General features: G+C 51.7%; 7 protein-coding genes across 7 annotated transcripts in view; 2 read left to right on the forward strand and 5 right to left on the reverse strand.

Moving 5' to 3' along the window:
• Positions 1-8,041: 8,041 nt before the first annotated feature.
• Positions 8,042-9,517, forward strand: LOC100899344 (uncharacterized). Its single transcript, XM_003747795.1, has 4 exons — positions 8,042-8,078; positions 8,157-8,214; positions 8,322-8,478; positions 9,141-9,517. The coding sequence occupies exons 2-4, from the start codon at positions 8,158-8,160 to the stop codon at positions 9,515-9,517; spliced, it is 591 nt and encodes a 196-aa protein (XP_003747843.1). The 5' UTR covers positions 8,042-8,078; position 8,157.
• Positions 9,518-10,038: 521 nt separating this feature from the next.
• LOC100899482 (delta-like protein C) lies at positions 10,039-14,964 on the reverse strand. Its single transcript, XM_029112707.1, has 12 exons — positions 14,905-14,964; positions 12,476-12,576; positions 12,249-12,372; positions 11,955-12,159; positions 11,730-11,863; positions 11,536-11,636; positions 11,326-11,454; positions 11,106-11,236; positions 10,940-11,000; positions 10,701-10,837; positions 10,366-10,557; positions 10,039-10,208 (listed from the first exon to the last, which is right to left on the reverse strand). Exons 1-12 carry the CDS (start codon positions 14,962-14,964, stop codon positions 10,039-10,041), a joined length of 1,545 nt encoding a protein of 514 aa, XP_028968540.1.
• A 9,764-nt stretch (positions 14,965-24,728) lies between these two features.
• Positions 24,729-27,755, reverse strand: LOC100899768 (activating molecule in BECN1-regulated autophagy protein 1-like). The gene has a single exon (XM_018641130.1). It carries the CDS (start codon positions 27,753-27,755, stop codon positions 24,729-24,731), a length of 3,027 nt encoding a protein of 1,008 aa, XP_018496646.1.
• A 1,484-nt stretch (positions 27,756-29,239) lies between these two features.
• Positions 29,240-30,253, forward strand: Vps25 (vacuolar protein sorting 25). The gene is made up of 2 exons (XM_003747610.2): positions 29,240-29,413; positions 29,670-30,253. Exon 2 carries the CDS (start codon positions 29,720-29,722, stop codon positions 30,239-30,241), a length of 522 nt encoding a protein of 173 aa, XP_003747658.1. The 5' UTR covers positions 29,240-29,413; positions 29,670-29,719; the 3' UTR covers positions 30,242-30,253.
• An 8,308-nt stretch (positions 30,254-38,561) lies between these two features.
• On the reverse strand, positions 38,562-43,718 carry LOC100899900 (delta-like protein B). Its single transcript, XM_003747799.2, has 4 exons — positions 43,662-43,718; positions 41,954-42,085; positions 40,523-40,910; positions 38,562-40,420 (listed from the first exon to the last, which is right to left on the reverse strand). The coding sequence occupies exons 1-4, from the start codon at positions 43,716-43,718 to the stop codon at positions 38,634-38,636; spliced, it is 2,364 nt and encodes a 787-aa protein (XP_003747847.1). The 3' UTR covers positions 38,562-38,633.
• A 16,725-nt stretch (positions 43,719-60,443) lies between these two features.
• Positions 60,444-66,140, reverse strand: LOC100900041 (ribosome-binding protein 1). The gene is made up of 11 exons (XM_029112708.1): positions 66,053-66,140; positions 64,400-64,614; positions 64,091-64,306; positions 63,804-63,965; positions 62,994-63,323; positions 62,392-62,774; positions 62,206-62,299; positions 61,470-62,114; positions 61,253-61,387; positions 60,803-60,955; positions 60,444-60,701 (listed from the first exon to the last, which is right to left on the reverse strand). The coding sequence occupies exons 2-11, from the start codon at positions 64,550-64,552 to the stop codon at positions 60,444-60,446; spliced, it is 2,529 nt and encodes an 842-aa protein (XP_028968541.1). The 5' UTR covers positions 64,553-64,614; positions 66,053-66,140.
• Positions 66,141-68,181: 2,041 nt separating this feature from the next.
• The window catches only part of LOC100900469 (46 kDa FK506-binding nuclear protein), an 11,287-nt gene continuing 10,299 nt past the window's right edge, over positions 68,182-69,169 (reverse strand). The window contains exon 3 of the mRNA XM_003747803.2: positions 68,182-69,050. Coding sequence (XP_003747851.2) covers positions 68,389-69,050 — 662 coding nt within the window. The 3' untranslated portion in view covers positions 68,182-68,388. The remainder of the gene's footprint in view (positions 69,051-69,169) is intronic.

Below are 69,169 nucleotides of genomic sequence, written 5' to 3' on the forward strand. Positions count from 1 at the left end.
GCAATGTGTAAGAGCGATTGTGGAGGAATTGCTTCGATTGCGAATGGATGAGAATCCCGAATAGAGGCCAAACGAGATGACTGTACTCAGGATGCGTGCGAGACACTGAGGACGATGCACGTTTCTTATAGATTCCTGCTGCGGCATTGAGAGGAGAACTTGGGGAGCCAGGGCCGAGGGGGCTTATGACCGGCGCCAGCGCCGATCCAGCTCACGAACAATGACTTTTGGCAAATGAGGACACCATAGTGACTCGGAAAAGTCGAGATCGAACCGCAGATTTCGGAGCTCGGTTAAGCGCTCCGTCGTCGAACACAGGTACACTTTTGCTCTCGCGCTCCCGAGTGAAAGGGCACGACGTCTGCCCCGAACTCCTGGCTGATGTTGACAATCTGGCTCCGGGGAGAGACGTGAATACTCTAGACCAGCGGTTCCCAACCTGGGAGCCGCGGCTCCTAGGGGAGCCGCGGGACTTTTCTAGGGGAGCCGCCGAACCTGGTAGCCGCGGCTCCCCTAGGAGCCGCGGACGAATTTCTGGTGTAGGTCCGGGCCGTCGGGGTTTGTCAATTCCAAGGGAAGGTTCCGAAACGGATCGACTTCATCTGCCACGGTTGTGTTCCCGCCATTCTACCCAACTCTATCGAGGAGTGAACGAAGCTAAAATAAAATCTCACTCGCTTTCACACCACCGCACGGAGCACCGTTTGTTTCCTTGTGTCTTCCCCGCAGAGAACACTTCATCCAGCACTAAGCTTTTTCCCGTGAGCTTCGAGAAGCTCAACTCTTCTCTTCCGTCGAGAGAGATTGGACTCATTTGTTAGAGAGCTCTGGTATGCCCGCGAGGCTACCTTCTCCAGTGAGGAGCTGCTTGTCTCCGGAGATTCCCATTCAGTCTCTTTAACGGGGGATTGACGGGAGGGAGGCGGAATATTTGTAAACAATATATGTACATGCAAGTTATGAGTGCCGGAATTGAGCTGCGAATGGTCCTCTTAGGGGAAAAAATGGGAGAGCAGGTAGGAGCCGCGGGAGCCACGTGGGCACTGGGTATCCTGGGAGCCGCGGGAGCCGCGTGGGCACTGGGATCCTGGGAGCCGCGGGGGAATTCTGGGTTCGCTAGGGAGCCGCGGAGCCAAAAAGGTTGGGAACCGCTGCTCTAGACTATCGATTTCTCAACGCGAAAGAAGAATCTCAAGTGCGACTATTCTCTACGGTTTCAGGAGGCTTGTAGGTCAATTCTTGGGCAGCTCGGATTCCGTATCCCGGAAAATTACTCGGCTTCATTCCGAAGTTTTACTGAAAAAAAAAAGAATCAGACGATCCATGAGTCCCGATGCGAAGGTTGCTCATATCCCCCCCCCTGGGGGACCACCGATACCCCAAAGGATTTCCACCGGGACGTTGAGCCATGAGGAAGATCAGACGTCGTCGTCTCCTTGTCGATCTCAAGAACGCAAAGACTCGCTCGGGCGCGCGATCCCCAGAGACCACCGTCGAGTTTCCCTCTCCATAGAGGAACAGTTCGTTTTGAATCATTGGCGCGTGGCGATAGTACACATCAGAGGAATCCCCAACACTCCGTTCCAAGAATTCCGGGGGGGGAATGTGACGAACGGACTGGGTCTATTGCGCATTCACAACATCCACACCACGTTATCCTACCCCACAGACATACTTCCTCTTCATAACCAACCCAATCACTTCCCTCAGAGAGACCAGAGAGACTGAATGGGGTAGCTTCGGATCAAGGATCCATATTTATTCAATTCCTTTGTTAATCAGTGTATCATATAATTATAATCATATAATCATCATCAGTGTATCTCCAGGAGAGATAAGAATAAACCAACAGGAAGCCGGGTCGCACTCAACCAGAACACAGACACACATCAACGGCGGTCGATCATCGACAACTTCCCCCGCTCACGGCGCCAGAGTCAATCAGTCAGGCAGCCAGCTGATGGAGAAGTCGAGCAGCCGACACACACACACTCACTGCCAGTCGACCGAGAGCAAGGTCGAGGACCGGTACACGATCACTATCGCTACCTGCTTCAGAACCTTGTCCACTCGCCCCAGGGGTTCAAATCCCCAAAGCAGTGCAGGACAGTGGCTAGGCCAGGGATCAGACCCGCTAGCATTCATCACGAACATTCTCAAGCATAGTGCGCCCGCTTCCTGGATCTTTGTTTCGGATACTTCAGCGTCTTCACTCGATCATCAAGGATAGTGTGTCACACTCTGGATTCAATCTCAGGATTCTGCGACACCTGCCAAACTGCGAATTCAATGAGCTCTTCCCCTCTCGGTCGCCGTCAATCGTTTGAGCGCGTGAAAGAGCGATGGCTCTTCGTCTCGGGTTCGCACGCACACAAGGAAGATTCACATAGTGGGAAATTAGAAGCGCTAATGAGGATTTTATTCTGCTGAGGAAAATGTTTATCGAGCGGTCTAGCGAAAATTCCGGGATCTGAAGTCGAGTTAATGTATTATACTGCGAGCGAAAGACCAGAAATCGAATATTTTGATTCATTGACTGTGGACAGCCTCGATCGTTTTCGGTGGGCATGCTCCAGTGACGGAAGAACGAAGGACCGACCCTTGAACTGTGCTGAATACTGGACATAAATAATAATTATATGGCCCAGCTTCTGTTTTCTCGAAACCCGAACTGACCCCACACCTGATGAACGCGAGCGCTTGTCGTGACCGCTAAACACATGTTTTCGATACCGCACGGAAGATCCACCAAATGATCAGGATAAATAATTCTCCTGCTCGTCAGCCGATTTTGAAGGGAATAGCACAGCTCGTTCATCAATCTACGTCGCGAGTGGCTTCTGCTGATAGCTCCTAATCACGTTTGAATAATTTCTTCGGTCTCTGGTCGATGATGACGCGGGTAGGTGATGGATATTCTCCCGTCGCACAGTGGATCAAAATGAGTTTTTAGGTGGACAAAAGTCATCTCGGAATTTTCGTACCAACTGATAGCTCGGCATGAAAAGCGATGTCTGAAAGTCGGAAAACCATAGAGATCTCGGAATTTCCTGCTGCTGCTACGAAATAAACAACTACCGAATCAGAAGTTGGAATTCGGGCATCATGTGACTCCTTTTCCTCTAATCAATGAATTTCAAAAACAAACCTCCACCCTTTCCGGCGGGGATGGAGGTTTGTTCTTGGCTCAGTTCTCGTCCGGATCTTGAGTTTTAACGAGTTTCGTACCGGATCAGACTTGTTTGAGGTTGCTTAGAAGGATGTGATATCTCTCATGGATTCTTCCGAATTTTGTCAAACTTCGCGATACCAAAAGTATAGAGTCGCCTCGCGGCCCTGGGAGCTGTCAAGACTGGGACACTCATCAGACCTCCGGCAATCAGAAAAATAAATATTGTCACCCGGTTTTACCTGGTTACCGAATAATAATTTATTTTCGTCACCATGAAAATCTCCATTCACGAATGAGAAGCATAATTCCTTGGAGACACAGAGACCATAAAACGCCGAATTCCTTTATTGGACGCCATCGTTGGACGTTCGCGGTTTGCACGTCAATGTGCAGATATCGGCAGCACATGCGCGTACTGCAGCAACGGTATCCGCTCGTGTAAGCAAAGTTCGCATTCATACTCCTAGTGGTGCGGTAAACTCGAGGACCTCTGAAGGAAAAGTCATCGAGCGTTGACCCGTAAGTAGCAGCTTAACTGAGGGTCGACCCAGAGATTGAAGTCGGGTCCTCGGAGGTCAATGATGACACTTCAAGCACAGAATGTACGGATGACACGGAGATTTCAAGCGACTCTTCGAGTGATTTCTGTTATTGACTCTAAGAAATAACAGAATGTATTATGATCGCCTAAACCGTGATTGGTCAGTTTTTTCTTGTATATCCCGACTCGGAGACACTTCGCAAAGCGAAATTTCACGAAAAATAATTTTGTCCACCTAGAAATTCATTTTGATCCACTGTGGGATGGGCCGGAAGGGCACATTGCGCACCCCCAGCCGACGACGTCCCTGGAGCCGATCTCGATCGAGCAGCTGACCGAGCTCCTCGGGTCTCGGCGGAAGACTCGGCGTCTAGATATGTGAGTTTTCCATGTCCATATTTATCATCTTACTCTGATTCTCCTGGACAACCGCGTCCCGCTGATCGAGTCAGTCTGAGGACAATCTTGCGCATTTTAGCCGGCACACGTGGTCCAAGAGGTAGCCGCCGCCACCTTTTTGAGGGCCGCCTCTGGGGTACATGATGAGTGTTTCGCCGGTTTCTGCTATAGCTGAGAGATAATGTGTCTCGGCCACCTCGGAGTGGAAATCGCGGAGAGAAAGAGGAGAACTTCCCATAGCACACCGAGATGTCTGTAGCTCTGAAGCTTTATGTTCAGAATCTCCCGCAGTCTCGACCCGCAATTATCTGTGTGTAGTCATCATTCTATCTTGATCTCAGGTGGGACTCCGCTGCCGTCGGACGGCGACGCAGTCGACTCAGGATCGTATTTGAACGCGGTAATCAGCTTAGTTGTAGGCTCAAATAGGACCGGGAACGGTGGAAGTTTCGAATCGATACTTGACGTTGGAAGGAACGGCTCCCTGCTCATTAGGAATCGCAGTCAATCTAATTAAAATATTTTTTCCCCGAGCAGGACCCGATCTGCATATGCGCAGTCGGTTGCGCGGGCCTCTTCATCTCCTTCGTCATTTCTGCGGCCTTGGGTAAGTGCTTTGAGAACTCGTGAGAAATTTCTTCGTAGACATTTGTCCGTTCTTGTTTAGAACAGCGGAAGCAAATCATCATCGCGTGGGGAGCCGAGCCTTTCTCCGACCCGACTGAACGGAGTCGACCAGTTGAAAATATCTTAGTCATGGGTCGTGGTGCCTTATCTATAATTCGTCGATCCGCAAGCAGCGGATCCGACCAACGTGCTTGCCTTCCGCGTGTTAATATGGATGAAAAGATACCAAGTAGTTTTATTAATACACAAGTTATACATCAATCAGATTTAGATGAGCTTATCTGTCCCCACTCTAGTCAGGCCTTACGGCAATTCCAGAGCGGGTCCCTTGTAAGCGGCCATGGTTGCCATGACGGAAGCATTACCTCTCTGTACGCAAATTGATAGCCGTTGGTAGAGGTACTCTCGCGCTCGCCTACATCCCGTCGCTTCTTCGATTAACTGACCCACTGTGTTCAGCAGTCTCTGCGTTACGGGGCCAGGGCCGCCGAGAGTCTCGAACGCCAGCGGGCACTTGACGTAGTTCGCGGCGAGATCCTCGTTCTTCTGGAAGAAGCGGCTCGGTTCTAATTTTCGTGTTTTTCCCAGTCCACAGGTATCTCTGATCATTGCGGATTCACTACAGCGAAATCCGACGAAAAGCTCGAAGCATGCGGTTCCCCTGTAACAGCCAGTTGGATTTCGGAGGAGAGCCAGCTTGAATGGGTTCTCCGGAGATGCATGTCGGCGGATAGACACGGGGAAGGGAAAAGGGGTTGAGAGAGAGAGCCGTCAGTGGCTAGAAGTGACAGCCAGCAGATTGAGAGACCGTAGCTGACGACTGGCAACTGAGGAGCCGGTCGAGGATCGGAAAAAAGAAAATAAAGTAACGAGTCGGACGGTGATTATCAGTGCGTTGTCCCTCCCCTCTGAGAGGATCCAGGTATACGTCCCTACCGGACTGTTACACCCCTAAGGCGCGTGCAATACGAACCCGAAAAGAGTCTCGCTTCTCGGAAGTCTGTCTTCGCGACATCGTGGGAATACAGGGACGGAGAAGTGGTCATCATTCGCAGAAGACAAGCTTAGCCTTCGTCTGGTGTTCTACCTGCTTGTTCTGGGGCTGAATGCTTTGTTCAGTTCAAGCTCAAGGCTGGAGGTCACCATAAGGCACCGGCAGTTAATCTGATCAGCGCTATCATCAAACATTTGTCCGATGATTATTATTGATCAGCCGAAGCTGGACGAATCGTAGCGCCGAAATCCGATATCCTTGGCGCCGTCGAGACTCTAAAGTGTTATATGAAGGACTTGCTCACAGGACAGCCTGTGATCGTTCACTGAATCAAGCGTGGATTTAATTGATTGGCCAGGGGGAGAAATCATCCCATTATAGTTTCTGTGGTGAGAATAAACGGGCATCCCCAGGATATATTTTCAGTGATTCTCCTAAGATTACCTCTGGATCATCACGATCGAAGCGGATCGAATCGCCGACTTGCTCACCCGCCCACTACACTACAGTGCAATTCCGCAGGGGTAATCCTCCGATTGTGATGGCGAACCTTATGGGGAATGGCACTGAGTGAGTCGGATTCATGTGAGCGATATGATCTACGATGGCGGAAGAGTCTGACAGAGAGCCAGCCGGCGCATCGTCTAAGTCCCAGTGTCCGAATCTGATCGCACATATCGTCTAAATGATTGTCCCTCCGGCATTCCGCGGTGGTGAACGGAAATACATCGGAGCGCTTTCTTTAAGATCAGATTCATTGTAGGATAATTCACCTTGCGATTCCCGCGGAGGTTACGACAAGGAGATGTCGATCCACTTCTCCGTATCTCCCCTTGGGGGCATCTACGAGAGCGACAGAAAGATTGGGGCCGGGAGCGAGATCTCCGGGAGAGCTCTCCACGTCCTAGTCCAGATTTCTGGAGACGAACTTGTCTCGACCGATATGTCCGCGGGTCTCACTCCATCTTGGTCGCTCACAGGAGTTCGAGAACAGCTGTGATACGATGTCTGGCGCAAGGTGCGATGGCAGGGAGCCCATTCCTTAGTGCATCGAATCATGATATATGATTTTCACGAATGCTGCCCGACCAGAGGATCCCTCAAATCATTTTCGGATTCTCCCTTCATCGGGTCCGATATACTCTTCTCAATTCTAACGCTCGGGGAAGATTTCCGGGGAACAAACCCGGTAATTGAATCGGCGAAGAGCTTTCCCGGTCGGAGCCCTCTGTCGAAACCGTATTGTTGATTCGTAGATCGCCTCGCATTCTTCTCGAGTGCTTCTACGCAGAGTCCATCATGCGCGTATGAGGGTTATGTAACAGCGATGAAGATGCGCTTTTGTCTTCGATTAACGTTGTATAAAAGGGTACGAGTCGGACCATGTTCCCCCCAATGAGCACCTGTCGATATAATGGATCATTCACTCGAACCGAGGTATTCGAAAGCTTTTTCTCACGACAGTTATGAGAGTCGCATCAGACACAAGCTTCAGTCGGTCTGAACATCTCAGATCGATTTTAATCTGACTGATGATCCAAATGTTTCTGAGCAGCACTGGAAGGCCAGAGGAACCTCTAGACAGAGTAATGTTTGCGGCACTTAATTCCAGGAGCTCTTCGGTTTACATGGAAGAGGCGAAAGATGGCCCTCTCTTGACCCTGAACATCTTGCCCCTAACTGGGCTTCAAATACAAAAGCGCGCCAAGTGGTCACGGAGGCGAACTGTACCTCATTGGATGAGAGAAAGTCCCCCGAATAAACAACTGAAGAGAAAAGAAGCCGTGATTCCTCGCTGCACGAGCCACACATTGGAATCAGGATTGCTTTGAGTGCTCGAGAGTTGCTCCGAAAGGTGAGATAGGATCAGTGTCCGCCCAGTTTTGCCGATTCAGATGCGTGAAATCGATCCGACGTCGGTGCTCCGTCTCGAGCTCCGGCACCAGGCTTGTTCAAGAGTGAGTTGCTCCATGCAGCGATTCTTTTCGGAAAACCTACGGAGAGCAGTGAGACTGGAGGGGGCGATAAGATCATATATGTTCCCGCTGTGTCACGTCCTCGGTGGAATTGCATCGTGCAAGAACTAGCTGAGATGCCGAACGTTTATTTCTGAGAAGGCGATCATCAAGCCACCGAAACGGACGCACGGGGGGTGACCTCTCGACGAATGTCTCGGATCGCCGTCAGTCTGAGCTCTCATTCCTGTCGAGATCTTGATCTGATTGAAGGCCTCTCCGAGAGAGGGTGCGAGTGTCGCCTCAAAAAGCGTCGCTCTAGCGAACTCCGAGCGCTCCGATCTCCCACTTCAGGGGTGACCTCAACTTCAGTCAGCCACCTTTCCCGAGGTGAAAGCGATCACCTTAACCTCAGTTCTGATTACTGTGAGAAAGTTTGGAGTAACGTGATTTTCTCGATTCATTTAGGATGAAGGTCTTCGTGATTTTTTGCTTGCTGGTGCCCATGAGTTTAGCGGCGACGAGGGTAGGTGTTCTTTCTTATCAGTGGCTTCATTTGGCTCCGGCAGAGCCCCCGGATTCATTCATGAGAACGCTGATAATATTTCAATGGGCTATCGGTTCCGATTGCAGACGAGACGAGCGGCGTACGATTTCGCAGATGGCGTCGATGAAGTCGTGGGGCAGGTTCGCACTACCTTCCAATGCCCTCAACGATACGGCTATTTCGCTGATGTAGACAACGACTGCAAAGTGTACCATGTCTGCAATCCTATCAGGGACTCTCAGGGTGAGTTCGACCAACACGGTCGTGAACGATCCGAAGAGCTCAAGAGTGAGCCAGGCTTGACGGGCAAGAATTGCTCTAGCTGTCCGACCGTAAATCCGTGAATTTAATGGAATTTCGTATAAAATTGGCCTGGCCGGAGGGATCTAAAAATGAGAGGAATTCGTGCAGCATTCTCTCTATTCGGAGACCTTGATAACGACGGGTGTAACGGCGTTGCACTGTGAAATCATAAGCAGTGGTAAAATACTCGTTGCCTATTCGGCGCATTCATTGTCCCCTTCATGTGTGACCCTTCCGGTTCAAAGGCGACCCAGGTCCAGCCATCGTCCATGTCCAGAGCAAGAGCATCAGACAAACCAGCTCACGCTGGCCGTCCGGCCGACCGACCGACCGGCCAGCCACCCGAGCGTCAAGCCGACCAAGCGTTCAACTTTGCGATTGTCTTATCCCTGTTACGAAAATGACGAATCGCACGAAAGCGGCATTTATTCTAAGTCCTCTTCTAAATGCTCAGCACATCGTAAAACACACAACATATTCTCGCTTGCTATAGATTCGTTCCTACGAATGTACGTTCCGTGGGAATGACGCAGAATCGTGGCTCGCCGACGACCCGATTCGATATCCGACATTATCTAACACGGCACAACCTCGATCCACAGATAATATCCAAGAGGTTCAGCACTTCTCATTCTTCTGCGGGAATCAAACGGTTTTCGATCAGCTTACCCTCACGTGCTCTCATCCGGAGGAAGCGGTGCCCTGCCCGAACGCGCCGGATTTCTTCTACGTGAACGATAAGTTCGGAGTTGAAGAGGCTCCGTTCTTGATGGACACGGACGTCGAACGCGCAGCTCCATTGAAACCGGGTTACAAGGGGACCGGATCCCCGGCCTACGCCGCGAGCAGTCGACAGGACGCTTACGTTTCGACCCCCGGCGCATTTCATCAGGAACAGAACGAGCCCCAAGATGATCACGTTCCTTCGAACACACTTCACTTCGGGCAACGGACTCAGAGATCCACTGATTATTACTAGAATAAATCTGGAATATCCAAATAAGTTCCTCTCACTTCGGACTCAAGTCTTCTCCTTTGTTTTTCCGCCCACATCGGGGGGTTTTGTGGGCGCTCAGCAGCTAGGTTTCCATCTGGTGAATACCCGGCTCGATCGTAAGGTTAACTTTGATTCGGATTTCGATCCTACGGATCGCGTAGAGAACGCGCCGGATTGAAGAAACAGGCGTTTGGATTGATATCCTGCATCTCACGGTCGACCATAGAGCTTGTGAGAAATTTCCCATCCCATCGCGGTCTCATGCCCTTGTGGGGATGCTGGAATTCGATTGCTCCGTGGGGGAAACTGCCCTGGGTTATGAACGCGTCGAGTCGAGAACATCACTCCTCTGATGTAGCAGATGTTTATTTTCGTTCCTCTACAAATATGTGATGATATCAGTGGTCATGGTTGCTAAGGTAGCTGCACTGTTTTCTTTCTTACAGAATAAATTAGAATAAATAGAGTCCGATAGTCGAAATCGATCTCTCAGTCGTGCATGTTCACAGACGATAGAGAAGTTCCGACTGGTTGCAGTCATCTCCGACGCAGTCAGTCGAATTAGTCCCGGGGTTCTCTGGACACTCGACAGTCCCGTCACCTTTGGCTAAGCAAGGAGGCTTCTCGCTGGTTGAATCGGTCGCTGGCGTTTCGGTCGATGTCGCGGGAGCCGCTGTTGATTTTGAAAGAAATCAATTTATATCATGCGTTCGTCATCAACCGGTGAGGGGACTGCTTCTATGCAAGCCCAGGATGAATTTACAGAGAGTCGCACGGGCGATCGGAGACGAGAACGCCGAGAGTCCGAGGTTTTGATGAGCGTAACTCACCTTTGTCACAGAGCCTGCCAGCCCAACCCGGATTGCAGACGCATTCCCACGGTTTAACGCAGCTGCCATGAACACAACCAGGATACGGGACGCATTCAGTGCACTTTGGTCCCGTCCACCCAACGCGACATCTGCACTCTTCGGGTCTATCACAGAAGCCGTTCTCGGGATGGCAGTCAACGGAACAGGTCGCTGAAAGGGAGCTCAATCGTCAGATAACGTCAGATGATTGTCTACGCTGCGTAGTCGAGTGGGACCTTCTTCTAGCTCGAATTCGCCCTTTCTTGATGAGATTTGAATGCGGTGCACTGAATTCAATGGGAGCGGATACTAACACTTACGAAGATGACAGAACAGACCGGTCCAGCCGGGTTGGCACAAACAGTCCAACGGTTTCGTACAGTAACCATTTATGCAGCCCGGGAGCGGCTTGCACTGGTCGCAGTTATTTCCAGTCCATCCGAAGCGGCACCTAGACAGTGAATCGATATTGCACAAGCGATACAGAGCACGAATTTGGTGTCGAGTACCGACCCGAATTACACGACCGAACTTCCGCAAAAAAATTACTCACGAGCAGGTGTCCGGCCGATCGCAGAATCCTCTGGTCGGATGGCACTGCTTTTTGCAGATGGCTGAAAATTTCAGGAGCATATTCTGAGCAGACTTCTTCTGACGGAGGCAAACTACAGACTATTACGCACACTTGGTCGACTGCGAGATTCTATCGCTCTACATACGTCGTTGACAGAAGAGTCCACTCCAGCCTTCGTCGCAATTACATTCGAAGGGGTTGCTGCAGGTCCCGTGCAAACAGCCCGGGAATTTTATGCACTCCGTGCAATTCGTTCCTTGCCAGCCGCGCATACACCTGATGAAGGCGCAAGTGTTCATCTATCTCAGCAAAAGACATCTCCCTTCAAATGTGAGAATCATCGAGAAAGAAACGGGCATGATTACCGGCATTCACCAGGTTGATTGCAGTATCCATGTTCAGCACTACAACCTTCTCTGCATTCCGCCTTATCACATTCCAGACCGGACCAGCCTTCCGAGCATATTTTCCGGCCTCCTTCGGTGCAATTGAATCTGAAAACAATATTGAAGTCTTCGAGCCGAGGCTTCGCGGGATAAACACGACTTCCGCTCAGTTATCGACTAAAATAGTACCTGGCATTGACGTCATTCAGTCCCGGGCAAGTTTCGACGCAGGTAGCTCCTGTATAGCCTTCGCTACAAGAAACTCGAAACTCGATCGACATTCGGCCCACCTGCGGATGGAGGGATTTCTTCGTTTAGAGCGCGAGAAGAGGAATCCATTTCATCTTCAACTGTATCGGAGGACCGAAAGTCTGTATTCGCACCTTAGAGTCCTCTTTCCAGTTCACCGGGGCTGAGCCGACCGGTAGACTTTTGCGGACCACAAACCGTGCCAACAGCTTCCCGTTGTGGTTGTCTTGCACCGTTCGTGAAATCGATGAATCCGTTCTCTTCTTGTCTGCTGAGAACCAGAACAGAATAAGAGAGCTCGGTGCCGGAGCGGAACAAAATGACACAAAAATACGGGATTGTCGGGAAACAAAAGCCACCTTTGATGAGACGATCCGGAATGGTGAAAATCATCTTCGCTGCCCATTCTAAAGTGTACAGAGCGGCGTTCCTCAATGATTCGACAACGCGAGTCCGCTTCCTTCGGGCAAGACGGCTCCGCTGCCGGAAACCTTCAGACTGAGCCACGGCAACGTCCGACGCGTTTACAACGAGCCATTGTTCCACTGCGAGCTCGAATTTCTCCTGGGAAAAGCGTGGTTGATTCAATTTTAGAAATTGACGAAGTACTCGAGAACGTAGGACTCACTCACTCACTCACTCAGTCAACTCACCGGCCAAGCTTGGTCGAATGTGAATTGTGTCATCAGCGGGGTATCCAGTGTGCCGTTTACGAGAACGTCGCTGACGAACGACCCGAGCCGACATTGTTTTGCGCCTTGTCGTGACAAACACGCCCTGGAAAGCATCGAGAACGAATTGTATCCCCACGTACCCGGACTCCATTAGCCGCATCCCTGATGGACGACAAGCGAGTGTTCCCGCTCTTCGTATCATTTACCTGACATATGTGTTGCAAGGATTCACTTGTGTTGCGTTGCAGAGGGTGTTTGCGCTTGCTAGGTCATATATCTTGAGATGGAAGATCCCCGTCGATCCCACCTGAAGACATCAGTTCGCCTTAAGAAAATGTTCTCAATCATCCACCGGATATACGGCAATGCGGGAGGGGCGTCAAATGATTTATGGCTCGCAGCGAATGGGTCGGATGGATTCACACCCGAAGGATTCACACCGATCGTATATCGGTACGCACACGAATTTCAATTTAGATATATTAAGAGGACAAGAGCACTGGGGTAGAGCGATTCGCTGGCGAACGTTCTGATCCATTTTGATCGTGAACAGTTTGCCCGTCCCTACGAAACACTATCAGCTCGTTTCCCTTTATCGAAGGAGACGACGTTCCGGTGATGTCATTAATTCACCGTCGTCGATTCGGGTGGACTGGATCATCAAATGAGCTCTTCTCCGCTTTCTTAGGTGAACTGTATGTCCTTTCTGTATTATCAGCCTCTCATATGTATTCCCCGCTGTCGAATGCTGGCGCCGTAGGCACATTTTGCGCGCAACGGAAGTTACGCCAAATAATAATCAAACGGCGACGTCAACGTCACATGAGCGACAAATCGTTCATTTCCTCGTGCTCGGGCGACGTGTTTGAAGATCGACTTCGTTCTTTGTTGACGTTGCTTCCCCGTCAGCGTCTTCTTTTTCCCCACTTCGGTCATAAGACTCGGTCCCTTATCTGCGCGTCTATCGATCGGCGCTAGAAAGCCGCGATGTGAATGCCCGAATTTTTCACACAGAATAGAGTGAAACTCTCGAAACCTCTCGGGGGAAGCGCCCGAGCGCTAGGGATGCCCAACGCCAACTGGGCGACCCTTCTCGGAAGACGGACGTGAAAAAAAACGACCGTGAAAAAAACCTCAATTCTGAGCGGCTCTCGATCACGGGTTGAAAACAGCGACAACTTTTGGATCCCATTCCCGCCGAGGCCTCAAGGGAAAATCCTGCCGAGGCTCACGAGCTACAAGAGGAATTCCCCGCTTCCGATACTAGTGATGTTCGCGATATTTTCGAGATTGCCTTCCAGATAGACGCGACGTTGACGCCTCGATGTATTCGGAACGGGACATTCGGACACCACTCATTTCAATATCAGCCTCATTCCCACATACGGTCACGCAGCTGTGGCTTCGCTTCCCAGATTCGGTGAAGCTCGAGGTTCTCACCGGAGCCCGTGTCCCATCCTTCTGGATTCGGACATTGTTCTGGTTATAAAACCAATGGAACTCAATTCTTTCAGACTCGTCGGAGCAAGAATATTCTCGCAAGATTCGGATTTCGGTTCCGCTTGCGGTCACGCCGCGTCGCCGCGTACGCGACCATATCGAAGGAGCAGCAAGAACCGACAAGAAGCCACGATGCGTTCAGGTGATTTTCGATGGCTCTGCGATGACGCCGGTTTCGGTTGCGATCGACTTTCGATGACGAGTAAATGCTTTGTCGGACACACTTCGAATAGAGGAGGAGGAAATGAGATCTCAATTCTCCGAGAGAAAGGTCATGAGGGAACGACTTCTCCGCCTTTCTTCTTCCGAGTGAGCGGAACGGTTGGCACGAATGACCAGTGACGACGGCGGTGAGCTCGAGCAAGGAACAAAACTGTAATCCGCATTGTTATAGCTCGATTGTTGGCGACCGAGCAACGGATCTTTGTAGGGATCACTATCCCGCGATGATGTTACCGTTAGAAGCGCATGACACGAAAAAAAGAACCCCAGGCCAAGACCGGCCACAGCAAGAGCGCAGTCAACTTTCTCTGGCTGACTCCGTCAAATCCGGGTTAGATGATTTGATGGCAGCAGTACCGAGTTATTCAGAGGGGAAGCTCCTCCCTTTGGAGTTCATCATCGGCAGTCTTCGAATGAGCTCAACAGTGATCTGCAACAGTTCTCTGCCTGGGGAAATACATCCAGTCCACAGAAGGACTTCCTGATTCATTGCGTCCGATGTCGATTAAAGAGTAGCCCTCAAGTACCTGAGCAGACGTAAATATAAGAAAACCAAAATGCTCGAAATATACATCGACATGCTCGGCTTAAGATCTTGGAACTACAGATTCCTCTCAGAGCTCCTCGCTGACAAAAAAGCACGAATCCAGTGACATAGACTACAGCTTCATCACGCCACGTTCCGCGGAAAAGATCTCCGGACGTCAAGAGGCTGCCCGAGCATTTTTCGTTATCGTCCTTCCAGAGAGCAGAACGTCCAGTCCCATTGGAATCCTAAGAGGATGCTAGCGGAACTCGGTGCTCGCCCAGGAAATTTGATGGGAACTCCAACGAAAGAGATAAGCTCCAGATAAGCGGACAGGTGAATCCAGGGAAAACAATTCTACCAAACGTGATATCTACAATATCATACCTGAATCAGAAGGAACGTGAGGCAGAACACAACTCGGATGAGATCTTGGCTGATGGCCATCTTGATGTCGAACTCCACGTAGCAGACCAGAGCTCAACCCGATCCCAGTGAATTGGTACGAGTGAGCCACCGACCGATCGACCAAACTCACTAAATGGATTATAGGGGCAAGACCTCACAAAGTGTCATCTGGAAGCATCCGATGCCCTCTTTTTCTTCTGGGTCCTCTCGCTCTGCGGTGGACCGCACACAGTAGTAGTCGGATGGACCCGGAGCTGGAGAAAAGTTGCGAGACAAGTATTCTGACAGAAACCAACCATGGTAAGCATCGGGCCGGGAGCCAACCCTCTTTTCTGGCTGTCTTTCTCCCAGCACCGCCGGTGGGTGAGGCAGAAGCAGCAGCAGCAGCAGCCACAGAAGCAACAGCAGACCGGCGACGAAACACTCCACGGAATGGAAACGCCGCCGCGAAGAATTCAGCCAATCAGCCTCCCTACCACCGGTTGACTCGCCAGCTATCCAACGGGCCGGACGGAGGAAAATAACGGGAAACAGTATGGATTTTCGACAAGGAGGAACATCGCTTCGACACTTCAACAGGGCCGTCTTCTCTATGGATATCTTCATCCGACACCAGGCACCTCCGGTCTGGGATACCGATACCGGTTCCTTGGGACGTGTTCCCGACCTCTGAGAGGATTGGTGACGTCTCTTCGAGGACTGATCTCTCGAGATTCCGGACGGTGAAAGTTGAACAATGACGCTCCTGGGCCCGTGTCCCACAAGTCGACCTGCAATCTTTGGGGTTGGCAGCTCTGGATGAGACCTATCCCGCTCGGAACTTTTCACAAAAATTCAGAGGAATACGAATTCTCCGTAGAGCTGACCCAGCTCCCTGGAACTCACCCCCGCAGAGGCTTGAGCCAAGAATAAGTAATCTTCAATCCTCATTAACAAGGCTCTACGGTGAGGTACCCATTCCACATCGAACGGCTCCCGAATTCGAATGGGGTCCCGTATATATTCCTTTAAATGAGGTGCATGCCTTCAATTCGCCTACCCTCACGAGGGATGCCCTTTGATGGATATTGGAACAAGCCCCTCAATTTCCCAATCATACTGGGAAAGAAGAATTTTTTTCTCGAGCGTAATCGAGCTTTCGAGCTTGTTTATCGGGTTTTGGGCGATGAAATACAGTTCCAAGCTTCATCGATCGCATCTATCCAGTCAGGCACATTCACTGCGACTTACATATTCTATCCGCGATTTTTCATCCGGATCGGGAGGTTCTCCCCGTCAGGAGCGTGCGCCTTAATCTTTCAATGCCGCCGGATGGTTCCTCTCAATCGGGGTATGCCATCAATCAGAGGGGATACGGTTAATCATCTTAAAAACTTCCAAATGATGTAGGAGAGGTATATATGTCGTTCGAAAATGTCGGGGCAACTCCTAGATGTTCCAGGCGTTCTTCGAATCTAGCACGATCGTTCGCGCCAATCAGTCACTTATGATCAATGACAATGTACATACATAGAAAATGTACAGTGCTTGATTAGTCATTCGATGCTCTAGCGATGTACGAGAGTATCTGCCCATGGACTACCGAAAGGTATTCTGTATGGTGTCTGTAATTTTTTATTCATGAGTTTTGGAGACGAATCGAACGGAATGGGTCCCGGTCAGAACTGCGATTTCCTGAATGTGAATATCAGTTTGGCTGAGCCTAGGTAACCCGTGCCGGCAATTCTCGAACTTCCGCAGAAGGTATCATACCGAACGAGTGGATCGATGTCTCGCACCGGGAGAGCCAGGCAGCGGACATTTTCCGGCCCGCTTACTCTGATGCCCACGCCTTTCTCATTAATCGTTCCACGCTGGACAGCTGCGAATAATAAAATCTCAAGAATCTATGGTCGGACGCGTCCGAATCGGGGATCGCTTCTCGAAAGCAGAACTGTTGAGAGTCATCGAGATATTTATATTCGTTCTCCAACTCTATATCCTCAGCGACAAGGCCAGACCGCACAGCGGCTCGAAAATCGGCGCATAGTCGGTCGCTGCCTCTCTCGCACCGATCCGAGAATGCCAGAACGCCGCGCCGTCGAGACGGGGTGGCTTTCGAGGCAGATCGGAGATACCTACTCCTGATGCCGGAATCCGAGGCTGCGAGGATGCCGCGGCATTTTGGCGTCGCGGCCCCAGCGCCATTCGGTATGAGTGGTCTTGAAAATCCGCGCACGGGAGGTCCAGAGATGGGTACCGATGCTCAGCGAAAGAAGCCGACTCCAACTTATTGAGACTAGGTAGCTATTAGACGCCAGAGCTTCGTCGTAAAGAATACGCGTCCCGCATCTAAGATGCTAGACAATCGCATCCTTTCGCCCTCTCGCTATGTGCATTGGTTGGAGGCTCGATTCGAAGGAGAGACGAGAGTTCGGTCACACCTACACAAGCTCTCATGTGAGATCGGATGATGATAGTGATACAATGAGGCGAGTAAGTCTTGCTCAGGAAAACAGAAATGGACCACTCTAAAAAGGAAAACCGACCATGCGCCCAACTATGAATCGTCCCATTTAGAAGGGAAAGCTATGATGCTAGGGCCCACCTATCAGACGGCCCTGCTTCTTCAGCACCCTGGTATCGTTCGTACTCGTCCGTTTGGGTTGGTATACGGCGATACTCGGTGGGTTTCCGGCACGAAGACTCTTATAGAATCTGCCAGGATCGGGCAGAGCCCCCCCCCCCGGATTGGCTTTCCGAGCCGAGGCGGGCATTTACAAACATTCTTCTGGCTGGATTTTTGGTGTGCCTAGGAAGCCCAGACACAACGAACACATGTGCGAACACATCATGTTTTTGATCATGTGACGCAGCCTCCTCGGCTCCATAGCGGAGAGACGTAGAGGGGAGAAAACTCATGAGAAACGATTTATGAATCTCGATTCCTGTATTTCCTCCCGAAATGTTCGGAACGTAGACATGTCGGATCGATCGAATTACGTCAGAACGCTCTCGGGTCGAATTTGAAGAGACGGCGGTCTCGATCACTGGGAGGCGCTGAGGCGGCGCTCCCTCGAAAGATGAGCTTCCTTTGGGTTCATGCCGCCGGATTTTGGTGAGCTCTCGACCCGATACAGACCTCCTCAGACTTGATATCACCTTGTTCATGGCTTGAGTTGTGGATGCGTAGCGAAGCTAGGAATCTCTCCATTCGCGAGGGACCCGAAATTCGATTGAGCACTCGCTCGGTGCAGGAAAGAGCGCCGCGCGGAATATCACTCCTCGAGATCACAATCATCACTTTTGTCGCCATCAAGCACTGAGTGTTCTGTGAGTGTTCGGCGCCGTTCACGAAGCTTGGTGAAAAAACTCCGAATTCTGATACTTCGGTCGAGCGGATATTTTCGCATCATTCACACACTGAAAGACTCCAAAATCCGATGGAGTGATCAGCAGAAAATGTGAGTTGACAACCGAAATCAACATGCGCCTTCGCAACGGAAACAGAGTCATACTCATGTCTCTTTTTCCTCGTTTCTATCATCGTGAATGGGGGATATTGACAAAATTATCGAGGAAACGTCCGAGTCGCGAAGCAATCAGGCGTGTATGTTGACCTCATGCTCTGCGTCATGCGATCGGCTATGCATCAGAAGTTAATGCTCGCAGGGCGTTGATTAGCTTACATCGGTCCTTCTGGAAACTTCGTACCAGAAGGAATGTCGCGAATTGACGATTCCGCGTCGTAGTCGCGAGTAGCGAATAATTTCGGTTTGTTTTCTCAAATGATTTGAATTGCGGTTGGCTCTTCGCGATGATGAAGATGTAAACAGTGCGATCCGACCCCGCGCCGCTAGAGGGCGCAAGAATTCCTAAACTTAGAGTTCCCGGGGAAATGTTAGGCCCGAAGGATCTGCGGGAAAGTTGAGCGAGATCGGTCGACGGAGAGATGGTGAATCGCACAAGGGAAATCCCAGAGAGTCCACGCCTCAACGCGATTCCCACTTTCCTCGCTAAAATTCAAAAAAGATATTGACCAAGCACTCGGGGCAATCTCATACGACAGAAGGGGCCCGAGACGATTCTTTGATATATCATGTCTGAGCAAGGATATTCTCCCGAGATAGATTGAAATGCCAAGCCCAATCCCTACTTTTTACTCATCGTTATTCCGGGCATTAGGCGTTATGAAACTCATGTTCATCCTTAGCCGAGAATCACTTCCAGCTCTGACTTAAAAAATCGTTTTCGCTTCCAGATGGCTGAGTTCAGGTATCCGGAATTAGCTGAGGATGAGCCGATTTTCATCTACAGCTGCGACGCAGCTCTGCTCTCGGGAAAGCCGATCGGCGCACAGCTGTGCAAGTATCCGGTGGAATACTTGCATGATATTCACGAACAAATTGCTTCAACGGCCAGCGCTGAACCCAAGACATCTTTCGATCCAGGAGACAAGGCATACGTTACCTTCGACGGTTTTTTCAGCCGTGCTGAAATTCTCGAAGTAAGAGACGCCGACTGCTTATTGGATCTGGTAGACTTCGGAACGATGGAACTTTTCCCAAAGCAAGAGATATACCCTCTAGACCAGGAGTTGTGCACCTTTCGGGAACGAATCGGAATCCAAATCCTTCTGAAGAATGACATCGAGGTCACCAGCTATGCTTCAGCCCATTTCAGTGGCATTGAACCGATTGAATTGAGTGGCAGACGATATTTCCATGGACGACTGAGCGACTTCAGCGGCCTCTCAGAGCGATCGAAGGTCTTCCAAGTGCAACGATACGTTCCCGAGAAATCGGCGTCCGCCATGCAAGAGTCATCGACGCTCATTGTGGAGGGACAAGCCAAGCCTGTCATGGAGGGCGGACCGATGTCTGCGAGCGAGCATGGGGCTGATTCAGCTGCGGATAGCCGAGCGGTATCCGTGCTCGCAAACGGACCGAAGCCCGATGCGGGCGAAATGCCAGCGCCTGGAAACGGGCCGAAGTCCGACTCGGGCGAGAGGCCAGCGCCCGAAAACGGTACACGTCAAGCACCCATCTCGGGCGACGAAGCACTGCGACTCCCAGTGAGTAGACCTGAATTGGTACCGGAGAAAGCACCGGAACCGAGAGAAAATCTCGCCCTCGCTCAGGATGGAGCAACGACGCTCGTGACGGAGAGCGAGCTGGCGGCGGCCGATGCAATAGAAGGGTCGAAGTCGTTGGACACTCAATCGCCCCCTGATACGATCGGCAACTGTGGCGGCGGGAAAAAAGCTCCGCGAGCAGCGCGAATCCCTCAGCCTGATTTGAACGATATCGAGAAAGTTGTGGTTTCAGACGTTCCCGAGCATAGCCCTCTTCGGGCAGTACAATTGTCGCGCTTCGATGTCTTGGCGCTCGAGAATGAGCTCGACGCGTTTTACGGCGACGCGAGTAATCGTAAGAAAGCCAGTGACGTCCAAGCAGGCCAATTCGTCATTGCCCCGTTTGGCTCCCAATACTGTCGGGCTTTCGTGATGTCGATCGATGGACGAGAAGCGAGCTTAGTCTACACGGACTACTGTTCGGAAATCAAAGTAGGAGTTGACGAGCTGATTGAATTGACTCCAGGGCGCTTCACCGAGCATCCGTGGGCAGCCGTCACCTGTTCGATAGATGAGCCTGTGGAGATCGAAGAAGAACTGACGCTGAAGATCGAATCCAGTTACCAGGACGAATTCGGGCTGCCCATATACACTGTTAGGAAGTACGTAGCAGATGCGGCCGGCGACGGCGATCGGAGCTGTAAGAATGACAAGATGAAGGCAACTTATCCTCCATTGGAGTTCAATGACAAGGAGCAAACACTCTATACGTCCGCTCTTCAAGGGATGTACGCCGGATTTCAACTTGGTCAGTATACCGTCGAGGAGATGAATTCATTGAACGAGAAGCTCACTGAGAACCTCAAAGAAAATGCCCCGATAGAACCGGTCGATGTCTTCGCCGTTGGAGATCTTGTTGGCATCGACCTCGGAGACGGTTTCTATCGAGGAGTGGTTTCGAAGCTCGACGGTGGAAGAGTCGAGGTGTATCAAGTGGATTTCGGCCTCGTGGACACCGTTGAGAAGAATAAAATTCGACATCTACCGAGCGAATTTATCCACTTCCCCTCGATCGGGATGCGTTGCTCCTTGAGAGAATCTCAAGTGAGTGCCCTTCCGAAGGAAAGTTTCATCGCAAGGAATATCAAGAAGAAAACGCACACAGACTGTTACGATGTCTATGAATTCGACCTGACCAGTGAAGCGGAAGAAACCTCGAATAATCACAGTAATGATCAAGTAGCCACCTTGAACACCTCACCGAACGAATCCGCCGTCGGAGGAACGAAAGCTATTCAATCCCAAAGCGGAACTAGTGACGGGATTTCCGGGAACGGGAATCGCGCAGAGTCTTATCGAGACCCTGAGCAGCCTGCGACAAGGATCCAACACAAATTCGAGAAGGAGGATTTCAATCACAACATCTCAACAAAGCCTGAGGCTCTCGAACCTGCTACACGGGCATCAACAAGGATCGCTCGGGAGCTTGATATCGGAGAAATGCCGACCGGCAAGGTATTCGAAATCGTTCTCGGATGTGATCCAGTCCAAGAAGCGCTGGAGTCCTGCTCGGCACGAAGTCCGGTCGGGGCGAGTTCAGCCGACTTCGAACCCGGAATCAAGGAGCCAGTGAAACTTAGCGCACAAATGGCATACCATCCGCTTAAGGGGCCTGATCCGGACCATGCGGCACTCTATGGAGCGCTGTCGAGTGGAGGCAAGCCTCGACGCCCACTGACGGTACCATACGAAACCGCCTCTGCCGTCGGATATCCCGAATTCACATCCGTACCTGAGAAAGTCTTCGTTAGCGAGAAAACGGATCTTGGAATGATGGTCCAGTTGAGTCGCTTCGATCTGAATCACTTCCACCTGATCGAACAGGAAATGAAAGCTTTCTTAGACAGTTATCCGAACTTGGAGCCCGCCCCGCTAGGAGTCGGGGATCTCGTCATTCTGAATCGGGACGATTATCGTCGCCGAGCTGAAATCCTAGAGGAGGTCGGCGGTCAGTTCCTGGTCGCCTGCATCGATTACGGCTGCACTTTCGTGGTTCCCGGCAATCAGTTGGTTCCCCTACCGAAAACCTTGGAGAGGTTCGTCCGTGCCGCTTGTACGCTGGATGGGATTTTCCCCTACAGCCAAGGACAGGAAATCGACCTCATCTTGTACACAGAAAATGGGAAAATTCGAGGGAAAACAGTTCCCTCGGTCAGCCCTCAGAAAAATATGAGCGACCGTGATCAGAATGAGTCCTTGCGCTCATCGCCGATCTCGATGAGCAGTGAGAAAATCATCGATTTCGATCTCAATGATGTCAGGGACCTGGAGGATCCTTGTGCTGACAGGAGCTTCGACGTTGTTGTGACGTCGGTGCATCGCGCCACCAAAGTTAGTCTCGAGAGATGAGTTGGCCTACGCATAATGATCAAATAATAATCCATTCCACTTCCCGAAGAGTGATCGGAAGGTTTAGGCCTGTGCCTGCATCCGCTCTCCACAGAACTCACGCACGCGGCTGAGAACTCCGATTCCTCTTGCAGGTCTGCGTTGTGAAGAGCCGTTCACTGGCGCTCTCGAAGAGTGTCGGCGAGACCTTGAGAAATCAAGCCCCCGATCTCCGGCCTGTAGCCTCCGCAAACCTGCGACTCGGCTCCGCAGTGGTTGCGAGACTCGAAACGGAGCCACCACGTTTCCGGAGGGCGAAAGTCATGCATTACAACCGAGCCGTGAAACTGTTCAAGTTGTTCCTCGTCGACAGCGGGATCAAAGTGAAATTACCTCTATCGAGTCTTTTCGAATTGCCTGCAGAACTCGACCTCGGGGAGATCCCGGGCTATGCTAAGATACTCAAGCTGAGAGCCGACGACTTGGCGTTCGATGCGAGGATCGTCTCCGAAATCTTCGGTAAGTATAGTCATTGGGAGAGCGTCCTCTACAACGATGGATCTGTACTTGTTGTCTGCTCTTCATCCCATTCGGTCAGGATGACTTGATTGACTAAAATCAGATTTCGCCCCTCAGCGGGAACCCTTCGCTGCACTTTATCGTACTCGCATCCTGACGATGTCATCCCTGGGGAGTTCTGCTATGAAGCCACGTTGCGTAATAAATCCGGTAACGTGATCAAGCAGCTCAACATGAAGGGAGTGGTCACCGTCCCAACGGATCGTTTCCTGAGGAACCCGATCGTGATACCGTGCAGTGCCGAGTCCGAGTATATGGACGCGATAGTTGTCGCTGCCGAGAGAACCGACTCCTCGAAGTACAGCGTCACACTGCTTCTCGTCGATCTGAAAGAACGCCTGGATCGAGTGCTCGTCGACAGGGACCAACTCAAGAACCTATATGCTGTGAGGCGGGGAGCTCCCGCGCTAGCATTCTTGGACAAGGACCCCAGTCCTTGGAAACGAGCTCGGATCGTCGGACGTCCGCTGCCTGGCAAATACAAGCTGTTGCTAGTCGACGCGGGTGAGTAGACCGTTTTGGGTAGCATTCTCGCCGAGTGTCGAGAGTGCGACAATAATGCTACGATGCTCCCCTTCCAGGAATCGAGATCCTGAGTCCCGTGTTGAAAACCTACAAATGCCCAGCCAATCTCCTCCACATACCAGAAGCTGCGGTGGAAGTTTCAATACGATCGGATCGGCAATTGAACCTCAACGCGCTCAAGGATAGATTGGTTGTGGTGAAGAGACACTGGAGCATCGATTATAGCGAAGGAGCTCCGATGGTCGAGCTTTATGATCATGAGGGTCACATCCTTCTACCATAGGCGTGAAGGAATCGGTGCAACGATTCTGTACTGCTCCTCTACTTTGGAAGCGTGCAGAGCTCGGGAAATCACGAATCCGCTGTCGATGATGAGTCGAAATGTGATCCATCATTCTTACTTGTGATTTCCGCTTCATGGTGGGGCCTCGAGGACGATCTCTCCGAGTCGATTTGTTCCTTCATGCGGTTTGACTCGCTTGCCGGGGGGTCTCAAGAACAAGTTTCATACTCATTCTTCTGGAAAAATAAATCTCTCTGATTACAACACGGTGTTCTCGCTTGCTTCCCCCCTTCATTCTACAGATCATCCGAATGGGGTTGCCTGAGTCAGTATCTCATTTCTGCTGCTGCTATGAGTCAATTCGGGCTCTTTCATACGGCGCACCGTAAGGGAAGCTAGTTAGGCGGGACTCTCGGTAGGGGCTAAGGGTCCGAAGCGCAGCGAAACAAAGACACCGGAACCATATGGTTTAAGGCTTTTATTCAACTTAAACCCTCCGTACCCATTGCAGGCTTCATTCCGCAGTAATGCGATTGCTTGTTCGTTGCCACAGCTCAACCTATCCGCTCCGTGGATGAAAGTCACGAAAACGGAATGAGGAAGACATTCCGATGCGAATGCCGTGACGGAGTTTTTTCCGATCCTCGAGGATCTCGCTGTACCGTCAAGTTTTTCCGGCTCGATTTATTGCATTTGTTTCATCCATCTCACAAACAGTATTACAAAAGATAGAAGATTCTTGTTCACATACGTTTGGGTGGAAATTCCCTCGAAAAGGAGAATCGTGTAGATATATATGTATATATATTTTTCTCGTATATATGATCCTTACTCAATTTGTTTTGTGTGTGATCATGCAAGAATGCTGTATATATTCATAAAGCAGCACATTCATTCCCTAATTCGTTTCGCTCACGCTCCCGCTCTTGCCCACCGAACGGAGACACGGTTCCGGAGGGCTGGACACCCGTGAGACTAAAAACTCGGTCTGCGCCCCAGCAATGCGTGCCTCGTTGCGGTTTCTTCGATATGCAATGACAATGACTGGAACGAAGAATCTCGGCGCGTTGATCTCGAGCGCGAGGATACTCCGTCGCTCGACGATGCCCCATCACTTGAACACTCGTGGCAAAATGAGCAGAGCGGACGACAAATGCAAAGGGTCCCCCTATTGGTTCCGTAGACTAAACCTTCGCCGGGATTCGGTAACCATCTGACGCAATTGAGTGAGATGAGTTGCTGCGAGGCGTGAGCTCCAAGCAGCGGCTGACTCATGTTGGCCACATGCTCGAGGAGTGAGCTCCCCGTTTGTCCGTTGGTGGGTCGCTCGCCTAATCGGAAGATCTGCGTCACAACTTCCCGCTGCGGCGACATATAGCGCGAAGAGGCCAATCCGACGACCACGTATCGCGACAGAGGCGAGAAACTGAGCGATACGGCATTCGGTCCGAAACCCCAAGTATAGAGAACTTGGCCCATCGACGCCGCGTTCAAAGAGAACACTGACAGCGTGACACCGCTTGTATCGGGAACGAGAGCGACCAGCAGCTGACCGCAAGGTGACACATCGACAGATCCATCGTTGTGTATTTTGCATGTTGCAACCACGAGTTGCGCTTCAGGATCCGATATCTGCGGTATTGGTTCTTTTTGATTGATGCACCAATACTGAATCCGATGAGTTATGAGCCCAGCTCCCAGCCCCGGGCCCGCATATCTAGGAAGGTAGTTGGGAGGGGGTCGGAAGGGTGGAGGAGGGAAGGGCGGGATGTTCGAGGGACCGGCTTCGTTGTCTGAATCACTCTCGGAATCACTCGATTCGATCGTGAGCAAGTTCGCCGATGCAGGCGTCGATCCCGAAGCCGCGCGCTCGTATTCGTACCGTGCACGACGAGCCGAGCGCCGCGAGTGGAAACGAATCAAGCGGTAATCAGCTGTTAGGAGACGTTGCATTTCATTGGTCAACCGCAGCGACATGTCGACGAGCCAAACGCAGTAGGCGAGATCCCACTGAGGACTCGAAACCGACATCGCCGGCTCTTCTTCATCACCAGGATCGTACATTCTCGCGGCGGCTCGAACGATTTGAGCCCGCAGACTCCGCAGTCGTTCGCGGTACTCGCTCACGTTTTCCAGACGCTCGAGAATGTCCGAAATACGGATACGGACTTCCCGGATCTGACGTCTGGCCGCTATGATGCCCTGTCGAGCAGTGGCATCACTGAGCGATTGCAAGCTTTCCTGGAGTCGGTTCAGGAGGTGTACGAGGGAAATTGGAATATGTTGACTATTTTCGGCAGGATCCGACGACGCACTGAAGGTACGCGTTCGCGTACGCGGTGGCGGCGGCGGGGGAGGCGGTGTCATTGACCCGGACGAGATCCTAGACGTTGACGACTGTCCCGGCGGACTACTGGAGAACAGAGGTGCCATCATGGGTGAGCTTAGCCGAGTCGGCGTGGCCGTTCCCGATGCCATCCGAGGCTCAGACATCGCCGCCGCCGCCGATGACGATGCTGCCGCCGAGGATGCGGTCGAGGTCGTGGCCGATGCTGCGCCGGCCGGTCGTCCTGGAAAATACTCTCCATGGCGCATCATCCGAAGTTCGAGGCGGGTGCAGAGCATACGCAGTTGGTTGAAGGTCCACCATAGGTCGGGCCCCTCACCCCGACTCCGACTGCCGCCGTCTGTCGCTCGGCTGCTCTGGTCTGGGCTGGAAGACGAAGATGACGAAGGCGCTGAGGTCTGCGTGGATGACGTCGTTGTGAACGTTGAGGTAGGCGTCGGGGTCACTCGAGAAGTGAAACTCGACGCGGTCATAAATGTAGAATCCGGGGGAGTAGTCGAAGGAGCGCGTGGCGGAGGATACTGAGGAGTCGGCTGAGGACGCTTACGCGCTTGAGGTGGCGGATGCGAATGGGACGTCGACGGCATGCCCTGACGAGAACCGGATGCTGCTTCTGCTGCTCCGGCGACTGACGAGGCCGCCGTGGCTCGCGAAGATCTCGTCGTCGACGAGGAATTTCCGGAGGTCGAGCCAGGGATGTTTGCCGGTGATTCCGGCGCATTCTCCGCCGGATAGGAAGACGGTCGTCTCGAATCCATGATTCGAAACAAACGGCTGATGGGATGTTCTTCTCGCTCCTGAGCCCCTGCAGATCCTGAACGCGTTCGGTCCGACCACTGGCGCAGATACATCGAAAGATTCCGTTCGATGTTCGGTCTTTGTAGCATTTCGAGCAGATCGTCCGTGTTGACCATTCGGACGCCTCCTCGACGGGCTATTCGACGTTGAACTGTAGATTCCTGGAGACCGGGGAACATGTCGGTCATCCGATTGTACATGGTCATCAGTCTATGCAGAGTGGAATTACGTCGATGGGGTTGGGGTCGTTCGGTGAAGGCATTCGTTATGCCCGTGAGGAGATAGTCACCTCGGGGCGTGAAGCGAACCAGTCTCACTTTTTCTCTCTCTGAGTTTGTTTTCGTCGTGACGAACGGTTCTGGTTTACTCCAATCCCAAAAGTGTACCCTGTTGACCGTTGAGAGAGCGATGAAATTCTCCGTCGGATGGAAAGTGAGCGATGTTATCACGGATCTTTCTGGGCAGACCCAAACCTCGGAGCCTCCACCGCTGAGGTCCCAAACACGCACTTCACCCCCAAGGCAGCCACTCGCAAGCAGGTCGTTACAGGTTGGATGGAAGGCCAGGCACCAAGGAGTTCGTGGATGTCCCTCGAGGGTTTTCAGCAGCTCACCAGTCGTCACTTTACACACGTATATCCTATGGTCGCCATGGGTCGAGGCAACCCGAGATCCATTCGGTGAAAAGCACATCAGGAACGTCGATCTCACGCTCACAGGCAGTTTGCAAGGCATTTCCTCCATTTCGAAATGCGCTGCCTTGTCCTCGGCATACTCCTGGAGTTCGGTCCTAGCTCTGCCTGGGTGCAGTTGTCTCTGGGTCAGGAGATCCAGCATGGAATTCCTTTTCCGTTTCATGTTGCCGCCAGTCGGAGTCCGTCGTCGTGACGATGAAGCGACTCGTCTGAATTTCTAAACAAGTAATCCTAGCCGATTTTCGCGGAACTCTTCATTGCGTTCCCCGAACCGAAGGTTCTCGCTCATTACTCCGACTTCACTTCGCCAGATTAGCGCACGATAAGGTAGTGGGGACTTTGGCCAGATGCGTCACTTGATACAGAGAACGCTTCGCCTCCAGCAGGGGCGATTGTCCCGGAATAGAATTGCACTGGTGGTGCTCTTAGCTTCTGAATACGAAACCACTCGGAGGGCGTCTGCTCTTTCTCAGGAATTCGCTACAAGGGTTCTTCTCCGGCGGCGGGGCAGCGGAACCTCGTAATCGACTCAGTTCCTCCACGGGGAATTAGGCGCACATCTCACTCCAACAGTTTAGACCCGAAATTCCTGACTCTCCGAGTAGAGAAAGGAAACGCTTGAATCACGATATGCTGTGGAGGTAGTTTCAGAGGAGGTCCATCGGTTGCAGACGAATGTGTACGAACAACAACCATACGAGAACAGCTCTCTCACCGGATGCTGGAGATGATGATCTCCTTTTAAGGAGGAAGAACTTAACGACTTGGCACGAAGAAATTTCCTGCCGCCTCTGAAGCGGTATGAGAGCGGCCTCGCTTAGTGGAAGGAGCAGGCTGATCTCCTGGCGCGAGGATGAGCACAAGTTACTCTCACCGTATTCGGGTTGGATCGTCTTTCAACGGAATCTGGTTGACCGACAAGTTTCGTTGAACACGCCCGCTGTTGCGTCCATCACCATTTCTCCCCCAGCTCTCAGGCTACCTTGTACCGAAACTCTCTGGCCGGGCTGATAGGAATCAATGGCAATCTCGAGGGCTTTCTCCTGCCCCTGCTGGGAAGCACTAAAATTTTCGGATACCCGATCTACCAAGGCGCGCCTGTGGTTCCCCGCTGGAAGATTCGCGAGTTCCGATGCCAGTATGGCATCTACTTCCCCAGGAAAAAGAGACGGACTCATCTCACAGACAATTCTCAAGGGCAAAGGATTGCGGCCGAATGAAAATTGCCCCAGACTCTTGAGGGCAGCCTCTGAATCTCTGAGTGCCTCAGTAGTTCGCGCAATCGTAGTTATGAGTTCATTCGATTGACGAGTCCTCATCTGACGTTTGATAGGCACTCGGAACGATCCTCCGTCGGCCGGGAAAGTTGTTCCTGTATCATCAGACCGTCGGAGATGGGCGGAAATGATATTCTCGCACAATTACGAGCGAAGTTTGGCGCCGTCGGAATTCAAGATGGTTGACGTCTGTCTGTTGATGTTGTTGTTGGTTGCTGTTGTAGCGTGAGTGGTGTGTGTATCATCAGCTGGAGAACGCCGGAGACACAAGTTACACCTCCCCTTCTCGCAGCGTCCGTCGATCTCACGCATTCGCAACTACAGCTGAGACGGAGTTCGCACAATTATTACGACGCGATCTTCCATCTTGAATCGGTATTCCGGATCACCCATATCAAGGCCGCGGATCAGCTGTCAGCTCCACGACAACATCTCATTCCGGGAGAGCTTGTTCGAAAAGTCTTCGAAGCGCTTGAGACGATCACGAGAGTAGTCAGCCTGTGTACGTGACTTCATCTCATTTCTCTTTTCGTGGAAAACTCAGGTGAGAAGAACTTCTCGAGGGCTTCCGGAAGACTACTCGGATGTAATATCCGCGGTTGACAATGAGCCAATCACGAGAATTACTCCGAAGTTTGGCGGCGGCCTAGAGATCTCCGAACTTCGTCCAGAAATTTGTAGGAGATAGATAATGTTCCGTCATACCTCATTACCAAATGCATCGTGATCATGTTTGTCATGTCATCCAGTCATGGAGAATATTGGAATTCTCTATTCGAACGCAGTTTTTCTTCTCCCAGGTTGACGTCTCGCTGCCGACCCTCTCATGTAAGTTTAGTCACTCATCGTCATGTCTGGCTTTACTTGGCCCTGGGAATATTCCTTCCCGCCGTTCTTCACTGTGCAACCAAATTCTACGACGCGGGCAAAACAAATGGACTCGTGGACATCTCTGATCTGCGCCTACTGTCAGTTCCACAAAATTACAATCCTGAACCTTGGGGACGCTGAGGCCTCTGACCTATTCAATAACAAAACCCTCAAGCGTAAACTCAGTTCCGACGCTGTACTCGAAGTTGCGCAATACATGACGGATAACGGTAAAGCACAATGGTTAGACGGGCAGAACAGCATTCTAGTGCTTTGGCGTAGCCTCGAAGAATGGGCAAAGCTCTTACATGATTTCGCCATCGAGGCTGGTCTAACGAACAGTGTGTGCACTCTGTTCGAGCTCGTTCAGGGCGACGATACCACGAAAGAGGAATTCTATGGGTTAGACATCAGAGTTTTGAAAGTTTTCCTCAAATGTTTGGAGGAACAGGGCCGAGCCGAACTGATCGGCGACGATGAAGGCGTCAAGTTCTTTGTTTGAATCAATAAATGTGTATATAAACATTACGACAAGTCGAGAATTGAGACCTACTTAATAGGAAAATCTATTCTTTTGTAGCATCCAGCGACGAGAGTTTTGAGATTGTTCTGGAACGAGGAATGCCGCTCGATAGCACCCTTACAGATGCCCTCGTATTCGGAAATGGACCTCGACTTCAACGAGGCTGTCGATGATATTTTCCGTAGACAGGATCTGAGGCGAAAATCGGCCTACTCGGCAGCGTACGCAGCGGGTCAGGAGGCCGGTTTCAGAGAGGGATATTCTCACGGACTGCTGAAGGGCTCGCAGATTGGAAGAAAAGTTGGATTTTACCGAGGTTTCGCTCTGTGCCACCGCTCGATACTCCTCTGCCAGCGAATCCCCGAAACAGACCGGGGAAGTTCCGACGCCGCCAGAAAGAAGCTTCTGTCTCTGGAGAGACTGATAAACTCATGCGAGCGTTTCCCGCGAGAGAATGCCGAAGAAGATCTCGATGCTAGGCTTTTGGAATTGCAATCCCGATTTAAGCAGGTCTGCAGCATATTGTCGATCAATCCGAATGAGACGGGGGATGCATTTGTTAGTAAGGAAATGTTCTGACGAGGGTCTTCTCGTGCATGAAGCCTCTTCTGCCATCTTGCGCAATAAATGAAATTCTCAGATCTCTTTCTCTTCGATATCGACACTGAACATGTGCTCGAGGAATTCGTCTCCATAATTTGTAGAGGCTCCCTTCACCAAAGCTTCGAGAGTTGTTTGAAAAAAGTGATCGTCGTCCCCTGTTCTCCTCCGCCTCGAAGCTGATCGGAAATGTTGTCGGCTTGCTCGAGCTGCAGTCGACGCGTGGCCGTACCGATAATCGCGACGAGAATCATCTGCAGTCTAGAAGGAGCGACGTGATTGTCGACTCCAAGTCTTCTGAGACGTGCAACGCTGCACTTCAGGCCGACTTCCACGCGCGTTGAATTACGTTCCTCGCGATTGACGGGCCTTGTTCAAAATTCAGCGGAGCGCGTGTTGCTCCTTCCCTGAGCGAACTCCATGCGCGTCCAATGCGGATCAAAAACCGCGCGCAGGCTGAAAACCGGCGACCGGCAGCAGAAAATTATCCCAAATCTCCTGAGCATAGATGCTGCCTCAGGCATCTCATGGTAGTTTCGAACTCGCTGAGGATTACGAACCCCAGCGACTACAAGAATCCGGATGGTCTGTAAGGACGAGGAGAGGCTTCGATCCTGTCCGTGCTCTCTTCGGAACCTTGGGCCTGACGGTCGCTCGCATAGCCGATTGGAGCCCCCGATGAATCAGCAGAAAAATCCTTCTCATCGAAACTTCACGCTCCATTAAATATTTCTATGTCACTTCAACTGTTTCACAGCGATCTTCCATTAAAGTAGATTTGTCTCATTAAGGAAAAATCTCGGAGTGACTCAGCGAACGCCTGGCCACCTGCGCGAAGTAAGACAAGCTTCAGTAGGCTCAGAAGCTGACGCTGCGATCGAGGCAGAAGTCCGCGAGAAAACACTAACATGAGATACGCGTCGCACGGGAACCCGTTCCATCGCGGACTCGGGATATCTCATCTGCAGCTAGGGATGGCAAAGGGAAATCAGCTGAGGCTGTCCATTCAAGAGCCTTCCGAGATTCCCGAGATCTTCAGATTCGAGCATCTCGAGACACGGGAGTTTCTTCTCCGGGTGGGCGACAGGCAGGAGAGCGGGCTGGCGGCGATGTGGCAGTGCAACATTCCGATTCCCCTCCAAGGGAAGACTAAATAATATGCTCTGTGTGAAGGAGCGCATCGATGGCTCGTCGATGCGCAATTGCTTCAGGAGCTCTTGTCGGTCTTCGGGATAACTGCGAGGAGTAGGCAGCTGATGTCGATAGACCTCACTGAGTGTCGATCGCTCTCGACCGGGCCAGCCATGAAGGCAGGTGGACCGTCGAAGCATATCCGACCTTTTTTCTAGTGGAAACCACTTTTTATTGGTGTTTCCTCTAGAGTTTTTCATGCCAAGCCGCACGGATCATTAGAAGTTTTTGTTCCTTATCGAAAGCCGTCCATAAAAATTAGCCGATCCGAGCCTCACCTGTTCACAGAGAAGGTCATCGGGATGTTCTCAGGCACTTCTTTACGAGTGTGGCTCTCGGCGTTGAAACCGTTGTTTCTCGCCTCGATTTAAAACAGACCACTCTTACCCAACGTCCACCTCCTCCCAAACGGCGATGTGCTCTCAAGCTGGACCGGTCCTTCTTCGGATTCACGAGCTAAAATGATAGACAACGGTCTCCGAAAGGAGCGTGGTAGATATAAATGAACCACTTGTCATTCGTCTGCCCAGTGACTCGACTAAGGAGCAAAGCTGAGGTTCGAACACGAATTCGCTGAGAGGTATTTGAAGCAAGCTGCAAGCGGACGATCGACCGTCGTCGGGGTTTTCTTCAGTCACTCGGGGTCGCACGGCGTGCAGACTCACAGTAGTGGCCGAGCTCGGGAGATTTCGATCATATAAGATGGGACGCTCTCGGACGGAGTCTTAGCGCTACCGAAGTAGGATGACATTCTCCGCGCAAATGCGCTTTCCAGTACACAGGAATACCTCGGCTAGTGTTATCCTTGGTCCTGTATTATAGCGGACCCGTCTCATACGACTTATTTCTACTATGTGGTGGATTCAGGCAGATTAGGTGAAGAAAAGAACAGGACTTCATATACCTTCAACGAACGCACTCCCGAAAGTTTTCCCTCCTCCTTCGCCATGAGAAGTAGGCGCCCACAGCGGACCTGCTTCTTGTGACGACTGCACTAATGATGACTGATTGTGAGCCTAGTAGTACTTTGTACCTTTATCAGCCCGGATCCGTAGCGGGATCTGTATATCCGGCAAAGTGTGATACAAGTTCTACACTTACGATATGGACTGCTTCCGTTCGCTTCTGGGTGGAACATGTTATCTGTTCATTTGTAACTACAGAGTCTGTATTACGCGTCCGTTCTCAGCGATTCTTTCGGAATCTGATTGGTGCTTCCGCAAAACGAGATAATTAGCTGCTCCAACCTTCAGGAAGGTCCGAAATGGGGGGTCGGAGACAGTTCACGCAAAGTTACCTTTTGCTTCCCACAGACTCGAGATAAGCTCCATAATAATTAGGAGTGCGACTGATCAAGCCGCTCCTTCGGGCCATTCGCATGAGGCTCACAGAGCGGGAATACACATGCACACCTCAGGGGGATCCTTGGCTTCCCATCCCGTCAAGTAGATCGACCTATCCAAGTTCAGTGTGCGTCTTCGAAAACATTCTCCTTGTTCCGGAATTCGGATCCCGTACTTCAGAGGCTCAGAGAGTCGAGTAGCGTGGGAATGAGAGTAGCCCGCTACCTGGAACTGATCGCGTCCGCGAGTCTTGGAAGTGGCATCCTCACACAGGGCACGACCCAGCATGTAACTGCTCGCATCATGACTTATTCATTTGAATTCTAGTGAGTTTCCGTCGAACGCAAGCCATTCTTCTCTTGATGAGGCTGCCAGCCACATCAGAGTCTGTGAACGTTTCTCTCGCCAAGCTCACGGCCTGGCTCGGAGACCTTCCACTAGCCAAATCCAAAGGGATGATTTGATTACCCGAGCTCTTACCCGGGTTTGAGCGACCGCTATTCGCTTCTCGCTGATTGAGATATCGAAGCGAGCCGTGGACGGTTCCAATGGAGTTTACAGTTTCTTCCTTTTCGAGAGAATTGAGATATGGTTTGCTTCAAGACTAGCGAAAAGATCTCTTGCGCTCATCCACGGAGATCGGATGGGTCTCGGAGGAGCGGCGGGCGAGCCGAGGCTCTCCGACGAACAGTCGAGGGGCCGAACGAGCTGTAGACGTTGAAGGTCACGACGCGCGGAGGAAAAAGGTCTCAAGCATCAAGACATGACTTCGATTCCTCGATCATCCGGCTTCTGTCGGAGGAGCAAATCAATATCCCAAAGTAGAAACTAGATCGGATGGGGAGCCGCTAGGCGCCCTTCGGATATCAGGGCTGTTTCCTCCGGAGATCGAGTCAGACAGGCTTTCATTCTGAATTTCATGGAGTTTCAATCGTTGAAGCTCGATGCTGTCACCGGTCACAAGCAGCGAATCACCGAACTTCGTCGACGGACCGCTTCCTCTCAAGGACACGAGAGCCTTTCTGGGACTACCGACAGAAGGTCCCATTGTGCACAACGATTAGGTTCAGCTAGGCGAACTCGGCTTCAGGAAACTCATGGTGGATAGATTTTACACGGAGAATAATGATGCATAACCCACACGCGAGAATCAATCGCGTCGGCTTCACATGTACGGCCCTTGGATTGTCGTTCAACGAAGACACAATTTCAGAAATTCCGGTTTTCTAGTCAGGTGGCTGACAAACGGCCGTGCTCAAGATATCATATATTATGTCTGTGGAGAACCGCTGACCAGTCCCTAATCATTGGACTCTAATGGATCCGAGGAGAGAACGGGTCACGGATTCCGCTTTGACGAGAATCGGACTCGGAGAAACAGTTTCGACTCTGACCGCGGCCCGATGATAAGAGAGAAATGTTGTTGATGAACGGTCCGATCGGGAATGATTCTCGAAGCAAGCCCATGAACTGGTTTGTTTTCGAATGCTTTTTCGTGAGGTTCGTGGCTGATCGCTGCTTCTGCTGCCTTCCTAGTTCCCACACTGTGTTTGCTGTGAGCCCCTTGAACCCCCGTGGTCTCTCTCCTCCACATTTAGGTCACAGAACCCCGAAAGGAGACCTGAAGAAAAAGTACAGGTGATATTCACGAAACATTCGACCATCGATCCGAAATCATTCAAGCCGCCGCCGTCAAGCGGCGTCATACGCCACGTTGGAAGACTGGAGCCCGACATCGAGTAGCTTCCGATGCTGTTCGACGGAGGCCAAATGCTATCGGAGAGTCGCACGCGAGGGAATAAACCGAAATCGTCACTATCTAGACGCGAAAAGATATCGTTCGGGCGATAGCATCATCGTTATCGATATCGATTCCGACGGCTTGCTTGCGAGTGTTTGTCTCTCTTATTGCAGCTTGACCAGCTGGCGAACTTCCCACCCCCTCTTAGACTTCTTTTTCTTGTTCGGGACGTCAGGTGCTATTGGAGCAAGAGCAGCAGATGATCGCGGAGCATCGTGGGAGCGTTTTTCTCACCAGCCCCCACCTGACACAAACGCACTCACTCACTCGCACACACACGGACAGCCACACTAACACACCACATTCGGATTGAGGAAGCCCGACTCGCTCGCTACCTTGTCTGGCCGAAGGCCCATGATTTTGAGATGAGCGCTCATCACAACTAGACACGAATATTCTTAGGATTTAAAAAAATTATACTTTCGCTCGGACGACGGACGCCTCCACTCTTCTCGCTTGTTTCCATCTGTCTCGAGCGGCTCGTCGACGGTGACAAGTTTTTGTCCACTGTCAAGAGCTACGACATCGCCCGCGGCGATCCAACGCGTGCATTCGCAACGGCGACTGCAACATCTGCTGGGATGGTGCCTGCTTGGACTTCAGCGAGCTCAGATACAACTCTTCAAGAAGCCGAGGCAGATTCGAGCGAGGTAACCAGGTCAGCTTATAACTGGGTCAGTCCAGCAGGTTGAGTACGATCAGGTTGAAGAGGCCGGTTTGCAGATGGTTCCAGGTTATGCAAGACAGGTCACTGGGTCGCTGACGGGCGGGATCAGGTACCTTCCATCTCCAGAGAAGACGTCGGCGAGCAGCGAGACCGAGCTTAGATCGCGAAGAGCACTCAGAACCTCACTAAGGATTCATTACTGCGACCACGAAAAGGGGAAAGAAGCGATGATTATCGGATTCGTCGCTTCCGAGTATCGTAGATTGGTAGACGAGTACTCGGTCGCTGCGTTATTCCACTCGGAGTAGAGACGAAGTGCTTATCAGTGAAATAATGGAAGGATGGTACTCGCTCACTGAGCATGGGCTAATTTCGGAATGCACAGCAGGTGCCACTCAGAAGGATACGTGCGGAAGTGAATAGCTAAGCAAGCCGAATTCCCAAGTTCTCCTCCGTCTGGACCTGGTGGAATTCCCTCGAAGTCAATCCGCGGTCTACCGTTCTCGTTGTGCGTATGCGATCAGACAGACCACCAGAAAAAGAAGGAACGTCAGGTCGTCAAGCGGCGATGGACGGCGTCTTCGGATTTTTTCGTCACCTAAAAAACAGTCGTATATCGATGTCCTCGACAACAACGACCACGGCTACTATTGCGACTGCCGGGAAGACGGCTACGACGGATGGTGTGCTTTCTCAGAGAGCTTTTGTATTCTTGAGACTTATTTCAATGACGCTGTATGTTACGGCGCGGTCTGTCGATTTTTCTGTTCCCACGAAGGCGACACATTCGGACTGAAATAGACCACCGCGAAGTGAAATACTACAATTAGCGGAGTGAGACTCGGAGCTGAGCATTTCCAACTCGTAGAGCCGCCGTGACGGTCGTAAGGAAACGGCTCCATTAGGTGGTCGCTTCCACAATGGAGTTTCCCAGCGCCGGCCGTAAAGATAAAACCCTAACCAAGCAAGCATGCTCACAGCGAAGATTCTGTATACAGCATCCCCTATGTTTAGTTTAGCTTATCTCTCGTCCAGTCGAGGGAGATTTAATTTCACCGGCGAGCTACTGTTCGGGCGCCGTTTGATCGCTGCCAATCTGTAGTCTTCTTGTTTCGACGCCTTGCTTGCTAGGATATCGTGGATTCGGGGACGATTGCTCGCAATTACAGTGAGTCTGGATACCCCGCGAGATGCGAAGTTTTTTCCCGAGGGGGAGCTCCTCGCTCTTCTCGTCTGGAGGCTCTCGCAAGAAGGAAGTGCCACTCTGGGCATTCCTGTCTAGCCTCGGGGTTTTTGCTCCACTCAAACGGAAGTATTTCAGACCGAAAGATGCCGGCGGAGGAGTCGCAGGTTGCTCGTAGATGAGGAGGACCGCCTCTCGGCGATCCAGTCAGGCGTGTCCTACCCTACCGATACCACTATCGCCATCGTCGCAGCCGCCACTGTCGTCACTAGCACAAGAACAACAACAGGCAGCAATGGCAGCGATTCAGCCAAGCAGGCAAGCACGTGCATTGACATGCAGCTGGCTTCGACTCCCAACCGTTGGGTCTTCGGCTCCGGTCAACTGTTACGTCAGTCGTCCCGCCAGATTTAACTCCGAACGAACCCGGGCCAGAAGGCAGAGTGGTTTCCCGTAGCCGCTCAAGTGAAAACTCACGGAATATGTTCGTTCGCTCGCTCGTCCATTTATCTGGTGTCTCATACAGCGCCACGATGTCAACGAAAATATCAATCGGGGAAGATTTCAAGCGTTGTTGATCCACGCAGGAGTCTCTGGAGAGGGTGTCCTCTTCCTGGCCCCAGATCCGGACGGAAAGCCAGCCGAAGCGGATTTTCAGTACCGAAATCGGGAGTCGAAGCGATGGACGTCGACACAAGTCATCGCTCGACTTACGGAGGGGAATTTTTGTCGATTCTGCACCGGGATAGAAAAAAAGTCCCCGAGCGGGGAATTCATTCGACTCCCGGAAACAACCTCGACGGCGCAGCGAACGATCGATATGAATAAAGTGTCATAGAGTTTGGGCATGAAGGAAAATTCTTGGATTCATAATATTATTATCAATAATAATAGCGTTCACTTTATTTGAAAATTCCTCTCCGCCAAGTATTCACAAGTTGGCCCCTTCTCGGGGCTGCGGTCATCTATCGCCACTTAGACGAGACCTATATACATTATCTACAATCATGAAATGTCGAGAGTTCATCCTGATTTCGAAATTTCAGCATGAGTTTCTTGCCGTTCTAGTTTCCTAATTATCCGATATCTGAATTTCCTCAGAACTCAATAGCCGTTCCCGTCGGAAGGGATCTTGACCAGGCTAGAGACTGTATGATTCCGGTATTCTTCTCTTGAAATTCACAGATTGATGAAATTCGGGTCCCATTCGTTCCAGCAGCGAGCCTAAACGAGCATGACATTCTACGTCTTGGGACCGAATTTTTCGAACGGATACATACATACACTTCTCGGTGCGTTCAGGCTGTTCTTCACAACTAGTTTCTGTCGAGTTGGTCGGGACTTGGTTATATATTAGAGATCTCTAACCGGTCGACCCGACGGCAATATTTCTTTTTTTGGTTAAATACCCATCGGCCTTGCCCGACTGCGATTCCGAAATCGCTCGGAGCCGAAAGCTGCCTTCACAACGGTTCGAGGCGAACCCTACATCATTATTCAACAATAATTTATGTACAAATTCAACGAACAACAACAATTGCAAAACAGTTCCCCTCTCCGGAAGCAACAAACATCGCTCGAGAGTTTCACACTTGCGTGTTGAGTTTGCTACTCGAAGCGCCTTTGTTGTTGTTGTTGTTGTTCTTTGTATTACTGCTAGAGCTGCTACAAGCACTACTACCACTAATGCTGCTGTTGTTTTTGTTGCTCTTCACGCTCATGTTGTTGTTCTTCAGACCGGAGCAACTAGCGTTCAGATCCGAACAGGACGTGTTGGCCTTCTTCAGATTCTCGTAGGTGTTCTCTTCCCGGCTGAGCGTGTTGAGAACTTTGCTGCTGCAGTAGAGCCCGCTGCTTCGGACGTTCGAATACCGCGCGAACTGAGGGTCGTTATCGGGATAGTCCCGTACCGTTGCGTACACGTGTGTGTCCGCTACTTTGGCGTTGTTCTTCTTCATGTCGTCGACCGGGGCTCGGCTCCCCGGTGAAGGAAGGTTCGGTTGAGGTCGTACGAAGACACCGCAAGAGTCGGCAGCCATCGTTGCGGGATTCATACTGTATCTCAGCGAACCGACATCGCCGGGTCGCAGTGAGTTCCTGAAGAGCGTATCTCCTCCGGTTCCCCGGTAGATCGAGTTGTTCATCATGGTTCGCGGAGCGTTCTTCTCGTTCTGACGCGCCGTGACGTTATTTATGTGTCGGTACTTGCGATAGTAAGCGGTCCCGCCGAGGGCAATGCACAGTAGCAAGAGGAATCCCAAGATTAAGATTGTGGCCTTCTGAGCGGCTGTGACGACATCGATGTCGGGAATGTGCTTAAATTTGCTTCCGTACGCCCCGTATTTGTACGAAAGACTGTAGTCGCAATTCACACCGGAGAACGGCGGCTGGCAGGAGCATTTGTAGCCGTCGATCAGGTCGGTGCAGCGGCCACCGTTCTGACAGGGATTCGATTCGCACTCGTCGATGTTCACCGAGCAGTCTTTGCCGCTGAACCCCGGCGGGCACGTGCACTCGAAATCGTTCTGGGCCGAGTAGCAGGTTCCTCCGTTCGCGCAAGGGTTGAGCAAACAGTGATCGGCACGCGTGGTGCAGTTAGCCCCAGCGAAGCCCTTCCGACAGAAGCACTTGTATGAGTCGCCGTGACTCTGACAAGTTGCTCCGTTGGCGCACGGATTGTTCTGGCAGTGGTCGACGATTTCGCACCGGTGACCGTAGTATCCCTCAGGGCATGTACACTTGAACGGCGCACCCTCGAAGTACTTTTCATTGTTCGTGCATCGACCGTTGTGGAGACACGGGCTGCCATCACATGGATTGATTTTGTGTTCACAGTTGGCGCCTTCGTAGCCTTTCGGACAGATACATTGGGGACCGGAAATCGTGTTGAGGCATGTGGCTCCGTTCTCGCATCGCTTGTTGTCGCAGGTCTCTTTGACGAACTCGCAGTGAACCCCGGAGTAGCCTGGAGGACATCTGCAGCGATAGTCGTTCGTGGAGTTGGACGAGCTGGCGGACTCCTCACAGCGACCGCCGTTCCGGCACGGCGTCGCCGCGCAGCCACTGATCACTTCCTCGCAGTTCTTGCCGCCGAAACCGATCGGGCATTGACAACTGTAGCGGCCGTCCCACGAATTCCGGCAGATGCCTCCGTTTCGGCACGGGGAATTGTTGGTGCAGAAGTTGAGGTCTCGGTTGCACAGCATACCGCCCCAGCCCTCCTTGCAGTTGCACTGCCAGGGCTGATCGCAGCTGCCGTGTTTGCATCCCGGGAAGCTGATGCACTGATCGCAGAGAGCGCCCTCGTAGCCAAAGTGGCAATCACAGCCGAACGGTTTGCTGCATATCCCTTTGCATCCTGGACGACACACGGCTGTTGGAAGAAAGAAGAGGACCGCTTAGTTCCAGGTTCATCGTTGCCGACCGCCGGCTCAACTTTCTCCGTGGAAAGGCTCTGACTCGCTCGTATACTCACGTTTATCACAATATTCGCCAGCCCATCCGCGAGAGCAGACTTTATTCCCTTGCTCGTCGCATTCGTAGTGGCCGTAACGGTCGTGTCGGGGACGACAGAGACGATCGCACGCTACGCCATAGTAGTTTGTTGAGCATATCGCGCGGAAGGCGATTTTCACTGAAGATTGCGGCATCTCTGGCTTCGACCATTCCTGGCTGATCGCGAGGAATTGGGACGAAGACAACCGCATGGCGGGAGCGGGTCCTTTCGATTCGAGCCATGCCTCGACGACGAGAGCGAAGGTTCCAGGCCATCCGAAATCAAAGGGCATCGACACTTTGAACGAGTCGGCTACGTACGGTAGCGATAGCGGAGCGCTGACCGACTCTCCGTATGTACACGTGATCTGCAAGATTGCGAAATTGACGAATCGTTAGTGAGAGCTTCCGTGTCGTAAGTACGTTTCTACGTTCTACGTAAGTGAACGCATCATTGAACGTGGACAGACTATCTGGCCGGTTGGCACGATGGCCGGTCGGCAGGCCGACCGACTGGCCGGCCCGCCGACCAGCCAGCGAGCCGAGAGCATTTCCGCTCAAATCCCGAACGGTTTAATGTTTGGTAATCAGCAGTTAGGATGCGGCAGACGGTAGGCAGGCAACCAAGCAGGCGGGCACGCGTAGAATCGTCTTCGGTCGAAGAACAGCACCATAACCACATGCGGAGCTGACAGCAGCAGGCGAAAGATTGAGAAGGAGCACCATCTGGTGAGCTCACAAAGAATAAGACGACGGCGGCGACGACGACGACGACGAACAAAAAGTGGAAAAAAAGAAAAAGACATGATGATGCTGCTGCCGCCGCGCCGGCTCTACGGCCAGGGTCAGATCGGACTGCCTTACTGATAGACGAACGGCTGACGGTCGGCTCAAACGCTCGACCGACCGACCGCCCGCCCGCTCCTCCGCTCACTAGGCTGGCTGGCTGGCTGCCTACCTACCGACCCACCGCCCGGCCCAAGAGGAGAAAAAGGTCCGCGCATGTGTTTTACCTAAAGAAGAGGAAGAACGAGTCGACGAGGAAAAGGAAGAGGAACCGCCAGCCAACAGGAAGTCCGAACTTGCTGCTATTTTAGGATGGGGAATAGGCGGAGGATGGTGGAAAAAACTTCCACACATCCGTGGAAGTAGAAAAAAGAGACTCCACAAAAACTCTGACTGAGAGCTCTGTCTGCTTCCATCGGATAGTTGTTCGAAAAGTGTTGTATTTCAGATTTAGGACACAGTTTTTTCGAAACTAGAGTGGAGAAAAGACGGAACGATGCCCGAGCACCGGGATCAGGAGGAAAAGGGAGAGAGGTTGCGCTGCTCGATCTTCCTCTGTCTAGACTCTCCGGTTCTCTCTGGAGTGCGGAACTACAGATAAATAAGAATCCGTGATGCAACTTACGTTATCAGCGTCGATTTCCCGTTGGAAATGGCTCCAGCAAATTCTGATGACAAGAATATCCCTGCGGCTGAGATCTTTGCCGATGTCTAGACTCTCAACTTTGAGCTGGAACTCTCCGGTCGATATGACGGTCTGTAAGGAGGAGATGATCGAATTTAGGCTGGTTACGTGTGGAAAAATTCGAGCGCCGTCTGTGCGATACGTCATTCGCGAGCCGAACGGCCGCTGTAACGTGAGAACTCTGGATTGCGAAGCTCGAAGACTTTTGAGGATCCTCGGGTCCTCAAGCTGAGCTCTGAATTACTACGAAGAGAGTCGATGCCTACGCTTCACAATCTATCCTCTTATATATGGATGTACGGGTCGTATTGAAGGAAGAGATAGACCATCTGCTGTATGGCTTGGCCGCCCCCGAAAGAGTGTGGGAGACAGGTTGTCTCTTCTGCTCCTTCGCTTCAGAAAACGCTGATTCTGTGAGAGTCGTACGGAGACAAGCAAGGTCTGGCCGGCTAACCATATGCCGGCACCAGCGGAGAGCACCTGGTGCCTCCTAGAAGTACTCGGCACCAGCGGCCGCGTTGGTTGCAGAAGGGAAGAATGGGATACATACTTCGAGACGAATATTAGTCTCGATGTTCTCTCGACAGGTTGTTTGGTAAGCGATATGGGAGCTGACCAACGGATTACTCAGCCTGACTAGCGAGAGAGAGAGACATCAGATAGGACGAGCCGAGTATTCCAGAAGAGGATTCTGCGAGCGCTCGGGGTGAGCTACGAGCAACAATGCGATAAATCGCTGTTGCCACGAGGTGTCACCTTACCATGAGCGGCGAGTGGTCAGTCGGAGTCCACAAAACAACGCGCGAAACAACAGCTAAACGAGAAACAAAATCGCTCGTTGTTGTCGCCTCAACCGTGTCCAGCTGGTTCATCGGTTCGGCCTGCTAACTACGCGGCGCTGTGACTGCCGCGGCAGATGTTCGTTCGTCCCGCGACACGTTTTTTTCACGGAACGATATATCAGCTGGAACGTCTGGCCAGCATGCGGCATGCTCAATGGCTTTCAATTTCGGGTCTCGGGCATCGATAAGATGCAAGCAACTGGGCACGAAGGTAGCCCGGCAGGCTCGCACCCAATCGGTGCCTGAGTCCTGGTGCCGGGCTCTTCCGGTCTCGGAACAGAAGTTGACCTTGGGGAGCGGAAGTCGCTCATGATCCCCGACGGAGCCGTGAGCCCATCCGTCGCCGAGCAGGAGCCGTTGTTGAGACAGCATGGTAAAGTTCACTATGAGATATTATCAGCACGTTATCAGCAGGACAGGGCGACGAAGGAGTTCGCGCTGAAGCTTTCTGCTTCTGAAGCGTCGAAATTCAGTGAATCTCCGTGCCGGCGCGATGAACTTCTGTTCTTCCCTCGGTCGGGCACACGGTGAGAGAAGCAAGATTACGAAGACTCCACAGCGGAAAAATTACCGTCCACTGTGGGAACTATGGCGCGGCGGCAGTGTTGGACACACACGCTCTAGGTCTGAGACGGAACGAAAAATCATCCGAGCAGGGGCGAGATGATTTTCTTCCCGAGGCTTACTCGATCGAATTTACGCGTGAGCGAATGGAGGGCGGTTCGACGCAAAAACCGAATCTCCATAGATATTCCCATCGACATGTTGTAGTTCCAGGTGCTAGAGTTTCCGGAAATGAAGCTCACCTGAATTAGGGCGAAAACGATCACAACACGTTGGACGAAGTGAGCCAAACAGGCCATTTCGGACGGTGAATTTGCAGGTGGTATATATTAGTAATATTCACAATAAATTAAGTGCTGCGACAACTGTTTGGCACTGCATCAGCACAATGTGAGCGCGAGAGTCATGGTATCCTGAATGTGGCACTTCTACTACTTCGACGAAGTCGTCCACTGGTGTCAGAGGCGACGAGCACTTCAAACGCTTCTCCGAGGTTTTTTCCTTGGTGGCACTTTTTATGGAAATTGAGAGCACGTTGTCGAGACGGCACGCAGGTCGAGTCAGATGAGTTTTCTGTCTCTCTTAGGAACTCCGAACGCTGTCACGTCTCGTTTCAAACTGACAGTAAGCGCGAAAGCTCGCACAAGTCTATCTCTCGAGGGGGGAGAGGAGGAAGAAGGTTTTGAAGTGAGCTAGCGGCCAACGAAACGCCAAGTCTACGATGGCGACGACGGCGACAGCAACAACAACAGCAGTCGTAGTAGTGACTGGAACAGCAGCGCCAGATGGCCTCGCTGGGAGGCAGATGGCCCAGGCGAGCGAGCGAGCAAGCGGACGAAGGAAGGAAGCAAGCGATCCTGCCTGCATGTTGAACTGCCTGGTTGGATAGCGGGTAGATGGCCGGCCGGCCGGCTTGCCCGTCGGCCAGAGAGCATCGGAGACGATGGCGAAGAACGAGAGGAAGCTTGCCGAAGAAAACAGCAGCAGCGGTTCCACGAGCGGCAGAACACGCGGCCGGCCGGTTGTGCGTCCTTCCCATCGGCTGAAGAACCGATCGGCCCTAGAGGGCTCCGACGCTGCAGTCGGAGCTCACTTCGCGACGGAGCCGGCTATCGCTCCTCCTGCTCCTACTGAGGCGAACCGCTGCCGGGGGAGATCTTGCAGCAGCAGCAGAAGACGACAACGACTGAGGGGGTGGCTGTTATCCATCGGTGCCAGGTCGCTTAGCCTGGCGGGCTCGCTTGCTCGTTGATCAGCGACAGAAGGTCCGAACTGCGCCATTTCTTCTGCCTCCAGTGCTGATGCTGCTCGGATTGTCACATATGAAGAGAAAGACTGACAGACGGACGGACGGGCCGGTCGCTCGAAAACGAGCGGAAAGAAACAGATTGACGAATCGTCGAAGATGCGGGTGTAATACTCGTAATACGTCATACACCGGTCTACACTGAGCTCCGATGGGTGCTTCCGTGAATGTTTCCGGTTCTTCAAACCCGAGCCGATGCGCGATGTTCGCGGTATTCCGGCAATGATCCTAATCGGCATGTCTTTTTGACCTCTCGGAGCTTTGCGTATTCCGGCTTAAGATAGGTGTCCTCGGTGAAATGCCGCGTGTCCGATCTGCGAGACATCTTGGGATACGTAAATTACGAGACCAGAAGAAGCCAGGGGACAGTTGTTTTCGGCAGCAGGAATAGGAGTACTCGAGTGCATCTCTCGAGGACATCCCTTGGAAGTACCCTTTCGGAAGGGAGTTGGCGGAAGCTCGGAGCCACCGATGACATGGTTTACAAACACTCCTTCTCCAAGCGCGCGGATTGTGGCCATTCAGCGGAACGAGACATCGCTGCAGTGGAACTCCACGAATTCCGACGATGCGGAGGCTGAAAACGTATACAATCGGAAGGATCCTCCGCATCGTGTTTTGATCGTAACCATCATCGTGGACGCCTGACCGACACCAAGAGGCGAGTCGCGCGGAAGGTTTTCAGTGGAGATCCGGAGTCGTCGACGAGTCGTCTCCGTGCATCCGTTGATCGATTCATTCGAATGCTTATTCGCCACACACAATGATTGCCGTTTGTGAGTTTTGCCCAGTGGGCGTTCCATGGGTTTTGTCGCTCTCGTTCCTGCACCCAGGCTATTGGTATTTGTTCGAGGAATTAATCGCCCTCGGAACCCACTCGTTAGCGTAAAGACTTCTATGATTCGAGGTCGTCGTCTCGCAGCAGGTGGACTTCTCGCCCTCGACACCCACTCATGAGCCGCAGCAAAACAGCCTCCAGTTTCGGCACCTACCTATCGGAAGGACCACCTTTCACACAGTCAAGCATGAAACCCCAAAAGCATGGGATCGATTTCAGCAACCAACCAACCTCCCACCCACCCGCTCACTCACTCACTCACACCACATCAAATCACGTAGCAGGGAACAAACTCTTCAATTATTTATTCTTGAAAACAGACCGCCTTGCTAGCGATTCGGACCAAAAGTCTGCGATTGTCTCTGTAAAAGACCATCGGATTTCAGCAACACCAGCACCGAAGGCAATCACGTTCAGCGTTAGCGGTGGTTGTGCCGATCTCCGAGAGTCTTGAAATCTGTTTCTACTACGGTCTACTACGCCCATTCATGAACTCACATACGTCCGACATCTCCGCGTGCTCAAGGCAGATGTGGTGTCGGCGGCGGTGGCGGCGATGACGACGAAGAGGTTGCTGCTTCGGCGCGGGCCGTCTACGGGGCCAAGATGTTTTTTCTCAATACATACAACTAGTACTGAGCCAGTCTGTCGAAAAGCTGGCGCCTGCTGTTCGTGGGCTACGGAAGAAAATGGCAACCGTGAGCAATAGTCTCGATCATACTCGGGAACAGCACCGAACACGAATGACTGCGGAGAACAAGGTCGGAGATCAATTCTAGCGGAATCCCATCGGATACGAGAGCATTCGATTCTATGGATCGATTCTACCTCACAGCGTCCGCCGAGAGACATTACGAGAGGGCGGAATAGCTCCTCCCTGTGGTTCAGTCATCTTCAGGGAGTCACCGAGCGTTCCCTTTTTGATCAGCCTGTACGATTGTCCCCATGATCCCTTGATTCTCCGAGATGTGTGACCGATCGCCTCGGGTGATGATGATTTGAGCAGCGATTTTCGCTCGACTCATGCCGCCGGCATGGGTTTCCGCTGTGAACTCTTTTTCTCAGGACTCTCTGGGAGTGGTGGCAGTGTTGTCGTTGTTTTGGCTTCCTGCATGCGTCCTTCCGACTGGGGATTCCTTTTCCTTCCCGTCGGTCGTCGAAGGGTGCACCTTCTCTGGACGATTTCATTGAGGATACACTTGCCGCATCAGGCTCAAGGACAGAGGGAGTTCTCGCTGGCCCGCTCTCTGGGAACGGAAGCTCATAGCGGATGTCGAAGAAGACTTCCACTTCCTCTATTTTCTAACGAGCGTGGTTTTTAAAAAGATTCTCCCTATTGGAGCCCTCCCATGGGTCGGCAGCACCGTCGGCGACGAGCCGATTGTTCCGCAAGCGCTGGAGCTCGCGTTTCCGTCATTCGGTAAATGCGCGTGCGTTAATCGATGGGGAAACGTCTGGGGATGTGCTCCTCGATGTCCATTCGGAGTCGCCACTCCTACGACGTTCGCTAATCTGAGTTGACTCGCCGTCGATGGGTCGCCGACCGACCGCGAGCTGACTTCAGCTTTAATTTGTGATGCTTACAAAAATTTTCGCAGGGACAGGTGCGAGCCGGTTGGTCGTATAACCTTCCGGTGGTGGTGGCGGCGGTGACTGACACTCCGTGATCCGCTAAAAATGAACGAGTCCACATCCTTTTTCTTTTTTGATTCTAGCGGGACTGCTGACTGTCTCCGAACTCAAATCTCGACTCCACAAAAAGTGTTGCTTCCTAGCTCGCATGCTGCCCGTTGTAGGCTCGCTCGTCGGCAGTTGGTTCCTGGTGCCGCTGCCGATCCGGAAACCCCCCAAGAGACGACGAACAGTTCCCTTTGGCCGGATGGAGATAGCTGAGCAGTTCTTCTTGTTTAAGAAGCGGGCGAGCCTCCATTTTTTTAAAGATCTCTTTCATTTTTAGCATCAGAGGCGCTTCTGTGTGTTCATTCTAGCGTTCTGTGCATATTTGTCCGCACTAGGTGGAAGACTGTCGAGAGAAGCCGGAAAACGACGACGACGACCACGACGACGAGGAAATGACTTCGAGATATAGACGAAACTATACGGTGATCGGAACTCTAAACCTCTGAGAGATTTTTCCTGTTTTTCTTCTCTGCCGTTCAGAGAAGGGGCCTTTTTTTGTAGAATCAAAGAAAGACTTAGATGCACGGCGCTACAAACGACAAGGAGCTTCCGTCGGTCGCCGCCATTATCGGTGGAACATCTGATTCATTGACTTCACTCTGATGGGCTGCTCCGTATGCCATGAAATCTCGGCACAGTTCGGCAGCTCGTCAACGACTCGTAGACCCAGTCGCTCACTGCGGAACTCGCTTTCTCGCTCGGGTCTCGCTCCATGGAGATGCTCACTGAAAGATACCCACAACGTGAGTTTCCTGGACCGTTCCTTGTTGTGTTTACTCAGTGGACGGAGAGAATGGACGATGGCTCTCTTGAGTAAAATTTCCTCGTGAATGCTTGAAAACAGTATCTCCCCGTCAACCTGCTCCAAATCTACCAGCGGTGACCGACGTCGACGGTTAAAAATGAGCTCCTTCGGCAGTAGCCGCCGCCGCAGAAACAGCCCCCACCGCCTTCTTGGCCGTCATGGGAGGCTGAGCCGGATCATTGCGCTGAGAACGTCGCGCTGTGTGAAAACACGGCTCTGCGATGCTGACCGTATATACGGAGGCAGCGCTTACGTCGACGTCGCACGGGAGCCGACTGAGTTACGCCGCCCGTCAGTCCACCCGCCGGCCGGCCGCTCGAATATTCGGTGAGCGGTGCAGAACGCTCCGTGAGAGAATGAAGGGAAAGCCTTCGTTCTTGGCTACAGCGTGCCACTGTAGAGGAGGCTACTCGCGGGTGTTGCTAGTGGTTGTTGTTTTTTTTTCAGAAAGAGAACGCCGAACGTCAAGAGCGAATTCCGCACCCCCATCTTGGAGCCTCTGAATCACGTTGTTCGCTAAGCAATACGGAACTGACTGACTGAGCAGCAGTGGTAGCGAAGCACTGAGCCAGCGAGTCGATTGTATGAACAAGAAGTTGACTGCCTCTTCAGGGATTCGTTTTCTCACTCGTGGGAACGAAGATACCTTCGAAGAATAGAGACGTCGATTAGTTGTCCACTCACGATTCATTTTCTCTCGTATCGGAATGGTCCACCAAGAATCGATGACGTCCGCTGTCCCGCTCAGCCCCAAGGGCTCGATTCCGTTCATCGATCAGAGACCGGAAGACTCTCAGTCAGATTGCGTCAATCGAGTCATGCCTGCGGTCTCTCGGTTCAGGGAGAGGAATAAGGAATTTCGTACGAGAGCGACCTCTGTGTCAGAATCCTCGGTTACGTCGCTCGATTCGTAACCCATTGTGGTTTGTTCGGCTCCGGATAGATCCGTTGCGTGTTTTTTCAACTCGGTCTCTCTCGCTCCCTACGAAGACCACCCAAACAAATTGGACGCGATGTTTTTCCTTGTTCAGAAATAGAAATATCACTTTGTCGCCTCGGAGGCCTGCGGAGCATGGCTCGCAATGTGTCCAAATATCATCTCAGCATGCTCTCCCGTAGCACGTTTGCTCGAGAGCTGGGAAGGGAGGGGAAGGGGGATGTAGGACCAGGCGGACGGAAAGCACCGATGAAGGGCTAAACAACTGGCGAGCGGCAGTAAATCTCAAGAATACATAGATTGTCATGTATTACTATTTACTAACAGCGCGCCGGCTCCCTATCCGGGTGATTGGAGCAACGACCGCCACCTCCTGTTTCTTAAGCGAATCAATAACTAAGAGCGATTCTTACGTCCTCAGCTGCGCTTCGAGTGGCGGACTGAGAAAAAAGTAAGCACGCATCCAGCTGCTCGCTTTTTCCTACGGAAGCGAGAGATAAAGCACGGTAGTGAGAAAGGAACACATTTTCTGTAAACTACTAAAACACAACACACGAAGGAACCTCGCGCCGTGCTCGAGCGACCCGGACACTTCGTTCCCTCGACGAAAATCATTCGAACCCTTAAGGCTGCGTGCCTCTCAGGTCCCAATTGATTAATTATATCAATGTTTCATAACTTTTTCTTCTCATATGTTTCTGCGTCGGCAGATATCCTCGGGCGACGTTGTGGTCGAGCCCGAGCGAGCGCAGGTCCGCAGTCGCGGAACGATCTTAAATGAACGGACGCGTGGAACCTCTGCGTACAACAATGCAAACAATCTTAACGAAATCGGAAGTGATGGGCACCGCGAGCGACAGGAAGCTTTCGTGTCCTTGCTCCAGTTCGCGCGTGCCTCCTCTGCTCGTAAGTTTAGTGCCGACTCAGCGTCGTCTTCACCCGGCGTTGTCATCGTCGTCGTCGTCGTAGTAGTAGTAGTAGTGGTTGAGTTCAAGGCTGTTTGTGTTTCAGGGAGAACAACCTTCAGACAGCCGCGGAGAGCAAGCAATCTCCTTTCGCTTGTGCAACCTTCGAACCCTTCTCTCTACCCGGAACCACCAGACGAACGATCCGTCCGACCAAGCCACCTAGCGGGACACACAGACCGACAAACCTCTAGTTCGCTTCCTGTAGCCCAGCTGCTGCTATTGCTGGTGGTGCTGCTCCTGCTGCTGCCGTCGCTTTTCGAGCTCCACAGGCTGGATATGGAGCCCGCGTCGAGAATCGGCGGCATCGGCGGCCGGCAGAAACTCTTGAATGGGTTCTGGCGCATGTCGTCGATCCGGGTTCGTCGCAACCGTAAGGCTGTGTTGAATCTATCGGGAGAATCTTACACTGCGAGGAGTATATGGAGGATACCTTATATCCACACGCGACTGTTCCGCGTACCCCAAGCGGAAATTCAAAACTGCTCCAATCGTAGGTATCGATCTCCGCCCAGAACGGCGTTTCTTTCTCGTAGCTGGCACATATGCTCGACGAGATGACTATAGTACTCCTTAACGTAGAGTAGATCCACTCTATGGAATCGCTCCGGGCGAACGAACGAACCAGCGAGCTAGCGAGGGAGGGCTGACTGGCTGCTTTTTTCACCACATGTCTCTGTTGTTGTCGTCGTCGTCTTCGAAATCTTTCTTTTCTTTCGCTTCCTCTCCTTCCTCTGGCTCGTGCCTGCCTCGTGGGCCAAGACCCATCTATCCGTCTGACGAATCATAGCGGCGGTGGCAGCCACCGGTCTCTGGTCGATAGAGCCTGCTGAATAGCTAGCTAGAAACAGAAGTGTGCCTTTTGCGCGAAGAAGAAGCAGATGTCCGCCTGAAGCGTGGCTGGCATACGCCTGTCGCCTGATGACCCTCTACACTTTTCTTCTTCTTCTTCTGCTGCATAAACCCTGATCGAAGCATCAGCTGTGCCACCGCCGACACACCATCACTACGCGACAGAAGATTCGTCTGCAACTGTTGTTGCTGACTGGGGCAGATGGGCCCCACCTGGCTCAGGAACGACTTATTAAGCATTCGCCGAACATCGATATCCGAAACCTCAAATGCCGTATTCCGATCTAAATCTCCGGACAGATTACACATCCGGCGATCGACTCCCCAAGGTAACAGGTCGGTCGTCTAGAGTCTCGGTGTGCTTGAGTTCTGACTGAGAGACGAGCTCGGGCTCGTTTCCGAAGCGTGTGAATCTCGATCGAGCCTACGATGACGGTCGGTGGGCGAGAAATCGACGCGAGTCGAGAGATTCGGTGAACGAAGCAGGCTCCGTTGAGTCGAAGGAAAAATGGTCAGCGTACGACTTCTTGTTCCGTTGTGGGCGAGAGGTCTGCATGCGACCTGACGATTCAGAACCAGAAGATGGGGAGGCGCCCATTTCAGGAAGAAACAGGAGATTTAATATCGACCTGAGGGAGGACTTCAGTGAAGATCGAAGAAATGCAGCTGAAATCCGCAGCCTTCACGGCGGCCATCTGCCTCAAGTATCCGCTCTCACCTGCCACCTTCCGTCTATCGATCGGTATCTCCGGTCGACAATCGGCTCCCCAGAGAAGCACGCACTCGAAACACTATCCCGAATTTTCCAGCCAGATAAGAACGAACACTCGCCGGCTCCCTCTGACGAGCAGCATCATCGCAGTCGCCTCAAATGGCTATCCAGGACCTTCTCCGCCGTCTAGAATTGAATGGTGGTTTCGCTGGATGCTTTCCGGCTCTGTTGTATGTCTGTTGACGATCGAGGGGCGAACTGAAAAATAATATCCCGCTCCAGATGGAATTACTGGCTTAATGGATGACTTCTCTCATGATTCGCTCGCTCGTACGTCGCTCCGTTCGCTTCGTGGGTCCGCAGTCGAGTGTGTCTGACGGTGGATCCAGACATCAGGCTCGGAAAGTGTGGCTCACTCTGCGTCGCCAGACTATGTAACCGTCGTCCGTCTGCTCGTCCGCGCAACCGCCCGCGCGCGCGTGAGCACCAATGCTCTTCATCGAGAGGAGCGTGGGGCTCCGGATTAGGCAAAACGGTCAATCCACCCGCCTACCCCAGCCGAATGAGGCTCTCCGCTGTTGATGAGAATGAATGAGACGATGATTATGTCGAAGAGCACAACGTCAACATGGCCACGTTTCTGCCTCATGACAAGGACAAAGGCGTTGAGACGACATCTCGAGTTTTCCATTCTATCAGATCCGCGCCGCGGTCCCGCTCGATCGGTGTCTGGCTCCGACGACAAGTGGCTCTGTCTCAGAGCAACCAGCCTTGTAAAGCCAGAGAGAAGTCCGAGAAACAACCGGAATAGAGAAGCGTATTCACGTGGTACACGCGTTGAACCAGCTCGTGGCTGCCGCCACGACCATTCCCAACCAGTGGTCGCCGCCGTCTCGAAGGTTCTGGTCTGGCGGAAGAGCTCCCTGTAGCGCTTTAGTCGAGACGTGTATACGCTCGATGCACGCTTCCTTTCTTCCGTCTTCTCTATCCGCCTCCCGATCTCTGAGCTTTCCGGTCCAGCCATCCATCGGTCAGTTTGGCCTCGTACGGGATCGTCGGCCGACCGGTCTGTCAGCCCATAAGGTCTTGCTCCAGAGTCACCCCTGCCCACGGTTCCGCCTTCCCCGCGGTCGTTCCATGCCATGCGAAAGAGGAAATTGTGTCCAACGAGCTCGAGGGAACGAGCTGGCCACACGAAGCATCGCTGTTTGGAGCTCCTCAATAAACAATAAACATCGCCGCGGTCGAAATGCCAGAGCGGCAAAACAGAGGATCGTATAGAAGGCCAGTCGTTCAAAATCATTCGCTCCGTTCTACTTTAGATATGGGTAATCAGAACAGCGAGGCTTTCGAAGAGCTCCACAAACGAGGCCCGTGTCGAGAAAAAAATCGACTCAGGGGTCGATGTTCTTCCCGTGCGTGAGTTTGTTGTTGCCATCGTCGACATCGAGCTTCTCTTCCGCTATCCACAATCGAGTGACCTGGCTTCCTTAGTCGTTGCATGCAGCTCTGTGTCAGTCGGGGAGTGAGGTCTCCGACCTTTAGGTTAGAACGAACCAGGTTCGGGCCTCATTCAGGATTTGAGTTCCTTCTCATGTAGAGCGCCATGGGGTCAACGGCTCCTAAAAAGAAGTCGTCCTGGTCGTCGTCGTCGTCGCCTGTCTGTCCCTCTACCGGGATCAGGTAGGTGAGTAGGAAGTTCGTCGATGTAGTTGGCGTTGGTGGCAGCAGCCACAGCAGCAGCGAAGTCCATCTGGTGTGGGATGACCAAGCCGATGAATACGCTATGACCGGTATGTCTACAAGACCTACAGGAAGACTCACAGTCGGAGGAAAATGAGAAAACATATGTTTCGTCTTTGATGCTTCCTCTTCAGCTCAGACTCCGCCGGGGAAGGAATCAGGCTATTTGCCCAGCACTCGCGAACTTTTTTTCAAAAAATATTCTCTCCTTCGACGGGAGGCTCTGACACCCGCTTGGAGCGCCCAAACCGAATCTAGCACCGTCGGAAACGATGTTTATCAGAGCTACGCGCAGGCAGTAGTCCGTCAGAAAAGGAAGTTCGGAGGTTGGCTCCGTTTATGTTGCGGCGTTCTGTTTGTATACAGCGTTTCTCTCTGCAAATATTATGGATCAAGAGTCTTTCCATGAGCTGGACGAGAGTTGACAGATTCGAGAAGAAGAAGAAAAAGGAACTCCTTCCGCCAGAAACGCTTCCGAGTGGCCCGGAAAATTTGTGCGCTCGTACACCCACGGAGGCGGTCGGCGGCGACAGCAAAGACAGCGAGAGCAGCAGCAGCACCTCCACAGAGCGCTGCAGCACCCCAGTTCATCAACCTCGTTCAACTCCGTTAGATCAGCCGGTCACCCAGCGAGAGAGCAGCTTCTTCTGACTCCCACCGAATGAACCCGTCTGACCTTCGCTTGCACCGGGAAGTGATCTAGGATATCGACTTGTGGAGGCTGTTGAACTAGAACATCTGCTCGCCTGTGATGCAAGACACGGTCAACATTTCCTGAATGGTTATACGTTGTTGTCATCTTCCCTGTAGCGGAGTTCTAGCCTGTTCACCGGCTCCGGGGCGCGAACGAGGGATCGGAGGAAGAAGCCAACTCTTTCCGCATCCATACATGCAAGAAAATTAAGCATTCGGAATTTTTATTCGAGCCGCCAGAGAAACGGACCGACATCCGATACAGGTCGCGGTCGTCGTGTTGCAAAATGAGATCTGTATAAGCGACTAGAGAGACGTTTAATTACGGCTCCCCATTCAGCGGAGCAGGCAAGCAGGGTGCCTCGATCGATCCCAGACTCAAAAAAAGACTACCTATGCATGTACAAACATAAAAAACTCGTCTCGATTGGTGGGTTATAGGACTAAACTCTCCGGAGTCTGTGATAATCTCGGTGTCCGGGTCCTGATCAATATGATCCGATGCCTGGGAATGTCCGTAGCGCTCTGCAGCGGGGGCTCGGGCCGTAAGATCCTCTCGGCCCTCCCTTCGCTCGTATTCCCCTACGTCCTTGGGGCTTGCCCACGAATCGCGCACACGATGACATCGAGTTCGGGGACCTGGGAAAAAGTTAGTTCCCGCAAATGATGGTCGCTTTTCTCCTTAGCCAAGCTCATAGCTTAATGAGCGCGTTGCAACTCCGTTCGTCACCAAAAGATTATCTTCATAGGCTTCTCCGCTTTTTCGCGTAGAGCGGGAAGATGGTTCCGTATTGTGATGGAAAAGCGTCAGTACCGCTGCATCAATGTTTATACGAGGTATCGTCCTGGAATCACACGCAGCCATGCGCCGTGTCAGTCTTAGTTAGTCCTCTCGCTCATTCCTCCCTAGATCAATTCTAACTGAGAGGCTTCCAGCCTTTGCGACGGCTGGAAGCCGCATTTCATTCGATTCCTTTCTGGAATCATGCGGCCGCAGGAGAACATATTCAGATGATGTTAGCGATCGACCCTGAGTGTTCGTTTCCCGAAGCCCGAGGCCGCGTCAACAGGGAAGGAACGACTCAGCGAACATTCAACTGAGGAAATTCCCGGCTTATCTCGCGCCCTGACATATGCTGAGTCTTTAAATCGATATGACCTTCGAGAAGCGTGCCAGGACTAACCCTTCCTGGTCGGAATCCGCTCGCGTCGGCCATATACATCGTCATCATCGTTGAAATCACCGTCATCGTGCTCCTCATACATCTTGTGTACCCCACCCTGTTTTCAGCGTCGTAACCAAGGTCAATCGGTGTCTGGCAACGGACTTCCTTATGGCTCGATGGTGTGCTTCCTCATATCACGCATCTCTCGAAGCGAGGCAACAAAAAACTCCGAAAGGGTTGATTGGAGGTCGCTGCGCATGACCTCAGAACGCTATCTGCCACGGACTCGTTGCGAGCGAGGCCTCTCTTCGATCTGATTTGAGATCCAGTCGATTCTCCTTTAGCGACTCTTCCTCTCACTGAGACGGCGACTTACACCATCCGGGCAGTTGCGGATCAGAATTGATCGACGTCCGCTCGAATTTAGCGGCAGAGTACGCAAAATGTTCCCCCCACGTCATCTGATGCGAAATCTCAGATTTTTCTCCCATCATGAACCCGCGCAAGCCATCAAGCATGACGTTGATCGTAGGTCGGAAAACTTCACCGCGACAGCAATAACCTTCTCGAATCACATAATCTCTCGAACGCTTCGCGAGTCTCAATTCACGGGCCCGAATAACTCGATCGACTGCTTAATGGCGGAAACCAGTTGCGAACTCTCCCGGAATTTTCGGGAAAATTCGTCGAAGGACACCTCGGCAAGGGCAACAAAGACGGCGATCCTCCCGAGCGAGCATTCGGTTCGGGAAGTCCCAGCGAGACTTAATAATGTAAATATTCAGGCGCGACCACGCTCTGCAGTATCGCTCGGCTCGAGCTCCGTGTTTCGCATCGGCTTAGGTATTCAGAAGGCGCGAGCTAGCCTGCCTCGGTATTCCTATGCATTGATAGGGGGAAAATTGAGCTCCCACAAGATCCGCACTCCGAGAAGGGGGTTGTGCAAATCGAGAGGAACGAGCGTTAGACGTCGGCCTCCCTGTCCAGAGAGCGGGAAACTCGGACATGGATGTAGGCATCATGAATGATCCTTCCTTACATTCGAAAGAATCTGTGAAAGTTATAGAAATTTCGAAGGTAGATGTGAAGGAGCAACTTCTTGACTGTTAGAATGGTGTCGGCCGATATACCAATCATCTTAGACTCCGCAGTTTCCTGTCTCCCACGAAGCCGCCGAGCACCTGGACACCTCTCTCTTGGAGTCTACTACAGAAGAGCCTTGAGAAGCAACGATCTGAGCGACCGACTGCAGGCTAAGTTCAAGAATGAGTGAGCGTACGGTCGTGATTTCGAGGGTCGCTATTTCGCTACAGACACAAGCAAGGCGTTCGACATCCGACTTCAGTGAATATTCCCGATCGGACGCGCGTGACGCATGAGCACAGAACGACGACATTAGGGCAGGAAGCTCCCTGTGTTAAGTTCCGCTTATGTCGACCAACCTCTGTGCAGGGTTTCGGCACTAGGTTTTTGTCTGTGGGAACCAAGGCATTGGCGCTGGTTTTGGGGACAAAACCAGGGGAAACAGGTTGCTTTGCACCGAGTGGCCTTCGCTTCTCCGGTTATCGACTGTGGGAAAGTAAAGGATCAAGTCAAAATATCGACAGAGCGCACTCCGAGTCCGACATCGGTCAGTTTCGACTGCACGGGTGCACTCGTCAATGGCACGCTCAGTCCCGAAGCATGAATATTAGAAATTTTCAAAGTCTCGTCAATCATCATTCGACAGAAACTTGCCTCCTCTTCGATAGCAGGATGCACGCTGCAACCGAATTAATACCTGCATCGACCCGGCTCATAATCGTGGTATTTGGGAGCCGAACGTCGAGGAGAGCGTACGGGCTCATCAAACGACGGTATCCCCCGAGCCCCGGCACGCCTCTGATTCAATCCGTGACAAGAATCCAGCAGCGAGTCCACAAGAACTCCCTCTTCATCATTGCATGATTTCGGAGCATCTGAGCGGTCTTTTCCCGACCCGTGATTCGGATTTCCTTGATTCCTAAGTATGCCGGAGCTCGAGCTGAGGTATACGTTTTTCTTTTTAATTGGTGATCTGAGAGTATTTCAGCCTTGGTGTTGCGTCCCGGCCAGTGAGTCAGTTCTGCTACAGACTTTTTCGGGAAAATATACCCAGGGTCTTTCTTTTATATCTTGCACACCATATGGTCAACTGGAGGTGGTGCTGGTTGGTGACGAAGAAGAGTACCATATGGTAGGACGAGACGCGGTCGCGGCCTTCGAGGGTCTTAGATAGCCTTGAGAAAATTCAAACTAGGTTAAAAACTAGGCGGAGATGTATACTTCCGAAAAAAAATGCGGCATATGAGAGCTCTGGGCTGAGTCGATCTTCGCTTATTATCGCTTGCGTTCTCAATATACCATTCAGTGACTGAGCCGTGTATATTCGTACATACTTCCGCTCAGAGTAGATGACGAGTGATGGACGACAGAGCAAAAGACCTAAGAACAACCGATATAAGGTCAAGAAGCGGTCCCCCGATGGACTGCTCCAAAATGATCGCAATGGTGCGGGAGGTGTAACAACGACGCGACGCCTCCGAAGCGGAGTCCGTTTGATCGCCGTGGCAGAGCGTAATATTGCATGAATTGCGAATATATACATCGTTGGCAAGTTGATCAAGCCTTCGCTCCTATCAGGCTCTGACTATCGATGTTAATTTTCGATGTTCCTTTGAACCGGTGATGACCAGGCGGCCGGATAATCGCATGAACTGACGCGCTCTTGTGATATGGATCGGAGGAGCCTGAAAAATAATCTGCCCCATCGTGGGGATGGGGCATCCGGGGATGGACGATAGACGTCCCTATTGACATCGACTCCTTGATTAAAATCAGACATCATCCATTTTGAGATCGTCCTACATAATCATGGAAGTCGGTTTCGTGAGCCCACGGGCTGCTCTGAATATGATTGGTAGCGTAGCACATCGTATCAGACGTTGGAGGCGCACTCCGTGAGCCCCGAGGAAGGCTTTCGAATTCGTTTCATTCCAACTTTTATTGGACCGACACAAACATAGCGTAAATTATTATGTATCATAAAATTATTATTATCCATTGATGTAGTTTCCTCTATCCCTCGGACTATTGCGGCGGATTCTCTCAGAGGACAGTCTTCATTGTTGTCGATGTTGTTGTAGATATAGATGTTGATGTTTCCTTGACGTTGTCGTTGTCACGCCTTCTCCTTAGCCTCAGCGGCGTCTTTGTCCTTCTTTTTTTTCCAGAATTTCAAGCGGAGCTGAACAAATTCTCTTTAGAAATCAAGAATCACACGGGGTCGAGTAAGCCGGCAACATATCGGATCACTATCTAACTCCTATGACTGGACCAATCGAGGAGGAAGTTCGAGGACAGGGGTTAGTACTGCCAACCGATCGAGTGCATTATCAAGCCGTCCAACAGGACTTAGCCCTGAGCAGAGCGGATTAGATCACGCCTGCTCCCAATCAAGTCGTGCACGCACATGCAGATACAACAGCCTCCCAGTAGCACCCGAACGTGCGTGCGCCGTGAAGGGTCGACAGGGAAAGGTGGGAGGGTCTCGGGACATTCCCCTGCTACGCGATCCACTAGGTGGCCATAGAGACGAGAGATGCTCGCCTTCTCCGTTGACTTGGAGGCTCTTCAGTGACTCTGGGGGAGATGATCAGAGTTGCAACAATCGATACCGCTTCTATATCGCAGAGAATTCTTAGCAATGATCGTTCAAAGTAAGGTTTATTTCGCTGAATGATCCAGGATAAAAGGCCCATTGAGATATTGCAGTTTCTTGCTACGGCCTCGGGTGCATGTTAATCTCGTGATCATCATATAGAAATATATATATCGATATATATATATAAATATATCCATCGACGTGGATGCCTTTCGCAAGCTGTCGTGTGGTCTTGCTTGCTCATGTCTTTAACGTTTGTTCTTTGTAACCGCTCGTACAAAAATATGCAATTCGCAACTCTTCATGATCCTTCCCTATCAAATTCATCTGTGTCGGCTCGATTCTCGTAAATGTGTGTCTGATGCTCTGCGCCATCTCTGCTATGCACGGAGTTAGTCAGCCCAGGCGGAAGTCGATGAACACGGGCTCGGAAACTCACCCCAACACCCAGGCAAGTTTTTCTGCGCACCGTCACCTCAGAGCGAAGGCGGAAATTTTCTAATCGGGTGGGATCTGACTCTATAGATCGGCAAAAAGCTCCAGGAGATCCGTCCAGCGCGAGTGGGAAATCAAGGGAAGGCCATCCGCCCCAGTGATAAAAATCACAACTCGAACCCAACTTGAACACGTCTACTCACGCTCAAAGAGGGCTCACACGATGGCGGATTCTCATTGTACTAGAGGGAAGGAAAAAAAGTGCAAGACGAGTATATCATCATTGCTATCATCGCTATACGTAATCATCAGTTTTAAATAATGTTCTGGTTAAAAATAACACATCAGAAACGGACGATCGGTCGAATCAATTTTCCATCAAAGAGTGAATGGGTCCGTCAATAAATCAATCAATCTATTATTCAATCCATTGATCGATCCAGCGATCTATGCACCATGCGGGCTCCGCCCCCGAACCCGTGTTTTTAATTTGGTTCTCTCGGAGCGGACCGCTGTCTCTACTAGTGACGTTGAGCGCTCGTGAGGTTTCTTGTTGGGACTGATGAGGCGTAGGAACTCGGGGAAGGGGCAGAAGCGGGTTATTTGTAGCTCATGTTCATGATCTTGTTGTTGTAGCTGTTGTTGCTGCAGTGGCTCATCAGACATCCTAGCTCACCTTCTTGACTTTCTTTTTCTTCTTATTTTTCTTATTGGCCGTCGCGCGTTCGGCACCGTCTCCGTCACCCTCCTCCTGGAGCCGCGTTAGATTGAAGCAAGCAAAGTTACGCGTTAGTTACAGAAGCGGTAGATCTATCGAACAACTATCCGTAGACTGATCAATAGCCGAGACTAAGAGGATATCAGCGGTTCGCCGCACATGAGGAATATCTCGGAAGCATGACGATATCGAGCAGCAACGACGTAGATGTTGAACAAACGGGAAAGCGGTCTACACTCTTCGCATCGACGTAACTCCGGGAATGGAGGAAGGAGCCTAACGCGGGTTGCGCGTATTGTTGTGCACAATGCAAACGAGCGGAAAGAGTCTTCGCGCATTGATAAGACTCGGTTTTCTCATGGCAAACGCAATTCGAGGCGAATCGAGACCCTCGGAAAGTTAGTTGGGACTCGCGAAGGTCGAGCCCCTTTTCAGCTCGGAGCGTGGGGGAGTTTTTAGTCGGATTTATTCATCATGCCGTAGCGGTTAGCTTCAGGGCGAGTTCCGTGCATCTAGACCTATGCCTATGTTCAACATTGCGTCAACTACGTCTTCGATGTCGTTATACACTACGGCTAGCTTCGGCAAAGCCAGGCGTGACTTACTCACCCCATCGTGACCTCCACCGTTCTGCTGAGCGCTCGGCGTTGGCGACGTAGTCGTGGAGTCCTCCGATTGGTGACCGTTTCGCTGAGCTTGTGCAGGTGGGACCGCTTGCTGAGCCTCGGCCAATTGTTGGCTCAGCTTGTCCTGGAAGACAGACCATGAATTGAGTCCTGCTCGTAGTCCACGCGCGTAGCGGGGGCCAGCTGCTCGGTATCGATAGGATCGGTCTCTATGATTCCACTCACAACTGCAGCTTTAGTGTCGTCGAGCTCGTTGATAGTACTGCTCCTCTCTTGCTCAGAATCCTGAAGTTGAGCTTGGAGCTCTCTGAGTCTCGATTCCAGGTCCCGGAACGCCATCGTCATCTCCGTCTTCTCGGACTCGAATCGCTTGCGATCCTAGAAATGAAACGGTTCAATAACGGCTCTCAGCCTGTGAACCGGACCGCGGCTCGCTTCTCCGAGGGGTCATCGAATTCATCAGCGACATCGGCGTTTTTTATGAGGAGATTCGGAATCAATTTGGCTCAAGGGAGGAAGAACGGATAGATTCGCGGCGGATCACATACGGATCTCCTCAGCGCTGCCATAGGAGCAATTTCCCCTTCACAAAAGGCGAGACCACTGTCGACTTCGGACCCTGTCGCTGCCCGGCGGGCATAGCGGAGTCCCCGACGGACCGCCTCGGCGACTCACCTCACTCCATTTCTGTTCTTCTCTCTCAACACCCTCTTCTAAATTCTTCAGTAATTTCTCGGTATCGTTGAGCACTGTGGTATAATGAGCGACATCTTTCTGGAGCTTCGATACTTCCTCGCGGAGACGTTCGATCTAATTCAGGGGGAAAGCAGGGTTTGAGGACAAGTGCGATGTGGAATCGATAACTTTTCATTAACTCCTAAAGCTATCTCACCTCTTCGTTGGCTTCATCGTTGGCTGAATTCGACTTGACTTCTGCCTCGGGAAGCGACGCGACCGATGCCGCAGGAGGGGCAGCACTCGCCACCGTAACAGTCGCCGCAGCAGTCGCTGCAGCTTGAGCGGCGGAGACCGCTTCGGAGAGCTTGGTCTTAAGAGAGCTGTTCTCGGCTTTGAGTTTCTCAGTCTCCTTCGATTGCAATTTCAACTGCTGGACAACTTTTTTCACAAACTCGTCACCATCAAGATCCTTCAAATCGCCAGCCGCTTCTTTGGGGAAGGCTTGAATCAACAACTTCCTATTCCTTTCTTCGTCTTCAGACGTCTTCTTCTGCAACTCGCTCAGTTTCTTCTCGGCCTGGATTAGGCCTTCAACCGCGGTCCAGTTCTTCTGGTGCAGCTGGGTATTTCTGGTCTTGAGCTGCTCGAGCTCCTCCTGTAGGGCGGCTTTCTCTTCTAATAAACGATTCGCGTCTTGTGATGTGCTCCTAGCACCTGAGAGGTCATTCTTCAGAGATGCAACTTGTAAGTGAGCCTCCTCGGAAATGCTCTTAAATTTCGAGAGCTCGGACTCTGCCGTTTGCAAATTCGCCTCGATCTGCCGCTTCTCGGCGTCCAATTTGTCTCTGACGCTTGTGACCTAGAAAGCAGGAATACAAAGAAGAAAGTGGAAAATGGCTTTCCGATGTGACGGAAATAATGCCATGAAGGAGTCCGTGGGAAGAACCTACCTCCGAGACTTGCAGCTCCAAGGTGCGGATTCTCTCGTTTAGCTCGTCTACGCTCTCAGCGAAACGACTCGAGGCATGGACTTGCTCTTGAGCTCTGAAAAGACGGAATGAGGCGACCGTCAAGAGAACGATTCTTCTTTCGCAGTTTGCCGTGAAAGACGCTCAAAATATCGAATCTCCACTCACTCGCGTAACGAATTCTCCATCTCCTTGTTCTTGATCTCGAGTTGTCGAACTCGGCCGTGCAAAGTCTCATTGAAAGCTTCGACATGTTTCATCTGTGACTCCACTTGTTGTTGGCTGCTCCTTGCTTGCAGCAGATCATCTTTGAAACGATTCTCTATTTGTGCTACGGAATTTTGAATCTGGCTACACTTGGTCTTCAGGGCAGTGTTCTCTGAATGCAATTCTCTGCTCCGAGCTCGCGAGCTTTCGAGACTGGTGTTCAGTTGAACGATTGCTTCCTCTTTCTCCGCAATTTTTTTCCTAAGGACCTGCATAGGATCCTGGCGGGTAGACTTCCATTCCTTAGACTCGTTCTGATGGTTCAGTAAAGCATCGACAAGTCGCTGAAACGAGCGAATACAAAGTGATTTCGCGAGTCGGAGGTAGCACAACAGAAAAATTGACCTATTCTTGCCGGCGTCATTTCTCTTTCCCTGAGATGCCCGCTCCCTCCAATATTCAGTGTGTGTAGGTGGGCCATGGACAGGTTCTGTGCTCCGAATGTGAGCCACCGGGGGAAAACTCTTGCGAAACACTGTTCTAGCGGGGCAGGAAGGTCTCACCTGGACGGTTTCTTCGCCCATGTCAGCTGGCAGCTCCCTCTGTTCGATTTGATTGATGAGCTCCTTGAGTTCCTTCTTGGAGAAGGCTTTACGTTCCTTTTTCTCGTGGACAGGTGAATTCTTCTTCGAAGAACCAGTTTCAGAAGCTTCACCCTTTGCGCCTTGCTTCTTTTGAGAGACGAGCTGGGATTCCTCTTCAGTCCCCAGAATCGGCTGCGTAAAACGCTGCGGCTGGTGAGACACAGATATGGGAGCAACTTTGGCTGTAGGAGCCGTCGTCTGCGATGCCTTCGACGGCGACTGTTGCTGCTTTTTGTGGTGCAACTCTACCTGGGAGATCGAGATATGGACTGATTTAGCAAACCATGGATTTTCTTGCCATGCCATGACAGCCTATTGTATATATGTATATATATTGGATGGATACTATAGATAAGTAGGCTTTCATTCGTCAAGGTATCGACAGTGAAACATGGATCTTCAATCGTAAGATCCGACGGCGAGACGAGCCATTTAGGAATCGGAAAGTTCCCGTCGAATTAGCGTATCACACCCCTCAGTACATGTATCCCGCCGTTGGAGATCTCCGAAATTCGCGGAGAGCCGCTCGGTTATACCGCATATAGCTCGGAGGCAGACCCGAGGGGGATCGGAACTTGCTGTCGATGTTCGCCGTTACATGAGGAAATCCGGAGCATCTGAGCGTATCCATCTGAACGGTCAGTCCGGCAAGCAGGAATTTTCTTCTCGTGACCTGACTGAATGATTTCCACCGCTGCCAATTCTCATGTCAGGAAACGTCGAACTCACCTCGTCTTTTGGCTTGATTTCGCGGAACGAGTTTGAGCGCGCAATCTTCAGCGGGTCCCCTGCAGATTCGGTGACCGGGGAAGTCTTGTTCTCCTCCTCTGAGTGCACCAGAATGGGCTTTGCCGGTTGTCGGCTCGGCGCTAACACTTTGCCGGTTTCCACCTATAATGGGTTATGGTCGCATATTTTGATGTCGTGTATCCGTGTGGAATCGGCTCGAAAAGAATTCTTATAATACACCGATCCCAATCGACCTATAGTCCAGTTCTCACTGAATGACCACACACCTGGGGGATCTCGTCGAGCTCGACATACTTGATCTGCTCTTTCACAGAGAAGTCGACGTGATCATGCTTGACAGAATCGTCCGCGGTGGCGACAGCGGTGGGAGCAGATGCGGTCGTGGACGCCGTGCTCGCATGCTGCGGCTCTTTTTTGTCCGCTCTCTTGTCTTTCTTCTTCGTGGCTTTCTCTTTCTTCTTTTGTTTCGGCTCATCCATGGCCTACAACAGGTTTGGAAACTTGAATAGCGTCCACGGAAACGAATCTGTCCTTCGGAACGTTGCGCACACGGCGTGTGCTTGACCGCTACTCACCATTAGTTGTTCGCGTTGCTTTCTGAACACTTCCTCGTAGTTGGGTCCTGGATTCATTCTGTACACTAGAACTATGATTCCAGCGAAAAGCGCTGTCGCAGCCACACCGAAGTAGGCTACGTTGCTCGTCACCAGCTTCTCCATAACCTCCATAACCGAGACGACTTATCCGGTCCGGAATCCGATCGGCACAAGCAGTACCAAGCCGAAAGGTCCTACAGCGGAAAAGAAATCCACACTTTCTTAGTTCAATCAGAAAATCGCACGCGACGGGCGGGTGTCCCACGCCTGTCGAGTGTCGAGAGACCATCCGCGATCCGTGCTCCCCTCATCCAGTCCCGAAAACGAATTAATCTCCCATATCACGAGAGACCCCAACACCTCCCGCGTAGCGTCATGATCTCAGATGCACTCGATCTGGGTAGACGCTCTGTGATAAAAATATACTTGTCCGATGCTATTCGGCTCTCCGTCTCAATTTAATACAAAAGATATGCGCCTTGATGGCAGTCAGTGCTGCGTGTCGAACAGGAGGAAAAAACCCGTTGACGTCGTGTTACCGTTTAATGGTATCGTTCGGTCAGAGAAAGTTCTCAGAGACGGCGGCTCGCATCCAGGCGGTTTCGGAGATCAAGAGCCGCTACTACTCCAAGACTTGTCCGCCAGCCAACGAAAAGACTCATTCAATTAAAGGAACGGAGGCCTCGCAGAACGAGACGACGCAACACGTTCCGTCGATCCGAAGTGGAAGGGGCAGATCTTTGCTTGCCGGAATCACCCCAACCTTCCGATTACAATCATTTCAAGCGGAGAACTCAAACTCTGGGAGCAATGATATCGGTTCCCTCGTGGAGGGGGAAGAAGAGCCATCAGTTTTCGCAGAGCTCGCCTTCGATTATGTTCCCCAACAGGCAACACTGTTGTCCCCTTTCTTCATAAACGGAACTGACGGGCTTGCTCCCGACTTATTCCTTCGATTTCAAAGAACCAGAGGACCGCACTGAAATTCAGAGCCCTTCCAAAAGAACAGCCGTCTCGCAGGCTTCTCTCGAACGAGGCTTCGACACGGTATCTGTACGATATAAAATAAATCTTATCATGCCAAAGAGGCCTTCCCAAAGATAGAAGCTCTCAATCTGCGGAACACAGCCCGTCGCCGGTGTTAGGTGGCCGAAAGCACTATTCAAATGACGCTCAGTTAATGCTCAGGATGGAGTCGAAAAAGTTAGGAGAAATTCGAAAAACTGTTGACGCGGCATGCTCTGTTCGACTATGTCGTCGTGTCGTGTCAGGCTGCACCAGTAGACGACCAGAGTTGGATCCACGGCGCTCTCCGGACTCAAACTCATCAGTGTCCAAACACAATGTATTGCCATCGGGAGGAGGGATGTTCGATTTGAGATAGAGCCGACTTCACATGATTTCGATTTGAAAAGAGCAATCATGCGAAGAAAATCGTGTCGTCGGCGGTCTGACACTATAGGCATGGTTGCTGCCGCTGTGGCGGCTGCTGTCAATTGGCGTTCACCGGCGATGTCCACGTCAGTGGTTACGATTAAAAACTAGGCAGCACGCTCCTGCTCCGTGCCAATGGTGCATGCTCCAGAACACAGCGATCGTTTGGCGCAACTAGAATGCAAACGTCAAACTTACTTTCACGATCGAAGTTCGTCCACTTTGATTGGTACGAATTAGTGACAACCAGCTACGTGAAGTTGCAGCTCCGGGCAGCTACGCACTCGAGCGACCGGAAGGGAAAGGGCCACCATGGCGGGCTTCTTTGAAAACGGCTCCTTGCAGCAGTGCATCGATCGGCGCCGAGATCCGGGACGATCATGATCGAGGAGGCAGTAGGCATGGCAGTACCGACAGAAACAATCGTGATTCATGTCCAGAGAAAAATATCTAAATAAAAATACGATATGAAATGAATAAAATACGAAAATACGTCACCCCCTCTTTGCGAAGGAAAAGACAGGCGGACGGAAAGAAACCTCCCGAGGAAGTTGAAACTCCGCTGGGCCTAACCCTCTCATCCTTCCGGGGACACTACGATCATGCATTGAAATCCAGAGATCAGCACATTCCTGAATTGGTACGTCGCTTCGAGTTTTGTAGAGATTATGCCCACCGTTCCGTCCAAATCCAAGAGTTTTCAGTATCTCACCTGCTTCTGTGAACCAAATGCGTTCACAACGAATACTCTCTTCGAATCCGTTGGGTGTCTATGAAATCGGGATTTCGAATATCTGCTCGGGCGTAGTTCGCATCGATCCACATGTAATTGTGAGAAGAACCCTCGCAGCTCGAAGACAGCGCAGATGAGCCGCCTCGTGGTGCTCCTCATATATGTGAAGCCTGCTCGGATTTCTGAAACTCCCTTCAGATATGTGCAACCTATCTCCGCGGATATGCTTCGATGTGCTCGCCGTTAGGTGGCAGTCCAAGACGATAAGGGAAAACGTGGACAGAAGAAGTAAAATTGGTGTCTGGTGTTTATTGAACTTCGTTACTCTTTATCTTCTACGAAAACCGTTGCTCGGGAAAATTCTGGACTCGGTTTCGGAGGCGAGATGACTGAGAAGACCCTCTCTTTTCCGATGTGGACGAGACCTGGGCCCTGGCTGCTGTCTAGGTCGATCTGGTTGAGCTGAATGGTACCGTAACTTGAGCTGGGTTCTCAAGAAAACTCGTTGAGCGAGGATCCGGAGGCCAATCCAACGTAGAATGCTCGTGCGTTCGTGGAAGACGGCAGAAATTTCTCACCGTCGCACTCCGCTTGTGGCGGAGCGAGGACCCTCCTCTTCCAAAGCTGATCGATACGCCATCGCTCCTACGACGCGCTCGGCGAATATTGCAGGCACGCGGCGACTCTTGTCGGGTCAGACGGAGCTCGTTTTTCATTGCGAGAGCGAAAAAGCTCGACATTTCGGACATTTGTGCTTCTGTATCACACGCATACAATTACTCATCTCGAACGGTGTCCTCTGTGTTCCAGCCTTACGCTGCTGTAGGGGTCAGCTGAATTGGGAAAAGGTAGTTCCGCGTTCTACGACGCGAGAAGGGACAGAAGTCGAGACCAGATGATGTTTCGAAGCCTTCCTGTTCCTGAAAAAAATAAATTCTTTCAAGGGAAGAGAGGGCCGCCAGCACTAGCTTTCCAAGAGCAAACTCAAAGGAATTCACCAGACACGCTATCGCGTTCGTAACCTCGCAGTCTCTGTTGTGGAGCCTCGCAGGTAGATTTTTCCGTTTGCGGAAGAAACGGCTGTACATCTTGTAGTAGGAGGGAAAGCATTCCGCCGTCGGCCTGCGTATCCGACAAATTCATCAGCTAGAGTTTCCTGCATTTAAGCAGTCATGGAGATTGAAGTTCCGACTGGTCCTCCGACTGGCATACTGACCGCGTTTCTCTACTCACAACGGAAAATTGTGTGAAAGGCTTAGAGATCGTGATTGATCACTGAAAGCGTTCAGAGCGATTATAAGCACTCGAGCAAGCTTCCCTGTCACCTAGGGAAACTCTAGCGGAGCGTAGAAAGTCGACGTGCAGACCTCTGCATTACAGGGAAAATTTCATCTCGATCATCTTCTCGTAATTCGCAAGCTCCATCAGCTCATTTAGCCAGGGAATCGAGGGAGAAGGACAGACATGTCCCTAGTTAAGGTTGAAGCGGCTCGCGCAGTCGATCGTTCCATACTGTACGCGGGGACGGCTGAACGCTCTCTTCCGCTCTCAAGCCCTCGACAGTCTATCTAAAATGAAGACCATTCCCACTATAGACTTGGTATTTTATTCTCAATTCCGCACGGTACAATACTTGAGCCGAGTAATATCGGTGGATCAAGGAGTTCTGTATACTGACAAGGCGGAAAAACATTTCGTAGCAACACATAGTATGTACAGAACATAGACATTTTCGGAAATGAGGGGAAAAGCAACGATTCATCATTTTCAAAGAATTGCTTCCCAATCGCGTGTTTCAAATTCAAACGACAGCCTTGAGCTCAACATCGAACTTAAGCGTCGAATCGGGCGGGATGGGTCCCATCTTCTTCTTGCCGTAGGCCATGCTCGGGGGGATCACAAGGCGTCGTTTACCGCCTACCCTCATTCCCTCAATGCCTACGTCCCAGCCTTTGATAACAGACGACGTGCCTAGCTTAAATTGGAATGGTTTGCCTTCAACTAGCGAGTCGAATTTTTTGCCGTTGAGAAGTGTTCCCGTGTAATACACACGAACGGTCTTTCCTTTCTTGGCCACGGGGCCCGAACCGACTCTAACGTCCTCTACAACAAGATTTTTCGCAGAATCGTTCTTTTGAGGGGCGGCTGCATTCTGCGAGCTCTGGGAGGCCTTCGCTGATCCGGAAACACGTTTCACGTCACCATTGCCTCGAGGGGTCATCGAAGTACCATTTTGTAATTTTGCTTTCTTCGCCTCTGGCGTGCTGTTCTTCGACAGGGGAGCCGTTGTTCTCTTGAGCCCAGGAACAACTTTGCCTTTTCGCGGCTCCTCCTGCTCGTCGACCTCATCGTCGTCTTCATCTTCCTCGTCTTCATCGTCATCTTCGACTGAGCCCTCTTCGTCGACGGATTCGTCGACAGAACTTTCGTCCGCGTCATCGGAGTCCTCATCTTCCTCCTCGTCTTCGGAGCTTGGGCACGTCGGCACCATTACAGTGGGCGCCTTGGGGTGATCCAGAGTTGACCTCCGTGGGTCTTGATTGTATAAGCTTGGGACGTCCTCGCTGCTATCAGAATCATCT

This window comes from Galendromus occidentalis, unplaced genomic scaffold, assembly GCF_000255335.2.
Source record: "Galendromus occidentalis unplaced genomic scaffold, Mocc_1.1 scf7180000077524, whole genome shotgun sequence".
NCBI lineage: Eukaryota > Metazoa > Arthropoda > Arachnida > Mesostigmata > Phytoseiidae > Galendromus > Galendromus occidentalis.

Bases quoted from the DNA above. Each gene is read 5' to 3' on its own strand.
- LOC100899344 (XM_003747795.1), top strand. From the start codon at position 8,158: ATGAAGGTCTTCGTGATTTTTTGCTTGCTGGTGCCCATGAGTTTAGCG. The intron at 8,215-8,321 runs GTAGGTGTTCTT...TTCCGATTGCAG, and splicing joins TGAGTTTAGCGGCGACGAGG to ACGAGACGAGCGGCGTACGA. The intron at 8,479-9,140 runs GTGAGTTCGACC...CTCGATCCACAG, and splicing joins TCCTATCAGGGACTCTCAGG to ATAATATCCAAGAGGTTCAG.
- LOC100899482 (XM_029112707.1), bottom strand. From the start codon at position 14,964: ATGGCCATCAGCCAAGATCTCATCCGAGTTGTGTTCTGCCTCACGTTC. The intron at 11,864-11,954 runs GTGGCTTTTGTT...GGTTCTCAGCAG, and splicing joins TCCGGATCGTCTCATCAAAG to ACAAGAAGAGAACGGATTCA. The intron at 10,209-10,365 runs GTGAGTTACGCT...CAAAATCAACAG, and splicing joins TGGCAGGCTCTGTGACAAAG to CGGCTCCCGCGACATCGACC.
- LOC100899768 (XM_018641130.1), bottom strand. From the start codon at position 27,755: ATGAAACGGAAAAGGAATTCCATGCTGGATCTCCTGACCCAGAGACAA.
- Vps25 (XM_003747610.2), top strand. From the start codon at position 29,720: ATGTCTGGCTTTACTTGGCCCTGGGAATATTCCTTCCCGCCGTTCTTC.
- LOC100899900 (XM_003747799.2), bottom strand. From the start codon at position 43,718: ATGGCCTGTTTGGCTCACTTCGTCCAACGTGTTGTGATCGTTTTCGCC. The intron at 42,086-43,661 runs GTGAGCTTCATT...TCCTCCTTACAG, and splicing joins TCGTTTTCGCCCTAATTCAG to ACCGTCATATCGACCGGAGA. The intron at 40,421-40,522 runs GTGAGTATACGA...TTCTTCCAACAG, and splicing joins TGGCGAATATTGTGATAAAC to CCGTGTGTCGTCCAGGATGC.
- LOC100900041 (XM_029112708.1), bottom strand. From the start codon at position 64,552: ATGGAGGTTATGGAGAAGCTGGTGACGAGCAACGTAGCCTACTTCGGT. The intron at 61,388-61,469 runs GTGAGATAGCTT...CCCCTGAATTAG, and splicing joins ACGATGAAGCCAACGAAGAG to ATCGAACGTCTCCGCGAGGA. The intron at 60,702-60,802 runs GTGAGTGGAATC...TCTGTCTTCCAG, and splicing joins ACGACACTAAAGCTGCAGTT to GACAAGCTGAGCCAACAATT.